At 37.3% G+C, this 72,089-nt stretch overlaps 3 protein-coding genes, 1 long non-coding RNA gene and 1 other non-coding gene across 6 annotated transcripts; 3 read left to right on the forward strand and 2 right to left on the reverse strand.

The window, feature by feature from the left end:
• Positions 1-10,473: 10,473 nt before the first annotated feature.
• Positions 10,474-23,970, forward strand: LOC110775000 (UPF0329 protein ECU05_1680/ECU11_0050). Of its 2 annotated transcripts, XM_056840471.1 has the most exons (4): positions 10,474-10,858; positions 11,350-11,419; positions 14,341-14,455; positions 23,097-23,970. In XM_056840471.1, the coding sequence occupies exon 4, from the start codon at positions 23,284-23,286 to the stop codon at positions 23,752-23,754; it is 471 nt and encodes a 156-aa protein (XP_056696449.1). In that variant the 5' UTR covers positions 10,474-10,858; positions 11,350-11,419; positions 14,341-14,455; positions 23,097-23,283; the 3' UTR covers positions 23,755-23,970. The 2 variants fall into 2 exon arrangements, with proteins under 2 accessions (XP_056696449.1, XP_056696448.1); XM_056840470.1 differs by having other exon boundaries at positions 10,478-11,419.
• A 249-nt stretch (positions 23,971-24,219) lies between these two features.
• Positions 24,220-25,416, forward strand: LOC130470389 (uncharacterized). The gene is made up of 4 exons (XR_008930607.1): positions 24,220-24,494; positions 24,576-24,635; positions 24,722-24,841; positions 24,927-25,416. It is a non-coding gene; the product is annotated as an uncharacterized lncRNA (long non-coding RNA).
• Positions 25,417-42,781: 17,365 nt separating this feature from the next.
• Positions 42,782-43,982, reverse strand: LOC110774999 (uncharacterized). Its single transcript, XM_021979607.2, has one exon. The coding sequence runs from the start codon at positions 43,836-43,838 to the stop codon at positions 43,089-43,091; it is 750 nt and encodes a 249-aa protein (XP_021835299.1). The 5' UTR covers positions 43,839-43,982; the 3' UTR covers positions 42,782-43,088.
• Positions 43,983-58,758: 14,776 nt separating this feature from the next.
• Positions 58,759-58,864, reverse strand: LOC130471137 (small nucleolar RNA R71). Its single transcript, XR_008931803.1, has one exon. It is a non-coding gene; the product is annotated as a small nucleolar RNA R71 (small nucleolar RNA).
• Positions 58,865-63,354: 4,490 nt separating this feature from the next.
• LOC110775002 (uncharacterized) lies at positions 63,355-63,741 on the forward strand. The gene has a single exon (XM_021979608.1). The coding sequence runs from the start codon at positions 63,355-63,357 to the stop codon at positions 63,739-63,741; it is 387 nt and encodes a 128-aa protein (XP_021835300.1).
• The last annotated feature ends 8,348 nt before the right edge of the window (positions 63,742-72,089 follow it).

A 72,089-nucleotide genomic window follows, 5' to 3' on the forward strand; every position in this document is an offset into this window, starting at 1 on the left:
ATGGCTTGTAACGAATCCCACAACGCTGCACAACGCGTAAAGGACGTTATTAGGCAAACACGCAAAATTAAGTCGCATGTACAAAAAAGGATACGCGAAAAGAAAACGAGTACCAGTCAGGGAAGCATTTTCAGCGCCCAAGGCTGGGCGCCAATAATTTCCGACGCCCTACGCTGGGCGCTGAAGTTGCTGCCTGGCCTTTTGGTCAGGCACAACAGCCTCGGTGCCCGCACATAAAAAAAATACGTAGCAGTAAAAGAAATTCGTGAAAATTGCTGCAAGGGCGTACGAAAAGGCACTCAATTCTAAGAACGACTTATAAAATAAACAACTCTTTGTGTCGTCATTAGGCCTCCTATGACGACAATGTTCGGCACCAAAACCGAGCATGCTAATTAAATGACCTTGAATGTCACATGGGAAAAATATTCAAAGAATAATGTTCAAATAGAGTCTTCAAGGAAAAATAATGTTCGAATAAAAAATAAATCCGAGTCTAGACTAGGCTATGCCAAAGTACAATCTAAATCCTAAGTCTTAGTTGTCTTATACATAGAATCGGTCCTAATGCTTGGTGTCGTTCTGCAAGTTAAAAGGTTAAACCATATTGAGTCTCCTTTCCTAACATTTAAATCAATAAGCACCCATATGTAATTGTCATCCCTTGCTAAGAATCTACGGCCTCAATACTCTCTCTCACCAATAAAAAGAATATATTATAGTATTTGCAAAATGGAAACAGTCACATTCTGAAAATCATTCCCCCATAGTCGCACAACCCCCAAAGTGAACCTAAGGTGTCAACACCATTAGAAAAAATTAATGGCCTCAAGGCTTATGATCACATTGGGTCACGACTATCATAGTCCTCTCGAGCCACTCGCTCCTTGAAATACTCCTAAGTACGGACTAAAAGATTTTCCATGAATGCAATATGACGAACCATGAAAATATCCAAATCGGCATGCCATAAGGCTACCATCGGGGTAAAGCAATACACACTAAGAGGGAAGCCTCACTAATGATTCTAGTCTTGCAAAAATGAAAATTCGATCTCCCCGACTAACTACCTTGCCAACATTAAGCAAAATGGCGCATGACAAATGAACACCCAAGGGTTAAAATCTAAAGTGTCAACCAACGAAAGTTATGGTCCAATTAGCCTAAGTCTGAGAGTTGCTTGGTCAAGTATTATAGGCTTACGCCACGTCATTATTTTGAGTCTAGGCCACCTCCTTGTATTCATACACAGGTTATAATCAGAAAGATTAATGAAAGTTCGAGTCTAAATCACAATTTCCAATTAAATCCCAGAAACTGGAGTCTGAAAAGAAACAAAAAATTATTTTCGATGTAATTCTTTCGTTAAATTTCAATAAAAACAACATTTTGAATCTACGCTATTTGCACATTTTAAGAAACTTCTAAATACGCTTGCAAAGTAAGACAATTTAAAAGGTCCACCCTAGGCCTACTAAAGCTAAAGGTCCACCCTAGGCCTACTAAAGTTAAAGGTCCACTATAAGCCTACCAAACGAGGCTCACTCAGTCTCGCCTCGTGACTCAAAGACCACAACCATCTACCTTTTAGCCCAAATAAAAAAAAATTGAAGGATTTATGTTGGGGAGAAATCCCAAGCAAAAAGAGAAAATAGAAAGAGAAAAGGGAGAGCGAAGAGAGCGAGCCATGAAATACTTAGCCCGTACCTCCCAAAGTGCGAAATTTACCCAAGTAAACGAAGGAAAAGAATTGAGTCAACCAATCCAAATCATGCCATAAAAACTACATAAAATTATACGATGTCTACCCTTTCCAATCCTTATGTTCTTAGACGCCTTCACTTTGGAGCCCCTGTTCAGCTCATTTAACCCATCCACGTTCTCATTGCCATAACCCAAGAAACCATTACCTCGACTCTTGTTCTTGAACTTGTTGTCAACTGCAAACCACGTACGGCCATTGACACGTGCGTCATACCCATTATTTCCAAAGCCCAAACCTGCTCTTACACCACCATTAGTATAATGACCATATAACTTATTTGGATACATCCTTAAGCCGTCCCTATACTACTCATTGGCCAAGGTTGATGTAAACTCATGACACTAGCACGAGGCTGCAAATTGTGAGTCCTAGCAGATGTAATCCTCATGCTTGACTAATACCTATACAAATTATCCTATCTCATTCGACCCGTCTTTCAAGCCGTCTTGAGTCACGAATAAAAAAAACAAATGAAGAGTACGTTCTACGCTTAACGTAAAAAAAAAATTAATAATAATAATAAAAAAAAAACTTTGCAAAACGCACAAAAAAAAAGAAGCATTTAAAAAAGGAAAAGAAGCATTTAGCGCACAAAAAAGATTCGCAAATATTTGGCACGAAACGAAAATGAGCAGCGCAAAAAGGCAGCCCAGAACACGCTTTCAACGCCCAGACCTGGGCGCCGAAAATAATAGCGCCCAGCCCTGGGCGCCCTTCTTCCTTCCAACTCCCAATTCCTAAAAGTGTTCGTATATTTTCCTATATACATGCGGAAGAATAACGAACACTTGGGGGGTAGAAAATCGTATAAAATACGCAAAATACGCGCACTCCAAAATTTTCGTTCCAAAATTTTCGTACACTTATTTCACCCTTTTTCAAACATTACGAGTCCACTCGAACGTACTTGTTTAAAATCGGCATTCTAAGAAACCATTTTCTGGCTAAGAACTACACAAGACCTGATTCCAAATTAAATCTATTTAAGGCGGATACGTAGGCAATCCATGATTCGGTCCAACCAATTTGCAAAAATGTTAAAACCTATAGAATAACAAGAATAAAAATAGAGTCCCTTATTGAAATTTAATTACTTGCAATCCAAGTCGAAAGAAAAATTTAAGTCAAAGCAAGAATCCAAGTCATCAAGATGCCAAAATAAGCACACATCGAAAAATAATAAGGGCACGTACCCTTGCCAGAAGGAGCACTCACTCCTAGGCTGTAACACCCCAACAATTCCCATTTTCTAAAATAACCTCTTTTTAAATATAACTGTAGGGAATTATCAAAGTATTATCGCCCGTGTGAAAACGTTACGGCTTATTCAGAATTTTGCAGCGGAAAACATAAAACTAACCTTTAGGTTCATAAATAATCTATTACATATTAGGTCCAAACCAATTAACTGAATTAAGGAAATACGAATAGTACGACAAATTTCAAATCCAAGTTAACAAATTAAATCACTTAATTAAACGAATAGAACTACAAGCTCTCTAATCCCGATCCCAATGATGCATCATCTTCAAACCTGTAGATGGGCAACGCTTATTGATCCTTAGAGACTGCTCACCAAAGATGGGTCATTACAGGATCAATAAGGCATAGCCATGATCAACACACACAAACAAAGCACGTAATCAGCAAAGCTGAGTACTACATACTAAAACAACAACAATCCTAGCATGATACTATCAAACCAACAACCCTAACATGATACTAATAAATATAAGTAAGGACAGACAAAACATAATAATTTGACGATTATACTTGACTAGACTAAGCTAGGCTTAATAACCATAATATTATTTTAGTTGAAATAGACAATGGACCGAGTTGACCATCCAGAAGTCTTCACTAAGGAAGACGAGGTACGGGCGCGACTCCGTAACCTCAGTGACCTGCGATATCGAGGAACGTTTAAATAAAAATAGGACACGGTGATCAATCCGGTCCCAGAAAAGGCCATGGGCTACCACCATGAACCCCAACTCCTGTTTGTCCGTCACTTCAGACGTGCACAGTCTAAAGCTATTGCTATTCAGTTTCACTTTACATGATTTACAAATTGAGATTCCGTTATGACTCAACCATTACCTAAGACAGACAATTCACATTTGTTCATAACTGCTTTTATCTTGGAATTAAGTAAGTGACCATAAAAGCATCAATCAAGACTCATTCCAACTTAACCAACCTTTCCTTTAACCATGAGCAACCCTGTATATGGGCATAAAGTTTCAACTTACTAAACAAGGTCCTCCGCCCTCATAAAGTAGTGAAAAGATAGAAAGGGAACAACAACCAATCGATCCAACCCAATCATATAGAATAATCTAGTGTTCCCAACCAACATGTTTGTATCAATCATCCATACTAACATGTTACAGTTCTCATAATGCAAAATAAGTTCAATAAGTTTGTCCAACAGTATTAAACATGCACATTCAATATAACCCAGTTCGTCCATAATATCAACATCACCAAGTTCAACAATAATATCAACATAATCAAGTTCAACAACAAGATTCAACATGGTTTCAACAATTAGCACACATTCCAAGCACACAGGTATGTACGTACCTTGTGTAAACAAACTGATAGGCCACTTTAACACTTTCAAAAGTCGCCTAAAGAGAATTCTCCGCCTAAAACAACCAACAAGTAATCCCAATCAATTTCTAATCATTGGCAACCATAATAAAGCATTCTAAATGCATCCTAAACATGTTTAGAACTTTCCCCAATATCAAAACTTAAGCATTTGATTTCCTAGCATCATAATTATTGAACTAGTGATTGAAATTCGTTGAAATCTTTTTGCAAACATCGTACTTTAAATTTTCAGCAATATAAATTCATTTAAAAGCTTCACCAAGGTCAATCTACGTTCCTAGTATCTCAAAACAACAAACTTAATAATCCATACTCAACCTACCATGATTTATAATCATAAAAACCTTGAATTTCATACTTTAAACAATCAAAATTAATATTTCAAAGTAATTTGATAATCTGAAAATTAATAACTTTATTATATAATTTGCATAATCTGAAATTTATAACTTAAATTACAAAACCATAACTTTAATTCAAGAAAACATAATCCAAATTAATAAATCATAAATAAGCCATAATTTATAATTCAATCAACCAAAACTGAAATTAATTCGTTTATAATCTCAACATCAAATCTGAAAATCATGTTCAAACCATAAAAATTATAAATTTAATATCAAGAACATAATTTAAATTAACAACTATAATTAATTAAAATAATTAGTTACTTAGGGTTTAAGAAATAACCAATTCAAGAGGGAGAGGGGAGTGCTGGCCGGCGGACAGTGGTGGCTCGCGGCAAGGGCTGAGCACGGGTTGCGTGCGGTGGTCGTGGCTGGCCTGGTCGCGGTGTTGCTGCGCGAAACGAGGAAGGCTAAGAGAATAAGAACGAAAATAAAAGAAATAGAAGAAAAGGAGGAAGGAGGAGAAGCTTGAAGGAGAAGAAGGAGTTACCGCAGCAGGGTGGTCGGCTGGGTCGCTGTCGTGGTGGTGCGGCGGCTGGCGGACAGTGGTGAAGGCGGGACGGCTGAGGGTGAGCGTGAGATTGGAGGAAGTGTTGAGGGTTTTGTTACGTGAATAGTGAAGGAGGAGAGGTTTCCTCTCTTTTTTGGTTTCACGTGAAAATACAAAAGAGAAGGGAGTATTGTGTTGGGTTTATTGGTTTGGGCTTTGCCCAATTGGGCTAGGAGTAGGATTTAGGTTGATGAATCCACCATGTTTAGTATTGCTTTCTAATTTCAATAGAACGTGGTTTCGTAATTCGAAATCGTTTTAACGTAAAATTTCGAAAATACATTTTGATTTCGTGAATCGTTAAAGTATTTCAATTGGAATAAACTAATTACATTTCAATTACATATTTGTTTCTAAAATCCGTAATTTATGTTTAAATATATATTAAATATATTAAATATTCGTTAAAATATATAAATAAAATGTATAAAATTACGGGGGATTACATAGGCACTTAGCCAATACTCAAAAATCGCTTTGCCTCAATTGAATGGGGGCTAGCGCGAGCGTCCATGACCTCCAAAGTACTCGACTTGACCCTCCCTAAAGCGAAGTAATTCACTTAAAGACCTTGTTTCACCACTAGACACAGTCATAATCGCCAACAAGTAGTAAAGGCAGTAAGCTTGCAATAAAGAGGATTGTTCTACGACATCGCCCCATCGTTCCTTCGAACTCAGGGCACCCGTTCATGATAATTCAAATGCTTGCGAATCCCCTTTGAAAAATCAGACATTGTCAATAGGACTTGGCACTTAACCAAGGCTCACCCTACTCAGACATATGACACGGGCATCTAAAATCGAAATCTGAAAGCATCATTAATGGGAAGTCATAATAGCAACTGGGGGCTAAAAATTGAAATGTAAGAGCCAAGGAAAGAACTAAGTATACCTTGCCCTTTTGTACAGACATACACCAAGTAAATCTAAGTCAATTTGAAAACGGTTTATATCCCCGCAATTCTGGAAAAGATGGCCCTAAAAGCTCAAAGCATGTGCCACACGGGCACAAGTAATATCTTGACGCCTGCACCCTGGCTTCCAGCAAATCCTTAGACGGCATTCCAAAAATCGTAACAGTATTTTGATTCACTCATGTAATCCTGTACGAACCCTTCTATAAGTCAACTAACTTAGGACACCTCGGATTGTACACAGTAGGACTCGGATTTCAAATAATTTTCAAAGACTTTTTCGAACATAATAAAGTGTCGTTGGTTTAAGCTAAGTATGTGTTTATCTCGATGTTGCAAGTGAGTCAAAAAGATTTCTAAATATGATTATGGGTAAAGAAAGGCACCTAGCTTTTGGTCAAGGCACACTTCAACATGTGACTACCTTGACTATGGCAATGTCGCACAATACGACATTTACAAGAGAAGTAGCAAATCACTACTCGAACGTACCTCGCACTAAACGAGTCTGGTTCAAACTATTCATGATCCATGTCACCATGAATGCATAAAAACGTATGCCAAGCATTATAGCACCAAGCCAATCCCGTAGCTACAATTGGGGGCTTGAGCAAAACACTCTAAAAATGCTCGAAATGATGATTTTATCGCAAATTCTCGACGCTAATGCTATACACACGTCATAGGGGCACAATCCTAAGCTTTAATCGTGTAAAACGAACCTTAGAATGGCTACAACCCCTCCCAAATTCTAAAGCACTACTTAGAATATATAAAGTCACCCCACTATCAAGGGTAACTGAAAATCGCGAGTCACCAAAACTCCGGTCAAACTACTGCACATAACGCTCGCCCTATAAGCGCCCGTTACACAGTCTACGTCGTTCCAAAGCAAAAGCGAAAGAAAAATCAACGATAAAAACTATCAAATTCTGCCCAGAAATCATTTTCAACGCCCAGAGCTGGGCGCCGATATCTTTAACGCCCCAGCCTGGGCGTTGAATCTCTCTGCTTGCCAAATTTTGCCCAGATATAAAAACAAGAAAGAAACATCTATCGCATCGAACGAAGTAATAAGCCGTGCACACCCACGCAGAAGGTGCTACACTTGTTCGAGCACCTGAACGAGGCGTAACGAAGTACTCCAATGCAAAAATATTAATGATATTCCAACACCTGGAGGAATGTTCTAAGACACGTTGTTAGGCCACACAAGCCTACGTCGCACCATAAGTTCAACCATCCCACGGTACAAGTCTAAAAAAGGAGTAAATCATATTGCACCAATGCAGGCACGACCAAGAGTAAGAGGCAAAGACTACTTATCACCCAAATTCAAAATGCAAGCCACACGACTTCTACATTAAGGATTAAGGGTAGCAAAATATTACCTACCACGACAGGGATAGCTCGCACCTACACGAGCGGAACCCCAAGGCATCTTTCTCGAAAGAACCTACAAAAATCGTACGCCAAAAGGAAGCATCCCAACATGCATACTTGGGGGCTCCAAGCTACAAAACGACCATAGCAAAATAAAAAATCTCAAAGCAAATGTTTAAACGATCAAAAGGGCACGATGCTTGATCCCACTTCATGAATGGGCCTAAACCCTATCAAGCTTCTAAGAGAACTATTTAACATCAGTCATTGCTCAAAAAAATGATGATTCAAGCAAACTGATTAATGGACCGCACGCAACGGCCATTCTATGAACGCTCGTTTGCACATACATTCTAAGTATCGAACATTCACGAACACGTTCAAAAGAAAAAAAATTACATACGTTCAAAATAACAACAAGAGCGATCAAAGTCTTACGCCTCAAGGTATATTCCTCGGGCCATATAGACTCGCCCGACTATTGCAATAACTGTACGCCTTAAGAGCAACAGTTCCTTTAAATAATCGCCCCAAAACGACAAACACCGTAGTCCACTAATCGGCTACGGCTTCTCGAGAAATCATAACGAGAAAGTTTTACCTGGGACGCACTTTCAACGCCCAGGACCAGGCGCCAGATATTCCGACGCCCAGCCCCGGGCGCTGAAAATCAGCTCAACTCATTATGATCCCTAAAATTCTACGTTCCAAAAATAAAGAAAAAACAAAAGAGAAGAGAATACGTAGAATTTCCAAGTAAAGAGAGGCCAATTGTGTCATCAAAGACCAGCCCAAACAATATATTCAACGCCCCACCTGGGCGTGAATTATTTCCAACGCCCAGGCCTGGGCGCCGAAAATGAACCCAGGCTCAAAAAAATAAAGGCCCCTGACTTCTATAGGGCCCTGCCGTATCCGTTCGACTCGAAAATTGCCGAATTCTGAAAGTCGCACCTCACGGCTTTGTTAAGAGTAGCACACCACTACAAGGGTCGCTCGCACTTACGAGCACAATCCCAAACACGATCAAGGATATTACAGAATGTGTATCCTCAAGGAACCTCTTTGACAAGAAATGACCGTCAAAGCACGAGTGCTTGGGGGCTCGAAAGAAAATATATATTATGCAAAGGTAAAACAATATTGCCAGACTACGCTGTACGAAGTCCCGTGTCTGGATGTCTCAAAAGATAAAACCGGTTTACGACCTCAAGACAAAGGTCGCTGTTGATACCTATACATGGTCCCCTAATCAAGGAACCAGGTAGTGGCAAAATTGAGCCGTAAAGACTAGCTCAAAACCATGAAAGATGATGACCACGAGACTATGGTCCGTCTAAGCACGTTGTCAACCCACATTCAGGTTACAACTAAATCCGAGCATCCCTCGAAAGAATTCGCTCCTGCGAGAATGAATAAGAAAAGAAATTGTCAAAAGAAATCATGATGAACAAAAGAAATAGGAACTTGCCCATCTTCAGCGGGCAAGATCGCGTCACGAACCACGCGAGTTCCAAATTGAAAAAACGAATTAAGGGACGTCCACCCTCAGCGGACAGGGCTCGCCCACCTTCAGCGGGCGGGGTCTGCGTCACTAGCCGCGCAGGTCCTCAGTTTTCGAAAAAAAAATCATCAAAACAAAAAAAAACAAGCTCACCATCTTCAGCCGGCGGGGTCTACGTCACAAACCGCGTAGGCCCTTATTTTCAAAACATACAAACATATTCGTCCACTTCTATCGGACGGGGTGTCCACCCTTAGCGGACAGGCTCGCCATCTTCAGCCGGCGGGGTCTACGTCACAAACCGCGTAGCTCCTTATTTTCAAAACATAAAAATAGATTCGTCCACTTCTGTCGGACGGGGTGTCCACCCTCAGGGGACAGGCTCGCCATCTTTAGCCGGCGGGGTCTGCGCCACTAACCGCGCAGGTCCTTAGTCGCCGTAGCGATAACTTTTTTCGGTTTTCCCTTTTTCCCAAAAATTAAAGGATCGGTTTTCCCTTTTTCCAAAAATTAAAGGATTGGTTTTCTGTTTTTCCAAAAAAGAACGATGTGCCGGATTTTCCTTCGTTTTACGTCCCATAAAAACAAGGGGGTTTTCTCGTTTAGCTAACCCTGAAAATGAGAATCTTTAAAAACATTTTACCTCGTGATTGGGCTTGGCCAGGCCCAATTACACTTTATAGCTTTGATTTCGAAAACATCTGTAGCTACTTCCAATGACAAAGTGAGGGAGTTTCTACACATCTTTAGATACTTCCAATGACAAAGTGAGGGAGTTTCTATACTATCCGTTGACAAATCCCAATGACACGTGAGGGATATGTCGACACTTCAAGTGATGACCCTTAAGTCAAATGTTATCACTCGGGGGCTCGTGAGACCCTCGCAAAACAAGTCATATACACTATGGCTTGTGTGACGCACTCCGTCCAGTACTTTGACCATCGTCTCATCCCGAGACTCTGTCAAAGTGGGGGCTAACATAATTGCACTCCCTTTATGTCACGATAACCGGGTTTTGTCAGTTTTTCTCATTGTCGTTAAAAACTGAATGGCGACTCCTATATTACTAGTCAATTGGGTGTAAACTCACAGGAAATCCAATTACACTTGATTTGACAAAAAAAAAACGTCACGCCCACGAGGGACCAGGTCACGCATTAGCCTCGTGCTTTTTCGACCCCTCACAAATAGGTAGAAATAATTTATATTGAATTAAATCTATAACCCTTATAAAAGCAACAACATCACCTTTGGAACAGTAAAATATTGTGGAATACCCATTTTACCCTTACGCCTTTGCCACGTTGGGCCTGTTTACTTTGCTACGTTTGGCTCATTTTCTTTGCCATGTGCGATCTTTCTCCTCTCCCTCACTAAGACAGTAATGGCGCTTTATCACTCCTCTACATCACTGAATCACTCCTCTCCATCACTGAATAATGGCACCCGCTTTCTCCTCTCACCAGCCCATAAAAACTCACCATTCTCCCGTCTTTTTTGCTTCTCCTCCTCTCACTAACCAGCCATGGGATCCGAACTCAAAGCAAGAACGAACGAAATCAGAAGAAAATTGAGGCAGAGGATAGTCTGCAATCGTAGGCGAGATCGGGTTTGTGTCAGCCTCTCCCTCATTTTTTGCAGTTCAGAAGATAATGAACAAGGCCCGTACGAAATCCCATAATTTGGAGCAGGATGGTGGATTATTTGTCCAGTTATGTTGGTATTTTGATTTGATGCGTCGTAATTTTGGGGTTTGTTTTGACAGGTTTTCAGTTTTGGTTTTGGGATTGTAGGTTTTCAGTTTGGTTCGTCGTTTTTTGGGGGTTTGATTTGCCAGATTTTCGGTTTTGATTTTAGGATTTTAGGATTGTTAACAAATGTTTGGGGTTTTCAGTCTGGTTCATCTTATTTTTGGGCGTTTGATTTGCCAGATTTTTAGTTTTGATTTTAGGATTTTTAACAATTGTTTGGGATTTTGCTTTTCAGTTTGGTCCATCTTATTTTTGGGGGTTTGATTTGCCAGATTTTTAGTTTTGATTTTAGGATTTTTAGGATTATTAACAATTGTTTGGGGTTTTGATTTTAGGGTTTTCATTCATTTTGGTTCGTCTTATTTTTGGGGTTTGATTTGCCAGATTTTCAGTTTTGATTTTAAGATTTTGTACTATTAATCGTTCGTTGTTGTTTTTGTACTATTAATAGGCCTCTTTCTGGTGTGCCCGGTTTTGAAGCCACTGCCTGAGACTGATGATGAGAAGGTTGATGTTACTAGGTAACGTTGCTCATCTAACTCTGGTAAATGTCTCAAATGCTATGCTAAGCTTTATGGTCTATGTGTAAATAATTATATGACTAATTAAACAGTTATTAATCATTGACGTATAAGTTGAAAGATTCATATGATCCAGGCCTCTTATGACTGCTGCAATAGGTGGAAGTAGGGGAGGGGAGGAGGCTTTGAGTTTGAGTTTAGGTTTCCATTGTGGGAGGAGAGAGAAAAGACGGAGAAAAATCAAAGCCTCCAAATCAAGGAAAACTCGTAAAAATGGTGATCCCACTTGAATCCCAAAACCTTTGCTTTACAACCAACATAATTGGTTCATTTTTGAGAGTTTTGGTTCATTTCCGAGTAGCAATGGGTTTTTACGAGTTTTGTTCATAATTGGTTCATTTTTACATTAAGTTTTTCTTGGTGGCTGATGCTTTTGCTTGATCTTCCATGGGTTTAGAACTTCAGATTATACATGATTGTGGCCAATGAACTATCCTTTCAATCCCTTACTGGAAAAGAAACTAATCCGTTCTTATTTTAAACAAGAAACTAATTCATCCATTTCATCAATAAATAATTTGCAGGTAACATCTCTGGACTTATTGATTTACTTCTAACTGATTTGCTGTGCCAAGGACTTCTTTGTGAGTCTGGCATTGTGTGTGAATGTGACCCACGATGGCCATGAAAAGGCTACTACTCCTTAATTACTAATTAGTACAATAATTAATGTCTTAGGCCTTAATGGACTATATTTTTTCGGTGATGCACAAATTAGTGCCTTTAATGGTTAATAAATTAGTATGATTACCCATGTTTTCAAATTGGTTAGAATATTCTCCAATATGATGATATGATGCAAACTCTAACCGAATTTGGAGGTATCTAGAATAATAAAATAGGAAGAAGTACAATAAAAGTATAATCAATGAATCATGCTGAACCCAAATTGGAGGTTCTGAATGTAGAAAACAAGAAATGATCTAGCTGTTTGTATGCATTTACATAGAGGAAAATAGTGTGATCTGTGTTACTGAATTTACTGTTAGTTACTTAGTTGGTTATCATTAGGTGATTTCTAATTATATTATTAGTTAGTTTAAGTGAGCGATGGTTAATTAAAGGGTGTTCTGGTTATTGAATTACTTTGTAGTGAGGATGTTGTTGTTAGTTTGTAATTAAATGGATAGTTTCAACAATATGAGTTAATTTGTCACTAATTTCTTCCTCGAATATAATGCACGGGAATAAGAAATTAGTCCATCCCAAAGTGAGTTTACTTTGGTTCTCTTATCATTGGACTTACGCATTATTATACAGTATGATAGTAACTGGAATGTTTCTAATGTTCTTTCCTTTTCTACCAACAATTAAAACACCGTGGAATTGAGAATAAAAAAATAGTTTCGTTTAGCTCTGAGGTCAGGGATACATGGAAGTTGTTTACTAGACATTATTAGGTTGCTACGAAACTCAATGAGTTTAGAAGAACTTATAATATATGCATATGTGGTATGTCTACTGCATATCGAGCTTATCTAGCTAGCTAATTATATATTTGGTCTTACCTTTCAAATAATAGAAAGATTTTTCATGTAATTTGTAAGGGTTTTTTTTTCCTGTGATTGTGATATGTTTTGGCGTGAACTTTCCTCACCTTATGTGATGGAGAAACTTACAACTGTTACCATTCGAGAACATGAGAAGCTGTGTAAAGCCCTACTTCAGCAGACCGAGTTTCTGCTTAGAAGTGCAGTCGTCTTAGACAACATGGTGTCATGGTATTGTCTGCAATAAGAAGGATCAGCTGTTGTTTTCAACAGAGGAGCATGAATTCTTTTTTCAAGCTATTAAGCTTCCCAAGGGCCTCAAGAAATGCAACAAATTGTCTTTGCTTGAGAAATATGTTAATGTATGCAAGAACATGTACTTAGGTGTATTTTGGACAGAGGAGGTATCTTATGTTTCGGGGTAAGGACCTCTGTCGTGGATCGTTTTTAATTTGTTTTATTTCATCAAAGCAAGTGAACATACAGATAGGTAATAAAAGGACCCTTGATGTTAACCTTCTGGTGGAAGCAACTCTCTGAGGGTCGACTATTTCTCGGCTGCATGAACTTCAGTTGCAAGTTTCGTGGTAATACTCAAACTCAAGAATTCCACAAGAGGATAAAGAAACGAATAAAACATAAAAAGATGTAGTGCATCTGAGAAAAACTCATTGTTTTGTTTAAAAAACTACTATTATCAACATCATTGTAGTATAAGGTGTTGTACTGCAGGGTTTGATTTTCTGCTACGGAGTACGATACAGTGTTATTCGGTATAGAACTAGCATCATCAAGGTAAATACGAGTAGATCACATGGTTAAAGGATGGTTATTTATAGTAGGTTGGATGAGGCATAAATTATGGATTTTTGAAGTTTCATCTCATAAAAGACCATAAAAATAAAATAAGGAAAAATAGACAATATCATTAAGAACATAAACTTGGTATTACTTGTAAAAAATTTCCCCTTAGATGTGAATGTCGAGCAACTTGTAATAAGTGTTGACAGCGATAATGACGTGACAGCTTGTGTTGCTTCTAATGAAGTTAATGATTCCAGAAACTTAGAAGCTAATTTGGGTGATGATTATGACGAAAGTCAATGTCAAGGAAACATGAATATCGTTAATTTCTTGACTTTTTTATCATTTAGATTGATTTTTGAAGTTGTATATGCTTTGAAACAATGTTTTCCTTGTGTTATTTGGAAATGTCAGCTTTAAAATAACACTCGTAGAATCGGCTTAACCATTTATGACACTATTATCGATGTGTAAGTAAAAGTGTGCTTTTTTAGTATTATTTTTACTAAAAAGACATGTATTAGTCACATTTTATCATTTCGATCACTCAATTTCTCAAATTTGTAGGATCCTGCGTTCCCATCCTACCGATTCGATCTAAAGAGAGATTTCAATCCCTACAACCTTGATTATTGTTATAGCTGATGAGTTTAGGATGTTGGATGTGAACTACAATGGGTCGGTATGTTAAGTTATTCTTCTCTTTGCTCACATTGAAGTATCTTTTCTGCTTTTCTTTGTATTGTTATTGATTATTATAAAGTTGGTTGAAGGGACTTGATCGTTATCAAATAACCATACCTTGATATACTTGTTTTATCTTGTTTGTGAAAATGAGTTTGTTTCTGATATTCATCTCTACTATTATGAGTTTGTAGATGAATAAAATAAATAAATTACATAGAACTGAGGAACGAAGAGTATGCGAAAGAGCAACGTACATAACGTACCACGGTTTATTGGATACATAAAAGACATTTACAACCTCACACGTTTCTGTTACACATACATATAAGGATTTAACCTCCCTGCCATATGTGTTGGCCATGTGACTATTTTACAAAATTTCTAAACCATTCAAGAATTGCCATCCATGTTTATAAGATAGTAACATCAACAGAGCAAAAAAATACATCTTCTTTCTTTGATTTCTCGTGTTTGATTTAGGAGAGCAAAATTTATCGTTTTTCCCGGTGTATCGCGCGCGGTCCGCATCCTAGTAGGTAGAAACATAAGAGAATGAAGAAAAACAAATCAAAAGGGTTGAAATAATAAAAGAAGGCATAAAATCATATTAGATGGTTGAAATACTAAAAACAAGCATAAAACCGGATGAAATGGGGCAGTGTAAGACACACGCAAGTTTCGACGAAAAAATAGGTAAAAACGTCGCCGTGTGTTAACTTTTATACCCAAATGTCGCCGTTGATAAATTTTATACCCAAGTAGCAAAAGGATGTTAACTTTTATACCTATTTGGTCAATTAGCCGTCATTCAGTCATATCAGATAATAAGAAGGAAAAAAATACAATCATACTTTTAAGTGAAAAGTATGACGGAGTAGATACTTAAATCATTAAGCTCAAAGATACCAGGCTAGCGGTCCTCAGATTATGGGAACTTGGGAAGGAACTAGTTTGATCCAAGCTAGCTGGTGGGTTGTGGACTGAATTAATTTGCAATAAGAGTACACTATTTTGTGCCTTATCACGGGATATCAACAAAAGGATAAAACTGTAAAGTTAATATAAAATTAAAAATGTAATATACTTGTAAGCAACATCAAGATGAAAATGGATATCATGTTTGGATATTTATTTTTTTGATAGTATGGAGTACATGTTTGGATTTGTATTATACTTAAAATCCGAATTACGACACTAAACAATAACATGTAATTTAAGAAAATTACAACCGTAAATGAAAAATCTAAATTTGAAACTATTCTTCTACCAATCCACTATTGATGAATAAATATTTTTCCGTAAAATGTGATTTGTATCCTATCATCTATGTGATTTTGTTTGCGATATGGATCACTTTGCTAAATTTGTACGCGATCGTACGATCCGGATAACGACTCTAACAACGGTGCATGTTCTATTTTGATAGAGAAATGAATTTAACTCCACTTATTTGATCAGTTTATAGTCCACTCGATCTTTAATAGAAAGATTATATTATTAATTTTGGTTATCTTGTTGGAGATTATTGTAATGTGTGATAGCCCATGTGAAGATCGAACTTATATTATTTCCTCCCTCTTTTCTAAATGATACATATTTTATTTTAGATTTTGCTGATTGGTTTTTATGAAGCTTATTTGGAATACTTAAAATTTTAATTTAATTCATAACTTTTGAAGATTAAATTCGAAATTGTCAATCATCCTATGTAACCTTACTTTTTTTATTATTTTTTAACGTCATTAGACTTCCATTTTAGTTGGTGCATGAGTTGAAGATTGAGGTTTGGGAGCCTTTCGTGCTTCATTACTTTATTTTACAATATAGATTTAACGGTTGGTGTTGTCCTGCATACTTCAGGCCAACATTGAGCCGATTTTTAATTCAATTTTACCTCATTATTTAAAATATTAGATAAAAAAAGTTAATTTAATTCGGATTTTAGATTGGTTACTCACCCAGTTTTAATTCCGGTCTAAATTAAATTCAACCATTTCATATTGGATTAAATATTTCAAAATCGATTTTTATGTTACATGTGATTTACAACTTAATTCTAAGAAAATCAAGATTGTCAATATTTTTGCATTTAATGTCTTCAATTATTAGAACTATGTCATAAACATTTGTATTTGCACATAGAATTATATCACATTTGAATCTTGATGGAATGCGAACTCAAAGCATAGATTTGCATAATGAAATATACCCCCTTCCTTTGCACCAAATGTTTGATTTTTTTGTTTTTTAAATAATTTCCTTGTTATTTGTACTTGTGTTCCATTCATTCAGTATTTTTACTATAGTCCCCCCCCCCCCCCCCCCTTTTATTAGTATCTTTAATTCTCCTTTTATCTTGCTTTATTGAAGATGTAAATTAATAGGTTGCCTTTAAGTAGGTATGATGTGGCATAGCTAGCTGAGATAGGAGTATTGGGGGGTTTGCTTAACTCTCATTACCCACCACTTTGCTTTAATTATATAGATTATTCTTGCATGAAATTCCTAACTTAGTACATTAGTACGACGATACCCCTAACTGCTATACCCGGGTACAACTAACTTGGTTGTACCCCCCCCCCCCCCCCCCACTAGTGGAAAATGACTCATTTGCATCGCACATTTAAGGTTATTTGCGTCGCACATTGCGCGACGCAAAAGGTCGCGACGCAAATGACTCTCATTTGCCACGCACATTAGCTAAATGTGCGTGGCAAATGACTTTTCTGGCGCCATGCTGAAAAGTCATTTGCCACGCACATTAAGCTAATGTGCGTGGCAAATGGCTTTTCTGGCGCCATGCTGAAAAGTCATTTGCCACGCACATTAAGCTAATGTGCGTGGCAAATGACCTTTTGGCGCCAAAAATAATAAGCCATTTGCGTCGCACATTAAGCTAATGTGCGACGCAAATGACTTTGAATTTTGTAAAAAAAATAGGTTTCATTTTAGGTTTCATATATATATATATATATATATATATATATATATGAAACCTATTATATAGTAAAATGGACAACTCATATTATTAAATAGAATAACATCAAATCAGTAAGACTTACAATACAAAAGTTTGAAATATCTACAACAATATATTCCATTTAACGGTTTCTCTTGACACCCAACAAAAAAATAAAAAAAAATTAGCTGCTGCCCGGAATCCTCTAATGTTTCCCTTGCTTCTAGTGTAGTATCGAGCAACGTCCCAACAATAACTATATCTGTGAGTGAATAGAATGACACAATTACAAATAAAGAGTGGATCTTGATATGAAATATCAGCAAATTCAATAGAACAAAGTATAAACACAAAGATGGGAGCTTTTTAGGAGCAGATACAACTTAACAGACCAGGAAAAAAAAACAGCTAAAAGCGGAAATTTTACTCTGTAAGTCTTTTTTGAAGTGGGGATTTTGGCATGCTGGAAGTTAAGCGAAGAAAACTGATTACTCTAGAAGATCGAGTAGGGAAGGCTCATGAGGATCAACACGGATACTCTGATTCCCAAGTAAATTACAAAAACCCATTTCACAATCATATCAAAAAGTCTATAAATTGCAAAAACAATCTAAATCATAATCCTAGCATGCACATACAGTCATACAGATCGAACAAAAGACGAAGAAAATAAATTATGGACACCGAGTCTCGGCTTTTTTATATAGAAGACTTCAAAGGATACTAGCTATTCAACAATTCCTACCGTACAACACGAAAACCTCTTAATCAGCAACTGCATATCTTATAAGAAAAGCAGCAGTATACGTATACTGGTGATTAGTCACAGTTTTTACATTCGATCAGTTAAACTAATTAATACGAAACTTGCATGCATATATGATATACCTTTAGCCGAGCAATTGTATAATAGTTCGGGAAGGCCGTTGATGGTGTATGCATCTGATACATTTGGACCACCTCCAGTTTGCAGTGCTTGTGAAATGACTGCCTCAGTAACAGCATTCCACCACTCTCCTGCAATAATCCCACATATCATATAATGTTTATTTTCTGAAACATATACAATGAATTGAAGCATAGAATACAGTTGTATGATTAGAGGTGGAAGCATGCATTACCAAAGATAAGAGGAACTTCCTTATAGGGTTTAAAAACAGTTCAAACCTAGGTATTAAGCAATATTTACAGAACAAAAAGATGAAAATAGATGATGAGTAGAAGGTAAATGCGGTTTAAAAACAGTTCAAACCTAGGTAGTAAGCAATATTTACAATATAAAATATCAAGAATATATACGCCATATGCGCTGGAAGGAAAAACAGAAGCCATAATACAGTTTACCAAAGCAGGGGAGAATCGAAAGAAACTTCCATTGCCAACCAAATACTGCATCCATTATTAAGAAATAGAAGTATGAAGTCTAAACGTAAGCAATTAATACCATCGTCTATAAGATTTGAATTTTTCATAACAAATTTTTATCTCCAAATCCTCAAACTTGTTCATCATCACAAAATCACGAGGTGAATTGGACAAAATCATAGCGAACAGAAACGGTACACCTGAAAATCTGTAAGAGTTTATGGGACTACAACCAACACAACAGCATTCAAACCGACAAATAGAATTGCACAAAAAGGAACTGAGCTACGATCAAATATTTCGATTTCGATTTCGATTTTACCTTCTCCAGAAAATGACCGATGCATAACACATAATCAATTGGTGATTTCAATGGTTTACTGTGCACTATTTCCCCTAATATGCGATCAATAGCAGAACCCTGCATTCAAAACCCAGAATTTGACAGAACAAATAACTATGTAAAACACTTTCCCCAAAATGAATACTATCAATAAACCAATTATGAATTGCATTTAAAAAATCCTACCTTTGTAACACCTACTGGTCGAACCTCAACAGACCTACTACCTTGCACAACTTCAACGGATGCATTTGAAATAGGACCCGTCCAAAGGTGCTGTAACATGTCCCTTGCTTGCAATCTTCCAAACTCAAAATCTGCAGAAGAAACATATCCGAAGCAAGCAATGAGTTAAAATGACAGGAAAACTACCTAGGACAAGAAACATAGCAGCATATTGGTATTAAGGAGTAAATAAATGACGTGAAACTAAGTAGGCCAAGATATATACCAGCATACTTATAATTCCATACAAGGGAAGTATCACGAAGCTCAATAGTCGAACGAGGAGTTCTTTCCTTAAAATACTAAAAAACATGCTGCAGAAACATGAACCAAACAGTCACAAGTGAATACAAAGACTAAATCATAAACAAACAAACAAACAAATAAAGCAAACTTGATAATTCAAGCTAGGCAGCATCTCAGTGGATTTAGTGTAAACTTTCAACCACCTTCTCCCTCGGTCTCCTTCCTCCCTGGTTTTCTTTTACTTTTGCCATTTTCTTCTCAATTTGTTATTTTCAATCTACTTTGGTTTAGAAAATCAATTATTTTCTATTCTTTGATTTGGCGATAAATTTCTACAATGATTTTATCATTTTATTCAACTTTGATGAATTACTCATTAATTTATCACATACTCAAATTAGCAAACTCATTGATACTATCATCAACTAATAATATGATGCACAAAAAGGAACCGAGATTAATTACCTTGACGCCATTTTTGGCTTGCCCTTCTCTTCTACAGCTGTTATCCCACAGATGTGCTTCATACCGCCCCGTCCATCTATGCCTGTTCACAATTTTTAAAAATTAAAAATTTACCATTTACATTTCCAAAATGAAAACAAATTCATTTAAAAAACAAAAATTTACCTCGTAACACCTCTGTAAATGGATGGCAGACGATTATTAAAGAAATAACATAAATTGGATGTCTGGTATCTCATATCTCATAAGGTTGGACCTCAGCTCAAAATAACCCCTAGAAAAATCAATTTTTCCACAGAAACAGGAACACCAATCAAACTTCCACCATGTTTACATAAATCAAGCTATTTAGTCTTAAGAACGAAAATGGAGACACAATCGTCAACCATTCATCATTAATCCAGTTCAATTTCCATTCAAAGTCAAGTTCAATCACAATAGAACAGAATCAAGAACATTAATAAAAAAAGCTGAAGAGAAAATGAGCAAACTCAATAGAATTCACTCGAAAATCCAAAATTACATAAACTGAAGTTCAAAACCCTAACTAAATGAAGAATGAAGGAGACAGATGGAAGCATTACAAAATTCTCACCTCCGACTAACCGTCCCGCCTCCTTCCTCCACCTCGCCGCCGTCAATCTAGTTTCTCCAGAAACCTCCACCGTCAAGCTTCCCTTTCCAAGGATTTCGAAATAGATGCTTCGATTGCAACAGTAGCAAGGGTGCGACGCCGGCGGTTTCAATGACGCTTCCACCTCCGACACCCTCCTCCACCTCTTCTACGACCCCGATTCTCCCTCTTCCGTCGTCGAAACCTATGATTTATCATAAAGAATTGAAGAATCAAAAACTTAAACAAAAGTGAAAGTTCTAAAACCTAAAAGAATTGAAGAAAGGAGGAAAGAGATGGAAGACTTACCTCATTTACAAACCGAATTTTTGTGCAAGAACCTTGCCGGAGGAAAATTTGAGCGGCGAGGTTGAGGAGAGAGAGGCAGAAACTGGATCGGGTTTGAGGAGAGAGGAAGAAGCAGGGAGTTTAGGAGAGAGAGAGAGTGTTTGAGGAGAGAGGTAGAATTAGGAGAGAGTGTGTTTGAGGAGAGAGGTAGAAACCCATTGACACGTCCGAATTTTTTTTACCTCCTTTGCGCCGCAGAATTACTAATCTGCGTCGCAGATTAGTAATTCTGCGACGCAAATGAGGTAATATTTTGCGTCACATTATTACTAATCTGCGACGCAAATGACTCTGAGATCATCTTAGAGTCATCTGCGTCGCAGATTAGTAATTTTGCGACGCAAATGACTAATTTTAATGCTTAGAACTGTCAATTGCGTCACATGTTTAAATGTGCGAGGCAAATGTGGTGATGCAAATGATTGTTTTTCCACTAGTGCCCCCCCCCCCCCCCAAACGACACGCATCGTCGTTTTTGGAACAAAACAACTAACGTGTGAGTGCATACGCGGCAAACACAAGTTAAAAAAATGCACGTGAGTTTGACGCGAAGTCATTCATCATTATCATTATCATTACCCTATTGCCTCAAAGAGGCTCCCACAAGAAGCGGGGTAAGGGGGGTCGGGTGTACGCAACCTTACCCCTGCAATTGCAGAGAGGTTGTATCCAAATGATCCAAAAGCGATAACGGGACGACAACGGGAAGACCATCTTCTACTTCATGGAAAGGAAGAGAGGAGCTTTTAAGAGTCATTTTGATTTACTCCATTACATCCCACAGCCAAAAGAATAAATGAATGTTCAATTATTTCAAGTGTTATATTCATAATTTAAATGCTTTGAACTTTTGTTTTTCTTCTGTCCTTTTTTGAAAATAATGTATAGAACTCATGATCACTGTCTTTTATATTAAATGTTCTTTTTTATTTTAGTCAAATGTTCTTTTTGTTTTAGTAAAATGTTCTTCTCTTTCAAACAGAATATTCTTTTGATGTAATGAGTTTGGTTTAGTAATGTTCAATTATTTCAAGTGTTGTATTCATAATGTAAATGCTTTGAACTTTTGTTTTTCTTCTGTCATTTCTTAAAAATAAAGTCTAGAACTCCTGATCAATGTTTCATGTTAAATGTTTTTTTTGTCAAATTTCATTATGTTTGGTAAAATGTGCTACTGTTTCAAACTATATATTCTTTTTTATGTACTGAATTTGGTTTAGGAATGTTCAATTATTTAAAGTTCTATATTTTGAACTTTTGTTTTTCTTCTTTGCTTTTTTAAAAAAAAGTTAAGTCTAGAACTCATGATCAATGTCTTTGTGTTAAATATTCATTTTGTTTTAGTAAAATATCCATTTTTTCAAACTGTATTTTCTCTGGAAACTCATAGTTACAAACTTATAAAATTTAGTTCTCAACCGAAAAAGTTGATAGTCAAATTAAAGCTGGGAGCTACTAGAGAATCCCAGCCAGAAGTTCAGAAAACATCGAGGTATTAGATAATTCAATTTTTAATTTATTTGAATGATTTTAAATTTTAAGTAAAATAACGTGTGTGTTAATCTCGTATTATACAAATAACAGTGAAGGAGATGAGAAAGCTTCACTAAAATCTTCAACACATACCGAAAGTGAAACGAAAAAACTCGATATTTAAATAGCGAAACCAGTACCAAATAAAAGGTACATTTTAATCCTGCAATGTATTATTTACAATCTTATTCATTATATTAAATTTAATATTTTTGTTCATAATATATTTTTATGATGGAAAAAAGCGCCTAGTAATTAAGCTCTTCATTGATATTTTACGTTTGTTCTTTCTTGTTCATTTGTTTGTTCATAATAACCACCCGGCTAATGTTCGTAATGAAATTGTTCATATTTTTGTTTCATTTGTTCATACTTTTTGTTTCATTTGTTCATACCTTTGGCTTTGTTCTTTCTTGTTCTATTACTGAGCATCTTTTAAGCCCTTGTTCTTTCTTTTTGACCTATTTGTTCATAATATTTAGCATCTCTGTTCATAATATTTTAATTAGAAGCTTTTACATATTTTATTTGTTGATCAGGGGCAATGCTTTAGTGAAGAAAATACTAACAAAGAGCATTAATCAGCATAAGAAAAAAGGTTGCATAAGGGTAGTTTCAGCTGCTGCATAAGCCAACATAGAAGCTGGGGAAAGGATAAATGCAGATGTTGCAGAAGCCCGAAAAATAGCTGAGAAAAAGAAGGAGGTGGAAGATAAAGTTGAAATTATGAGGAAGGAGGCTGAGAAAAAGAAGGATGAATATGAAGTTGAACTAAGGAGGATTCATGCTGAGAAAAAGAAAGAGTATGAAAAAGAAGTAGAAAATAAAAGGAGGGCAACTGAGAGAAAGAAGGAAAAAGATGATGTTGAAGAAAGAAGGAAGGAAGCTGAGAAGAAAAAGAAAGAGGAGGATGATACTACCAAAACTATTACGTCCGTGGTTCAAGACGTAATATTGAACGAAACTGAAAGTCAAAACACTGAGGGTAATGGCACAAAAAGAGGAAGAAAAACAACAGCTAACAAGAAGAAGACCATTGCTTCTTTAAAGATTGATGCAAAACTACAAAAGCAGTTGCACAAGATAGGATATTCATACAAACCAAGAAGGAATACAAGATCAATGGTGAAAGTGGATGAAAAAAATTATACTGAAATTGTTAGCAAAGAAGAATTTGAAGGAAAAAGTAGTTTTTGACGTTGTTCAATTTTATTTTAATCAATGTTACAAAATATTTTATTATATAAATAGAACTTCAGTATTTGTTGTTAATGTAGAAGTATCTGAAGTTACTTCAAAATAAAAAACCCTCGAAAGAAGAGGAAAGAGCCTGAGACAGAAGCTGTGTCTGAGCCACAAATAAAGATATTGAGATTCTCAAAATACAAAAGAAAAGAGGTACACATATATAAAAACACAATTAATTGTTATACCTCTTAGAAAATATTCTAAGTACTTGGTAACATGTTCATAGGTTAACTACATTAAGATTTTTTTTCAGAGGAGGTGGAAAAACTGTCAAGGAAAAAATTCTTCCTTCTAGGACAGGATTGAAAAGGAGCAAGAAAATTGAATTTGAGGAAGAGGAAGATGAGCACAAAAAAGGTATACATTTTATAATGTTAATTTTTTTTTCTAAGAATGTTCATTTGTTTTTCAAATGATTCTTTGTGTTTTCGATTTTTTTTTTTTGTTTTATCTCTTGATAATGTTCGAAGTTTTTGGTTATATGTTCAAAGTTTTTCTCCATTATTTTCTATACACAAGACGTGGAAAACCTACTGTTCAAAGGAAAGTGAAGAAGCAATATGGGAAAGAACAAGAGGAAGAGGAAGAAGAACAAGGGGAAGAGGAAGAAGAACCAGAGGAAGAGGAGGAAACGAAAGAAGAGGAGGAAACAGACGAAGTGGAGGAAGAAGAGAAAAATATGAGTAGAGGTACACTTAATATATTAAATTGTTAAAAGTTGTTTCACATATTGTTCACAAGCTTTTAACCTTAATGATATTTTCCGACAGGTCGAAAACAAGCTGTGAAAGAGAGGTAGGAGAAGTTTGAAAAAGAAAGACGAAAAATAGGTCCTACTCAATTTTAATTTTGTTTTCCATAAAATTAAAATTCTATAATTGATGTTCAAAGTTAATTATATGGGTTTCTTTTTCAGCATTAACAAGAACAACAACCAAAGCAACACCACCTGCTAAAGCAGCAAAGAAAAAGAAGAGAAAAATAATCGACGATGATCAAGATTATCAGGAATATGATTCCGATGATTTAGAGCGAGGTAAAAATGAACATATTTGAATGTCTTTAAGTTCTTTATTTGTATCCTTTTTGTTCCTACTTTAATTTTATGTTCAACTATTCAGCTATAACTGTGAAACGGAAAGTGTCCCCTCTAGCAACAATTACCAAAGATATTCCTACACGAAAAAAGGGGGAAATGGACATCACTATCTTCAAGGAAAAAGAAGAAGAGGAAGAGGAAGAAAAAACTGGAGTTAGGGGAGGACATGAGAAGTTCATTAACTTCATTTATATCCTCAATAATAAGAAGAAGCAGGCAGTTCGGAATATTGGTCTTGGACCATTGCTAGATTTTTCAGCTACCTACATCATACCAACAATTCGTTATATGGCTGTTTAATAGCTTTGAGGAAAACAACCAATATCTTTATTTATCGAAGAATGACAAAATATTGCTTGAATTTGAAGATGTAGAAAAGATACATGGCCTTCCGAGGGGTGATGTAGAAATAGTGGCGGCAAAGTCTGACAAAGCTACTGGAGAATTTTCTGAATACATGGCAAGGTAAATTTACTTATATCTATACCTAGATGTTCAATTTTTTTTTCTATTATAGACTATAAAAACATAATTACATTATGCATGTTTTAAAATGTTCTTTCTTTTATAGTTTATTTTTCATTTCTTTATAACTACTTAAAAACTATTAGTTTTTTGAAAGTTTCTGCCTGTAAAATTCACTTATAAAAGTTGTAGCATTAGCTTTTAAAACGAATATGTTCGAAAATTAATAAATAATTACCATGACTGCAAATTCACCCTTAAACCTTGTTGCATCTGCAAATTTTGCTTTTTTTTCTTCCTCCAGTTCCCCTTAGCTTTGTTGTAGATTTTCTCAACTCTACTCTTTAATCTGTCATTCCTCTCACCTTTTTCTCCTTAAATTCTGTGGGTTTTTTTTACTAAAGGCACAGAAAAAAAATTCACCCTCTTTAGGATCAGAAAAGTCAATAGTACCCCTAATGCTCTCCACTTTTTCTTTTAGAAGACTAAAGGCAGAATCAACCACAACCCTAACTTGAACAAAATCTTGACTAGACATAACGAGGCGAACAAAATTTCTAAGGATTTATGCCCTCCTAACAGAAGTTGCAACTATATTGGACTTTTCACCATCATCTTCAACTACATGACTGCACATATATATCAACTTTTGTCCACCTCTTCAATATATAAAGACTGGGAATCTCTGAGACACATTGCACATGATAAACACGGAGCGAGTGAGAATATAAGAAACCCATTTCAGTGAAGAACTAACAAGTACAATCCACAACAAAAGTCTCTTGATTAAACTGAATTTCATGTTTAATCAAGTCTTTTTTAGGCCTCCACACATAATCACTAGTGAAAAAAGTCTCATTTGCGTCGCTCATTTAAGCCCATTTGCGTCGCAAATTGGTGCGACGCAAATGAAAAAAGTCATTTGCGTCACACTTTTGTGCGACGCAAATAATAGTTATTTGCGTCGCAGTTTTACTAAACAGCGACACAAATGACTTTTTTTTTGACATCCTGAAAAGTCATTTGCGTCGTTGTTTTACTAAACTGCGACGCAAATGACTTTTCATGATGTCAAAAAAAAAGTCATTTGTGTCGCTGTTTAGTAAAACTGCGACACAAATGACCTTATCTGCTGTGGTCATTTGCCTCGCTGTTTTACTAAACTGCGACGCAAATTACCTTTTTTTTTTTTCATTTTTTTATTGAGCAACTTCATATTTCATGTATCTGGATCACAGTACTATATATATAGGCATAAAAAATAGTGGAATATAGTTTAAAATTTCGACATAATCTCCTTTGTAATATATATAACCCTTCCTAATAATCGGGAATTATAATACACACCTGTCAAATATAGTTTTACAACCCTATTAAAAGGCAATCCATCATATCATATCGTTCAACCAACATGTTGATAACGAACCTAACAAACCAATATTACAACAAACTAGCTAGCTAGATTTACATCGGAATTGGTCAAAAAGTAATCAGCCCAAAATTCTTTAACCTCATTAATCTCCTCGAATGAAAAAGGCTTTGTTCTTGAATAATCCTAAAAATACACATGCAAGTATATAAATAATTAGGTCGACAATCAATAGTTATGCCTACTTCAATTTATTAAAGTATATCACATACCGTAGTAAGATCATGACTATCACGATGCTTTGTAAATATATCGTACATAAAACGCATGACGTAGTAGCCACACTCTAGTGATCCCGGTTGTTGAGGACACAACATGCATTAAAAAAACAACACAAGTAAAATTTATATGAAATTATACGTAGTAATTTTGAAAAACTTGATCTTTAGGTAATTATACCTGTGCCGCAATCCAATTCAATTTAGTTCCTTTAGATTTTCCATTTTGTGCCTTGTAAGTCCGAAAAGCCCTACACGTTTGACAAAAGGGGACTTATAGCTATATACTTTATTATATTTTTGTATCATGTAAATGCAAAGAATTCATAAAATACTTACAGGTTCAATTGGTTCTTAATCATCAAATTTCTCTTCTTCTGCATAGAATCAAATATGTAGACCTGAGATTTAGCCAAGCAAATAACTAAAAGAATCCAGTGCCTCCTACGTACAAACAATAAAATTATCTCGTTAGAAAAAAAAAATATTAACAACAATGATTGATATAATATGAAAAATAAATTTAAAATGTTCTTACTTTTCGTAGTATGGACATAAGATGAATGACTTAGAACTGAGTGTTGCCATGGATTGCGACATGTATAATAGAACACGATTTATATCACTATACAACATGGTTTCCGAGATCATCTCCGGGCACATGAATCCCAAAGCATTGGTAGGATGATCAAATTCATCCCACGACTCATATAAAGCCCTACATAGCTCAATAACGTTAAGACAATTGAAAATATAATAATTAGGAGAGAAAATTTAATTTAGGAAACTCACAATATAAGAACTTGCAATATCGATATATTGAGCCATGCTCCCGAGAGAAGTTGATTGATGTCTTCAACGACGATAACAAGTTCACGGTCGTTGTCAAAATTGAATGCCCCTTTACTAGCTTGCAACTTAACATCCTCCCCTTATTTTAATTTAGAAACCATAGTTTTCATACAATTGCACTTAACTCCCAAATTTTGCGAGCTAAATTTGGGAAGAAATTGTTTGTTTGCCTTAGTGTTGGACCCTTTTGTCTCGCGTCGACTTCCAACCATTACCTCTTTCCCTTTAGGCCCTTTGCTTGTAGCCCTTTTCTCATTAGGCTCTTTTCTTGCAGGCTCATTTACCTGAATTATGAATTTCAAATAACCATATACATATTAGTGAACATAAGTGTATAGATATATTATTTTCGAGTCAAATTTGATGCAATAATGATAAGTTACCTCATCACTCGTCACAAGGGAAACCAAATTTTTTGGCCACTGAGTGAAAGTACCATGAGCTTGTCCAAGTTTCTTTATATATTGAGAAGGCACGGGGACTGAAACTTCTTTATACGAGGGCTCAAATTCATCAACGCTCACCTTCACGTTATCGGCAACGAGGTTGTTATGGTGATCAAGAGTCAAATCCGGATGTATAGTACCAAAGGCAACAAAGACTTTCTCCGAATTTATCAACAAGTATAGCCAGCAGGAGGTAGGTTCCTTATTTGAAAAAAACAACATGTTAGAAAAATGGCATTTTCGCTCCTTATTTTCCCAAAATGAACCTAAGGACTCATTCAAAACCATTTACAAGTTTAATATAACCTAAATATGCAAAACTGAACAGACCAGAACTGATCTGCACAGATCAGAACTAATCTGTGCAGACCAGAACTGATCTGCGCAGACCAGAACTGACCTGCGCAGACCAGAACTGACCTGCGCAGACCAGAACTGACCTGCGCAGACCAGAACTGACCTGCGCAGACCAGAACTGACCTGCGCAGACCAGAACTGACCTGCGCAGACCAGAACTGACCTGCGCAGACCAGAACTGACCTGCGCAGACCAGAACTGACCTGCGCAGACCAGAACTGACCTGCGCAGACCAGAACTGACCTGCGCAGACCAGAACTGACCTGCGCAGACCAGAACTGATATGCGCAGACCAGAACTGATCTGTGCAGACAAGAACTGATCTGTGCAAACCAGAAATGATCTGCACAGATCAGTTCTGATCTGCACAGATCAGTTCTGGTCTGTGTAGATTAGTTCTGATCTATGCAGATCAGGTCTGGTCTGTGCAGATCAGTTCTGGTCTGTGCAGACCAGTTCTGATCTGTGCCGACCAGTTCTGCATCGCTGAGACTTATAAGTAAAGGCAACATATACGAAGCAAACCAGAGTTCATGCAAACTCAAGATCCGGGACTTGCATTCAACAACCAATACGAAGCAAACAAGAGTTCATGCAAATTCAAAACTATTTCATAATATAATTCATACAAATAAAATTAAAAAGAAAGAAAATGAAGCCTAAAATGCCATTTTCGCTCCCGAATTTCCTAAAATGAACCTAAGGACTCTTTTTAAACCATTTATAAGTTTGATATGATTAGTAAAAGGTTATAAGACTCATTCCAATCCATTTATCCACGGTTAAAGGTCGTTTGGACGGTTAAAGGTCATATGTAGCCTAAAATGGCATTTTCGCTCCCGATTTTCCTAAAATGAACCTAAAGACTCTTTTTAAACCATTTATAAGTTTAATATGATTAGTAAAAGGTTATAAGACTCATTACAATCCATTTATGCATGGTTAAAGGTCGTTTGGACGGTTAAAGGTCATATGTAGCCTAAAATGGCATTTTCGCTCCCGATTTTCCCCAAATGAACTTAAGGATACTTTTTAAACCATTTATAAGTTTAATATGATTAGTAAAAGGTTATAAGACTCATTGAAATCCATTTATGCACGGTTAAAGGTCGTTTGGGTCGTTATAGATCATATGTAGGCTAAAATGGCATTTTCGCTCCCGGTTTTCCCAAAATGAACCTAAGGACTCTTTTTAAACCATTTATAAGTTTAATATGATTATTAAAAGGTTATAAGACTCATTCCAATCCATTTATGCACGGTTAAAGGTCGTTTGGACGGTTAAAGGTCATATGTAGCCTAAAATGGCATTTTCGCTCCCGATTTTCCCCAAATGAACCTAAGGATACTTTTTAAACCATTTATAAGTTTAATATGATTAGTAAAAGGTTATAAGATTCATTCCAATCAATTTATGCATGGTAAAAGGTCGTTTGGGTCGTTATTGGTCATATGTAGGCTAAAATGGCATTTTCGCTCCCGATTTTCCTAAAATGAACCTAAAGACTCTTTTTAAACCATTTATAAGTTTAATATGATTAGTAAAAGGTTATAAGACTCATTGAAAAGAAAAATATAATCTTATATACCTGAATGTTTGCAAATGGATCAACACCCCCAGATTGACAACTACTAGGAACTCGAACATCCCCCGTCATATGACTCGGTATTGAGAGACCTAGCTCTTTAGCGAATATGATGAATTTCTCCTTAACCATGACATCCATCTGTGCGTTCATCTCTTGTATTGTCTCCTCTCTAACCCTTTGGGTTACTCTTGCTTCCATTTCCATGAGATCTACATTTTCAATTGGTCGGTATTTACGCCGCTCTCCGGTCCCCCACACAGATTTGATGCCTACTGTACTACCAAATCCAAGTGGTCTTCTAGTCTTAGTCTTACCAAGTGCACGAGTTAAAGCATCATCAAACCGATAAGGAACAAATGTCCCTTCCACTTCTTTTTGTTTCAATTCATCCTACATGAAACCAAATAGTGTTAGGGAAAATTAATGCTTCTGCATCCTTTTGTTTTTGACCTTAGAAAATTAAATGAATGAAACCAAAAAGTGTTAGAGAAAATTAACCCTTACAATGGTTTCTTTGACCTTTTTTGTTTGCTCATCCGGCAAGTATGGATTTCCTTTATCATCTTCTACTGATCTTCCAAGAAGCCATAAGTATGTCCTTTCCGAGAAACTTGAAACAACCGTAGAACTAGAGGAACCAATGGATGCCGAAGAAATCGAGGGAAGGTACCCTTTGCTACGCCATTCAATGGACTTTTCGGCATATGATTTTTGTCCCATATGATGAGGATATTTGTTGAAAGATTGGCTCGCTCTTGCTTTCTTGCTTATTTCCTAATGTTGGGAGAACAATATAAATTATTAATTGCAACCAAAAAAGAACTTTAATATAATCAAAACTTTAATTGATAATGATTTTTATACCATATATTCTTCTGATGTACGATACTTCACAAATTCCTCCCACATATCTTTAGTTATGAAATCATACAAGTCAAAAGGCATCTTTTTATTTGCAGGCATTTTCCTTGTCTCTGTGATCCAACCTGTATGTAATTTCGATTTGAAACCCCTCCAAGCCTTATCACACCTCTTTAAGACTTCTTCTTTCTTAGTCTCATCTTGGATATGAAACTCTCTCTAAATGAAATAGAAAAAGCAATACAAAGGCTTTAGCAAATGAGTAACTTATATAGACAATTGAGGAATGCATATTCTAAAATAATGACATTTTCGGTTACCTTGACATCTTCCCACAATGTGTCTTTGATTCCTTGCGAAACGAGTTCCCAATCTTTAATCAATATAGAGACTTTTGTGCGGCTTATCTCGCCAATGTGAGTCTTGAATTCTTTTACCCATTTTCCTATGGGTTGGTTAAAGCAATCCCACTCAATTATTCTTGGAACCCCGGGCATGTCTTTGATCCCTTTTGAAGGACCTCTTGGCTTCCTTTTCTTCTTTTGGTTCCCTTGATTTGCCTCTTGATCTGATGGCTCCTGTCCATTTGGGCCCTCAAGGGCATACATATCTTCATTCTCCATGAAATCAGTATCAAGGTAAACCAATTAAACAGCTTCTGACCTGAATAATTAAGTGGCAAATCAATCAATTACGGCCATATAAATATAGTAATCAAGTAGCAAATTAACCAATCAACTACGGCAAACAAATTAGACCAGAAATGTGCAAAACTGTGCAGACCAGAACTGATCTGAACATACCAGAACTGATCTGAACAGACCAGAACTGATCTGCACAGATCAGAACTGGTGTACACAGATCAGTTCTGGTCTGCACAGATCAGTTCTGGTCTGTGCAGATCAGTTCTGATCTGTGCAGATCAGGTCTGGTCTGCACAGATCAGTTCTGGTCTGTGTAGATTAGTTCTGATCTATGCAGATCAGGTCTGGTCTGTGCAGATCAGTTCTGGTCTGTGCAGACCAGTTATGGTCTGCAGTTCACTGATCTGTGCAGATCAGTTCTGATCTGTACAGAGAAACTTGTATTCAAAAGCATTTAACCACATTGAAACCGATCCGGGACTTGCATTCAACAACCAATACGAAGTAAACAAAAGTTCATGCAAATTCAAAACTATTTCATAATATAATTCATAAAAATAAAATTAAAAAGAAAGAAAATGAAGCCTAAAATGACATTTTCGCTCCCGATTTCCCAAAATGAACCTAAGGACTCATTTTAAACCATTTATAAGTTTAATATGATTAGAAAAAGGTTATAAGACTCATTCCAATCCATTTATGCACGGTTAAAGGTCGTTTGGACGGTTAAAGGTCATATGTAGCCTAAAATGACATTTTCGCTCCCGATTTTCCCAAAATGAACCTAAGGACTCATTTTAAACCATTTATAAGTCTAATATGATTAGAAAAAGGTTATAAGACTAATTCCAATCCATTTATGCAAGTTTAAAGATCGTTTGGGTCGTTATAGGTCATATGTAGCCTAAAATGGCATTTTCGCTCCCGATTTTCCCAAAATGAACCTAAGGACTATTTTATGCACGTTTAAAGGTCATGACAATCTCATAATCCTTGGAACTCCATCAAAATTTCCCTTTTTTAAATCTCAAAACCGATAAAAATTACAAAATCAAGTTCATGGAATCGGCTTACCTATCTCGCTCTTTCTCTTTTGCAACATAAAATCCTTCACCGTGATCTCGACGAGTAAAACTCATGTTAACATCATCAATTGTTTGAAGAATATGCCACGAGGAAGGTGGAGTCTCACTAAACTGTTCATCATATTCTTCTTCATCATCTACATCCTCGACGCCAAGTATTCTTCTTTTGCCTTCAAGAACAACTGACCAACTACGATCGGCAGGGTCAACAACATAAAAGACTTGTTTTGCCTGTGATGCTAATATGAATGGATCTTCAAGATGCCCGACTCGACTAAAGTTTACAAGTGTCAAGTACCCATGTTCATCACTTTTGACACCGCGACTAATATCAACCCACTTGCACCGGAATAGAGGTATCTTAAATTCCTTATATTGCAACTCTAATATTTCTTCAATGACTCCATAGTAACAATATTTCTTATCTACAAGTGTTCTATCTCTCGCACTAGCATATTCCGAAGACAAGCCCATTGCCGTAACACCACTGTTTTGCATCGTCGTTTTGTCATCTTGTCGCTTAGTGTAAAAAGAATAGCCATTGATGTCGTACCCCTCATAAGAGATGACTTGACATTTAGGACCATATGCCAACCATCTCAACGTGTCAGACACAACCTCAGGCGTTTCGGTGATTTGATCCATCACTCGACTCTTGAACCATGTGAGGAATGAACGATTATGCTCTGTTATCAGTCGAGGACCATTTTTTGAAGGATATTGCTCTCTAAGAAACTCCATGTGCTCATCCACATATGGATGGACTTCACTAACAGTTTGCACCAAAAACAACTCAATCTTACTCATCAATTCTGAACCGATTGATATCCTTTTCCTGCCGATTGTACCTTGACCCCCAAGTCTCCCTTCATGTCGAGACATTGGTACTCCAACTTCTTTCAAACTATTCAAATATTGAGCAACCCATGCGGCAACTTCCTCAACAACGGTTCGTTTGACAATACTAGCTTCAGGTTTGGCCGGATTCATCACTCTATCTTTCAAGGTACCCATCTCTCGTTCAAAGGGATACATGTACCTCATACAAACTGGACCACAAAGCTTAATTTCACGAACAAGATGAATAATCAAATGAGGCATCATGTCAAAGAATGATGGCGGAAAATACTTTTCAAACCGACACATGGTCTCAAGTACATATGCCTGCAAATCATCCAGTATTGTTGGATTGATCACCTTGCTACAAATCGTGTTAAAAAAGAAACACAATCTTGTAATGGTATACCTCACTGGTGGCGGCAATATTCCTCGAATTGCAACCGGCAACAATTGTTGCATCAACACGTGACAATCATGAGATTTCATTCCAACTAATTTCAAGTCAGACATGGACACAAGGCTACGAAAATTTGAAGAGTATCCAGCAGGGACCTTTAAGCCATGCAAAGACTCACAAAAGCTAACTTTCTCCTTTTTAGACAAGGTGAAGCAAGCTGGGGGAAGGTACCAGCGTTTTCCCCTCTCTTGAGGTGCCAACTCGGAGCGACCCATAGCAGCCATATCTTTTCTAACTTTAGGCCCATCCTTCGTTTTCCCTTGCATATTCAACAATGTCCCAACAATGGCATCACAAACATTCTTCTCAATATGCATTACATCCAAACAATGCCTAACTTCCAAATGTCTCCAATAAGGGAGATCCCAAAACGTAGACCTCTTCTTGTAACCACCACTTGACTGACCTTTATAAGGCTTACCAAACTCTGTCTCAATGTCTTTAACCCGTTCATAAACCTCACACGCACATAAGGGAGCAGGAGCTTCTCTCTTCTCCAATTCTCCATTAAAAGCTTTCTTCTCTTTTCGAAAGGGGTGATCTTTAGGAAGATACATCCGATAATCCATGTATACATCTTTCCCACAAAACTTTAGGCGCCTCGAGACCAAATCATCATGACAAACTAGAGATGCCTTCTTTCCCTTTACAGAATACCCTGACAAATTTCCATAAGCCGGAAAGTCATTTATCGTACAAAAAATCATGGCACGTAAAGTGAAATTGGTTTTGGTGTATGCATCAAACATCAACACCCCTTCATCCCACAACAATTTCAAATCTTCAATGAGTGGCTCTAGATACACATCTATGTCATTTCCGGGTTGTTTAGGCCCAGAGATCAAGACCGACAACATGATGTATCTACGCTTCATGCATAACCAAGGAGGAAAATTGTATATGGTGAGAAGAACCGGCCAAGTGCTATATTGAGTACTAAGTGTCCCAAATGGGTTCATTCCATCCGTGCAAAGACCAAGCCTAAGATTTCGAACTTCTTCACTAAAGACCTTGTACTTCCGATCAATGTTCCTCCTTTGTGGAGAATCAGCAGGATGCCTCATTAACCCATCTTTCTTCCTCCCTTCGGCATGCCACCTCAAGAGTTTTGCAGTTTTCGCTTCTGAGAAAAGGCGCTTAAATCTTGGTATAATTGGAAGATACCAAAGCACCTTAGCCGGAGAAGGTTTCTTCTTAGTTGAAGTTGCATCATTATCCACGATCTTGTAACGGGACGATCCGCATCTTGGACACTCATGCAGATTTGCATACTGCTTTCGATACAACACACAATCATTTGGACATGCATGTATCTTCTCATAATCCATACCCAAAGGACAAATAAGCTTCTGGGCCTCATAGTTAGACCTTGGAAGTTTGTTTCCTTCAGGAAGATTATCGGAAGTGGCCTCCAAAAACGGTGAAAAACTCTTGTTGGTCCAACCGTTTTCCACCTTTAAGTTGAAATATTTGACGACGGCACCAAGTAGAGTTTGTGTAGAACCAGGATATAACGGTGTTGCGGAAGCTTTGATTATACTCTCATACATACGGGGACGCTCAACGAATTGATGGTCTTCCACATCATGCATCATCTCATCTATCCTATCTTTCTCCTCTTCTTCCTCACTTTCAACACCAATATCATCTTCAATTTCATTTTCATCACCATTATCACAATGATTATGCTGACTCGAGCTCGGCATACTAGAGCTTGCCCCATGATCCATGCTCTCACCATGCCATGTCCACGTCGTGTAGTTACTCTTAAAACCGCGACGAACTATGTGATCAACAATATCATCAATATCCCGATACCCCCTTGAATTATTGCAATCACAACAAGGACACTGAATTAAACTTGATTCATGTTCTGATTGATGTTTCAAGGCAACCTTACTGAACTCTTGAATCCCTTGTAAGAACCTTGTAGAAAATCGTTGACTACCATACATCCAACTTCGATCCATTTTCAACCACTAAAGATAAAACAATATGACCAAATTTTGTCGAAGGTTAGAATATAAACTAGGATATTCATATCATTTTAAATCCATGGCTTTATAGCTTCCAACTAAACCTACCATAACTAATAACAAGTTCCCATAACGTACAATTCATTTCACATCACAAATTCACAAACCCAAATTTTGTAGCAAACCCAAAACATGATTTCATATATCACCTAAATTCATTTCATAAACTAAATTCATTTCATAACCTACACAAACCATCTCATAATCCTACACAAACCCAAAACTTCATTTCACAAATATTAATTCAACAAAACCTATATGTAATAAACAATTAAAATTCAACAAAACCAACTATTATAATAACATATTCCAATTCATCAAAAACTACAATTAAAATTCAACAAAACCTAAATCCTAAAATGTACCCAATTAAAATTCAACTAAATAATATCCACAATTAAAATTCAATCTTAAATTTCAATTCAAACGTACAACTAAAATTCAATCATAATATCCACAATTCAAATCAAAATGCACCATTAAAATTCAATTAAAATTTAACTAAATAATATCCACAAACTTTCAATCTTAATATCAAAATTTAAATTCAATCTTAAATGTAAACAACTAAATAAAATCCACAACACTCAGTTTAAACCTAATTATTGAAAGTATTAATATTTAAAAATAATTTAAAATGTACCTAATTATATTAAGAGAGGAGGGACGAACTGAGCAGGGGCGCCGGCGGAGTGGGCGGTGGCGTGTTCGTCGGCGTCACAACGACAGGCTGCCGTGGTCGGCGGCGATACAAGCAGCTGCTGCCGTGGTGGCTGGGCTGCGTTTTCAGGACGAAATAATGGCATGTTCGCGGCAGTGCAGCGGCAGTGAGGTCCGACGCAGGCCGGCCGGGGATGGAACGCAGCAGTGAACGGCGGCAGTGCAGCGGCAGTGAGGTCCGACGGCGGTGCAGCGCCAGTGAGGTTCAGTGTTGGGCTTAATTTGGTTTAGGAGTAAAGGGGAATTGTAGAAGACTTAGGTCAGTATAGAAATTGCGGGGAGGAGGGAAACCAAAATTAAAATCCTCCGAAATTTTTTTACAACCTGTGCGTCGCAGAATTACTAATCTGCGACGCAGATGACTCTAAGAGTCATCTGCATTGCAGATTAGTAATTCTGCGACGCACATGATGTAATAATTTGCGTCGTATTACTACTAATCAACGACGCAAATTACTCTGAAAACATATTTGAGTCATTTGCGTCGCTGATTAGTAATTCTGCGACGCAAATTGCTAATTTTAATGCTAATAACTGTCAATTGCGTCACATGTTTAAATGTGCGAGGCAAATATGGTGATGCAAATGATTGTTTTTCCACTAGTGAATAACTTTTCTTTGTGAAAGTATTTCCACGTTTTTCTTCTTGAGAACATGCCATCCCTTTAAGAAATTGTTCTTCAAACAACACATATGCTTCTATAGTGTAAATCTTTTGAGCATGAAGAATAAGTCCTCAATTTGCAGCTGCAACTTCTGGTTTACCTTTCCGATTTCTATAATCGTGACCATTCTCTTTGCTCCTCCACTCATAAATAACATCAAAAAAATATGATAAATATCACACAATCTTTGTGTCTTATTAAGTCGATGGGAAACTAACTTGTTCGTAGTTTCACACCGTTGGGATGCTAAAACACCACCAGACCAATAGTTCTTAGAATAGGCAGGACACCACATCTCTCTAAATGTATATAAATTCTCCAACCATCCGTTCTCAGAGCATTTATAGTGAGTCAACATTCTGAAAAAACAAAATGATCTTTATAAAACGCCAATTTGTTCATTTAATTATACTTATTTGTTCATAAGTAAGAAAATACATCAGAAATACTAATATCATGCATAAATAAAAATGTTCATTTCAATATTAATATTTGTTCATAAATATAAAGAAGAATATTCTTTGATAATTTGTAGTAAAAAACTTAATAAACACAAAATGATCATTATGTAATACTAATTTGTTCATTTTAATATAACTATTTGATCATTAATAAGAAAAAGCATAAAAAGTACTTATGTCATGAATTACAAAAATGTTTCTTTCTTTATTAGTATTTGTGCATAAGTCGAAGGAAATATTCTTTGTTAATTTGAAGTAAAAAAGTAATTAGAATTAGTTACCTTCGCCAATGGTATTCAAATTCAGCAGCAGTTTCACAATAACTTCAGGAGATAACTGAAAGCGTCATAAAAACCATCTAAAGCTCTATATTGCCCAATATGCTTCTGTAAGTTCTCCCCAATATGCCATGTACATAATCTATGTCTAGCATATAGAAAAAACGTTTCTTATCTCGCCAGCGATGGATAGAGCTTGATCTGTCACAATGGTTATTGGGGGATTTCCACCCATTGATGTAAGAAAAGTTTGAAAAAGTCAATCAAAAGATTCAGTTTTTTCATTGATAACAAAACCCATTCCAAACATCACATTATTACCATGATGGTTCATACCAACAAAAGAAGCACATATCATATCATATTTATTGGTCCTATAAGTAGTATCAAAAACCAATAAATCCCCCAAAAAGTCATAATCTCTTTTCATACTACCTTCACGCCAAAAGAAACTCAAAAGTCCATCTTCTTCACTAAGCTCAAAGTCATAATAAAAACCTTCTTCACTAGAATTTCTTTGAGAAACATACTTGATTAACGATGACATTCATGATCTTCAAGTTTATTAGCTTTTTCACGTGATAAAGCATTGTAAGCATCACTAGTCATAAAATCGACCATAGGTGATCCACCTACTTCTTTTCTCAAAACGCTCAAGGTATCAGACACTTTAACACCACTAGCTTTCAAAGTAGACATAAAGTACATAGCCTCCTTACTAAATTCCTTTGTGGTCTTATCAAATGTCTCTTATTAAGAGGAACCATAACATGGTTAGAATCATATTATGATTCACAACAGTCCACACACCATCTTTACAAACTAAAAATTGAACAAAAGTAGTACATCCAATACGCGTATTCAATCTTGAATAAGACCTTGTTCTCTTCATTTTTTCATCTTTGACCCCTTGAAAGCTACACAAGAATCGTTTTATAGTATAAAATCTACTATTTTGACGTTTCCTACCTTTCCCAAAACTAATACCAAAACCTTTACTAAAAGAATATTCTTTATACAAATCATAAGATTGATCTTCAGTTTTACATTCCTTCATCATTAAGACAGATTCTGACCCTTCAACAAAAGACTTACTTCTTTATTTACTGCAAATAAAACAAATGTTCAATATTAAGATGGTTACTGTTCAATTTCTTCATATAGAATGTTCATTATCATTGTAATAGAATGTTCATATCATTGAAGGTGATATTCCTCAAAAACCATAAACAAATCCAATCCAATAATGAACATTATACTATTATATAATGTTTGCGAGATTTGACATTTGAAATGTTCATGCTAAATGTAAATGGATAACAAAACAAAAGTGATAATAAAATATTTGGTATAAAAATAGGTAATGTTCAATATCCTTCAATATAATGATCATTGTAAAATAGGTAATGTTCAATACCCTTAAATAGAATGTTCATTGTAGAAATAGGTTATGTTCAATATCCTTAAATAGAATATTCAATATTAAAACTAGTAATGTTCAATATATTTAAATAGAATGTTCATTATTAAAATACATACCGTTCAATATACTTAAATAAAATGTTCATTGTAAAATAGGTAATATTCAATATCCTGAAATAAAATGTTCATTATAGAAATAGGTTATGTTCAATATCCTTAAATAGAATGTTCTATTTTAATATTAGTAATGTTCAATATATTTAAATAAAATGTTCATTACTAGCTAAAATACGTAATGTTCAAAATCTTTAAATAAAAAACACATTTCTCATAAGTGGATAACAAAAACAGATGATTAAATCGAAATGTTCATTATTATTGTAAGTAATGTACAATATCTTTAAATTGAATGTTCAATATATTTGTTAAGGATGTCATAACGAAACAAAAAACACATTTTTTTGACAGCACAAATAACAGATTCATAACATAATATGAATATTATCAAAATATGTACTCCCTCTATTCTCGAATATTAGTCTCATTTAGAATCTTGACACTATTCACAATTGAAGAGAATCTTTTAATTTATTTCTAATACGTACTTCAAAACATATTCATGTGAGATCTTATTTTGTTCGTGTTAATATGTAGTTTAACAATATCAAATTTTTACATTTTTTTTAACATAAGTATTTGGAGTTTACGTTTAAATATTGAGTTGAAACAAGTAGAAAAGTCAAAACATGACTAATATTTAAGAACGGAGGGAGTAATATTCATAAGATTTGTCCTCAATCTTCATTATCAATATCTGCATTGTTCATAAATAAAATTATGAATAAATAACAAAAAAACCAAGGTACAATTGTTAAAAATAAGTAAATCTACAAAATAATCAAAATCGAAATATCCTGCAAAGACACAAAAATAACCATATCCTAAAAACATTTAAACCAAAATCAAAATAGAGAATAAAAATCAAAAACACTGAAATAAAAAACGAATAAATCAAAATCACAAAAATAAAACTTACATTCTACCATCAATGCACTCAAAATTCCAGTATTAGATTCAAATAGAGATTCGGAATCTTCCGTAATTGAAAGCTCCATTGAAACAAGGAGAAAGAAAAAATTTGTAATAAAACCCCTAAAAACGCAACGTTACGCAACTTGATGAAAATGTTAAATTATTTTTTACCACCTAAAAAAATTGACAAATTATTTACCACCTAAAAAAATAAAAGTTGTCTTTTACCACCTAAAAATAAAATAAAATTTGTTTTTTACCACCTCTTAACCGAAAAAATGCAAGGAAACGTTATGCGGATCCATTTCACCGACTATATTTTTTGTTTTCTTCTTTTCTCCCACGATTTTCATGCTATAAGCTACCATTTTCCCTTATTTCTCATTAATTCACATAACGTTTTCATCCATTTTGTAGTTAAGATGTGGTAAAAGACAATTTTTATTTTATTTTTAGGTGGTAAAAAACAATTTTTATTTTTTTTAGGTGGAAAAAAATAATTTGTCAATTTTTAAGGTGGTAAAACAGAAAAAACAAAGTAACTTAGGAAAAGAAAGAGAAGTTAGGAAGGGGATGAAAAAATGTAAAACTTCGTCGTTTGGGATTGGGGGGTGTACAGGCAGCTTGGCTGTACCCGGGTGCAACAAAAAATTTGCGAGTACAATACTCCCTCCGTATTTATTTAAGAGATACACTTGGCCGGGCACGGGTATTAAGAAAATAAATTGAAAGAAATAAAGTAATAAAACAAGTGGGGTTGGGTAGATATTTTAATAAGAAAAACAAGTGGGGACCATGTCATTTTAGGGAGTGAGGGGTGGGGGTGGGCCGGTGGGGTGTAGATATATCTATTACTATATACTAAAACAGACACCAGGAATGACACATGTCACTTCCTAGTGTAAAATTTTCCCGCCTAAAATATTTTCCTAAAATATATATCTTATTTTATTTTATTTTATTCTTTACCCTTTTTATAAACTATTTATTTATGGAAAAAATATTATTTTATAATTTATGGCAATAATAGATACCACGTAATAATAATAATTTTGCTAAATACTTTTTTTAATAATATTTTAGTCAAATCGGTACATTAATAATGAAAATTATATTTACTTGATATGTCAGTCAAAGTAGCATATTACACATATATAATATGCATATTAGATGAATAAATATAAATGAGTATGTTTAATTTTTTTTTTACAATTATGCAGTAGATTGGGGATATTTAGTTAAATATTTTGTAAAAAAAAAAATCATAATCCGTGCGTGCACGGGATCTAATCTAGTTATTTAATAAGATGGTGGGGTTGATAAGTTACTAAAAAAGGCAAGTGTATCTCTTAAATAAATACGGCCGGAAAAGACAAGTGTATCCCTTAACTAAATACAGAGGGAGTACTACCTAATCAACCACGACAAAACACTAGGCCCATCATTACCGGATCATCCAAGTTACTTAATCAGCCCACAGGTTGGGCCCAACTCAATAGCCTGACCCTGTGAACCATCTAAATGCCCGTGATCGAGCCACCTAGCCCATTTGATCTCTACTTTAGCTGAACAAGGAATAGGAAAGACAGATGTTCTCCTTTTTTCTTTTTTACTTCACATTTTACTTGATAATATTTGTTTTTAATAGATTGGTAAAATATATGGTCAAAATTGATACTCCATCCGTTCTTAAATATTAGTCATGTTTTGACTTTTCAACTCGTTTCAATTCAATATTTAAAAGTAACTATCTCCAAATACGTATGTTAAAAAATGTAAAAATTTGATATTGTTAAACTACACATTAAGACGAACAAAATAACATCTTTCAATTGTGAATAGTGTTAAGATTTCAAATGGGAGAATATTTCAATTGTGAATAGTGTTAAGATTTCTACAAATAATGCAAAACTAAAAATATTTTGTACTTTTTTTTTTTTTTTTTTTTTTTTTGTTTTTGTGAAACGGAGATTTGAATAACTTGCTACTTTCCTACGAGTGGTTGGCAATTTGGCATCCACAAACATGTCACTTATGAATGGTAGAGTTGAAGTTGATCAATCATGGGCTCTGGGCTCAAGTCATGGCTGCTTTACCATTCATAAGTAAATCATGCATCAAATTTTTTTAATTTTTTTTTTTAAAAATTATGACAATTTGTGGGTAAACTTGCAAATTCTTGGGTCAATATACGACTTTTAATACATTATATTATCCAGATTTTCTTGCTAAAGTTAGTATTGCATTAGCCAATATCCAAATAACTTTACAATTTGAAAATTTTGGTTAAAGAATCATCTACCCCGTACAAAAAAATTTCTCAATTCTCAAACTATGAGTTTTCTACGCCTAAGATTCCTAGCAGAAGCTCTAGAAACCAAAAGGCCAACCCCCAAACATACGACCCAAATCCCCACATCTACGGCCCATCTAACTCCCTCCATCTCTCTCTCCATCACCTGATCAAAATCCACCTCATCTCCACCGTCCGATCGACTCTCAACCTCATCACAACAACAACAGCCCGCAACATCTAATCCCTCCTCCTTCTCAACCACATCACACTCTCTCTCCTCTGGAATATCTTCCAACGCCACCTCAAACTTCCGACAAAACCTCCTCCTCTTCGCTACCACCGTCTCTCTCGTAACTCCGCCGTTTTCTGCCGCAACAAAAATCTCCGCTTCTGTCACACCAAAATCTCTCTCGAACATACACTTGCAGTCCATCTTCAAACCGCCGGCATCGCATTGCCGGAAAACACCTCGGAGAAGACGATTCTCAGCGACACGTACCTCGAAAACGACGCCGTCGCAGGCGCGTACACGGTCCTTAGAGGCGAAAACGAATTCGGAATTGAGAACGCGGTGGAGAGTAATGAAAGCGGGAGAATCAGGGCGGAATTTAGAGCCGTTGATTTCGAGAAGACCTTCGTTGATTCGAGGGAGGAAAACAAGGGTGAGACATTCCGGTAAAATAGATACAGCGGTGGCGGAAGAGAGAGTGAGGCGGAGAGAGATAGCTTTCAGCCTAAGAAAGCTGTCTTCACGGCGGTAATAGTCTGTGGTACGACACATATTCGGAACTCTAGGGTTGTAACGTTGAAAAGGGTTGAATAATGAATTGAAGGTCAAAGGTTGTGGTGGTTGGTTTAAATATAGTGGAAACGGGAAAGTGTTTGGTTAATGTAGGATTTTAGGAGCCTTTGGTTTTGAAAAGTTCCTATGGGAAGAAGCACACGGTTTCGGATTTTCGGAAGGATAACCTATAAACGACAAAAAAAAATAGATAATAAGCCAAATAACCTTATTTCTATTTGTTTTCTTCTATATACTCGGAATACTCCGTACCAAGTTTATATATAGCGAATTTAAGCTACTTAATGATTTTCTAAAATTAAATAAATCATAAAAATAAATAGAAAGAAAAATAAGTACTCCTAGTCGTTTTCTCTAAAAAAATAAAAAAAGAAAAAAAAGAACACGCAGTGATTAGTATGATTACACCTATTTGGATACGGATGCTAGTCATGCTACATTTGCTACAAAGCCTACAACTCATGCTGTGTGTGTCATTGGATTTTTTTTGTTTGGATCTTGCCTCTTTCTTCATGCAAATTAAAATACTCGTTATTTTGTAATTATTGAACATCTTTTGTTGGAATTTGTTAAGATAGAATCATAGTCCAAATAGAATACTAGGATTATTAGCATTGTATGCTGTAGTGGTGGTGCCAGGAATTTTTCCTTAAGAGTTCGGAATTTTTGGACGCATATAATAAAATCATAATCCAAAATCCAAATTACAACTAATAATTCGTGGGGCAAATATTCTATTACAATAACGAAAAAAAATTACAATTGAATTCGACGAGTTTTCATATTTTGAAAGCTATTTTGTGACTTTAAAATATGGTTTTTCTAAAAATGTTCTATACCCTTCATCTCTTATCAACGAAATCAACCTACTCAAAATCATAGATTTCAATTTAGCAATTACAACAAAATATTTAAATTTCAAACCCTAACTTCCTAAATTGTAAAGCAACAAATAAATTATTGATAGGCTGTCGTACACCCGTCAAAAATAAAATCCTAACGAAACCTCCTAACAATGTAGTAGGGTAAGCAGGGTCGAATCCACAGAGAGATGGCTATTTAAATCTAGCTTCCAAGGTATGGCGAAACTAATAATGTCACGAAATTTAGGATTCAATGTTTAAACTAAAATAAATAGAAAAATAAACTAAAAGATCTAGGGCAACGGTTCACCATGTTCATAGTTCAGGTGATGGCCGACTGTAGGTTGGTGCGAAAGAGAGGGAGGTCGAAGGTTGGGCGGCTGCGGTGTGTGGGTGAGGGAGAGTGGGGCACTGGGGCTGGGTCGGTGTTTCTCGGACCACCGGTGCAGCGCCGGCGTAACTGCCGGTTATGGTGGTTGGATTTGGCGAGATAAGGTTGTGCAGTGGTGAGGGAGGGAGGTTGGTTTCGGTTTTTGAATCAAGGGGAAGGCGGGATTTCCAGCGGTAGCGCTGGTTCGCCAGCGGGCAAGGCAGAATGTTTCGAATTTGGATGCTTACAGGCCAGCGGGCCCGCTGCGCCATCGCTGGGACATGCGCGCATAATGAACTCCCTCGCTGGGCGCGAGACGCTTGCTCGCTGCATTATTGTGGCTTGCAAAACTTGTCGATGCATCGAATTTTCGAAATGGACTTGATCTTGCACCTTAATTCTGAAAAAAAGAAAAAAAAAAAAATTCAAACACCACTAAACTCAAAGTTAGAATCGTTAGTGAAAATTAAACACACAAAATAATAAATAAAAATAAATAAATAAATAAATAAATACGATTAACGAAAAACTAATCTAAAAATGAAATAAAAATATGAATTCAAGCGAACTCAAAGGGGAAAAAAATCATTAATTAGTAAAATCAAACGCAAAATAAATAAATAAATAAATAAATATGATTAACGAAAACTAATCTAAAAATAAAATAAAATTATGAATTCAAGTGAACTCAAAAGAAAATATTTTTGTGCTTTTGTTGTTTTTAATTTTTTTTTTTTCAATAAATTAAGCAAATAGAAATAAAATACTAAATTAAAATGGAAATAAATGAAGAAAATTGAAATGAGGGAAAGTTAGGAATCAGGTTGCCTCCCGATAAGCGCTCGTTTTAAGTCTTTAGCTTGACTCCACTCAAGTTGTTAATCAGAAGAATCCAACGCCTTGAGTAATTTATCAAATGCCCCTGCAAACATGTCATTGAGCACTACGTATGGCTTGAGTAAAACCACATTCATCCTCGCAAATAGGGTATTAGATAGATAAGCAGAAAAAATAAAACCAAAAGAAAAAGAATCAGAAGTAGAAAAAAATCAAAAGAAAAAGAAAAAAGAGAATATTTACAACTTCCCTCTAATTGCTCCTCGGGCAATGTAAACGTTTTAGAATGAGCATCAAGGTCGGCAAGGTCAAATGTATCATGGAATGGAGACCTATTGATAAAGTGCGAAAGACTTAACATGGGGGATGTAGGAAAAAGATCAAGCCTCCGCGAGAACGGGACGTAGGCGGGAGGAGATATAGGCTCAACATTAATGCTTTTACCTATAATTCCACCCTCGTGAATAAACTTGTCACTAAAATCTTCAACCAAAAGTTTCGCAACCAATGGTTTCTCAATCATCGATTCTACAAACATTAGTGATTCTTTATCCTGCAAAGTCTCCGTTATATCCAACTTTTCCTCATCAGTATGGAGAGTCAAATGATAACCTTCCTCTAATGAACTAACATTCTCAACAAATCCACCATCATTATCATCATCATTATAAAGGATTTTCATGTCACAATAAGATGGTTTGAGTTGGAAATTTTGCATATCAAATCGAAGGAAAGGGTTGACAGTACTAACATATGACTCGTTATAGGGACAAAGAGAAGTATCATGGTCATGACAATGACAATAAGAACAATAATATGGGGGAGGGGTGTGAGTTTGAGGAATAGGAAAAGCGAAATTTTGCAGAGTAGGTTCAACAAACATTGTCATTTCCCACTCATATGTATCCCTAGCTAATTGCTCAATCAAATCCCAACACTCTTCTGGAGTCTTCTCCACAAATATATAACTACTCATGGAATCCAACACCAATCTTGTATCTTCATTCAATCCCTCATAAATCACCATACATAGTTCCCATTGTTCAAAAAGATGATTTGGACCAAGAAAATCTCCGAGCCTATAATAATACCTCCAAAACACTTCATTCTCGAATTGAGGAAAACAAATAGAAGCCATGTGTATTTTTTTAAAAAAAAAGGAATTCTATACACAAACCAAAAAACTATATACAATGTAGCCTCACCAAAAATAAAAGCTAAAAAGAAAAATAAAACCGTCTCCCCGGCAACGGCGCCAAAAACTTGATAGGCTGTCGTACACCCGTCAAAAATAAAATCCTAACGAAACCTCCTAACAATGTAGTAGGGTAAGCAGGGTCGAATCCACAGAGAGATGGCTATTTAAATCTAGCTTCCAAGGTATGGCGAAACTAACAATGTCACGAAATTTAGGATTCAATGTTTAAACTAAAATAAATAGAAAAATAAACTAAAAGATCTAGGGCAACGGTTCACCATGTTCATAGTTCAGAATCAATCAAAACATCATCAACAACTCAAATATTCAAATTATCTAGAGCACAAGTTAATCCTACGGTCGGGTCTTAACACTCTCAATTCAACATATGCAGTACGATCGCTAACATAATCAGAATTGCTAGTTGTAGGTAAGCCTCTAAAATTCGATCTTTCGATTCTAAATCCTATTAGCATGATTTAATCAAACAATTGATCAGATTGCAAAGATTAACAATATAAACCTAATCAACTAGAAATATCAATGAATAATCAAACCATCAACAATAATAATAAGGATTCATAATATAAACATGGATTCCCAAACCCTAGAAAAGAAACTACTCAATCATGAAACGAACAATGAAAATCAATTCTAAGAATGAAAACATAATTAAAAGCAATAAATAAAATAAAGAGAAAAATCAATTATACCTCAAAGAATTACATTGATGGAGTATGTAGAAAAACTAGGGTTCATGAAAGAGAAAAGAGAGAAAAAGAACGTTAAAATAAAATTCTAAGAGAATTGAAAACCTCAAAGAAAAATAAAAGCATAAAGGAATACATTAATTCCCTTGAGGTATTTTAGTCTTTCTTAAATTCTAAACAAAATAGGAATAAATAACAATTACATAAGCTATGATTTAATTGGACGATCAACAAGACGAAAGCATGAACCCGCGTGTGGAAGTAGTTGGGCGGAGAAACCAGCGGGCCCGCTGGTGGGTCGCTGGTTTTCGCGCCCAAGGGGAAGATTGGGCCATCGTTTTGGGCTTCGGGCGAATCGGATAGTCGAGCCATCTTGTTTATGTCATAACTCTTGTTCTACAATGCCTATAAGGACGTGTGACCTTTCGTTGGAAAGATCTTGAAGTCTACTTTCTAGGCCAATAAAAATCGCCTCATTCCGACATGTAGAACTTGAGATATCATCAAAAGAGTGAACGCTTGTCCGTTTTGATGCTTAGAAAAATAGCGTTTAGCTTCGTTATTGACTCAAAATTATCCCTAGAGATGTGCAATGATCCTCGAGTCAACATTCCATCCGTTCATCATACAAATCAACTCATAACACTCCGAAAGCATCCAAATGACCGTAAAATCACCTGAAACATTAAGAAAACACAAACGGGGCGTAATAGAGTACGACAACGATAACTTATGCAAATGTGATCCTAAATGCAACTAAAATGATATAAATGCCTAATAATGCAACCTAAATGCGCCTAAAATACCCTATAAAAATATGACTCATCAAATTCCCCCAAGCTAGACTGTTGCTTGTCCCCAAGCAACACTAAACCAAAGATAGAGAAGCAAGACGCACTTGACTTTCATAAAACCATGGTAAGACCAACCTAACTCTCGAGCAAACAATCAAACAGAGTTATTGAGACGGAAATCTAGCTCAGATACAAATAGAACCACAAAGTATCGTGATCCACAATCGAAACAACCAAGCTTAGCCACAAACTATTCTCAATCAAGCTAGTCGTCGCCGCATACCTTGTAGAATATAAATATATGATGCAACATGGGGTAAGATGACAATAGCAAGAAACGATTTTCATTCAATCACAAAACAAACATGCCGATCAAGAGGTCTTTATAATAAGCTTGTAATGGGGCTAGGTGAAAAGGAAGGGTAGGGTATAATTTGGAAAAAGTGAGAGTAAGGTCCAACTTGGGGAGCAAATGTGAACTATATGCGTCGGCGTGATAATGCCGCAAATCCAACTCCATCGAACCATGAAACCCGAACAATCAACCAAGTTACAACCAAGGGAAAACATAATATAATGTCAATGGTCTTTCTTCATTCCCCTTTCCTTGCTTTCAAATTACATACAAAAACGAAAAACATATTTTTTTTTTTTGATTTTTCTTTGATTTTTCGCCATATATATATATTTTTTTTTGGTATGAAAATGAAACTAGATAATGAAATCGAAAGTACATAAATAAATCTAATGCTAACTGTTACAAGCTTGGGTGCCAACAATAATATACACCATTTCCGAACCACAAATCCAAACATAGCCTCGAACCACGAACTATTGGCTTAGTGTGCCAATCAATCAACATCAATGAAACCATTACGAACACCGAAGCTCCCCCAAGCTAGACTCGGGACAAGTAACCAACGGGGCTAATAGGGCTCAATTTTGTGGAGTTAAAACAATAAACGGACAAGGCTACAACATGGGTATGAAAGGCAGGAACTGATGTTTCTAAGTTCGTCTGAAGGCTTCCTAAGAGAATGGCCTCTGTCATACGCGGCATGCGTGAATTGCAACTAAACTACTAATGAATCTCAAGCCAAAATCATACGATAACAAGTCACATCAATCACACAAACACATAGTAAGGTGACCTACAAGATAATTGGCTAGCTATTCTTGACACGAGACCAACATCTTACTGCATACCATTCAATTGGTTCACACAATGCCAAGCAGTTATCAATGTATAGCATGACCGACTGAATTTCAGAATCATAACTAAGTTCAAAAGAAGCTCAAGAGAGTCAAATAAAGCCCGAACATAGTTTGAAAGTCAATTGCACAATGCAGGGTATAAAGACATATGAATGCAAAAAATGCAACTAAATTGAACAATAACACTAGGAAAGCAGTACATTTTTTTCGTTGCACGTAAACTCCCACCCCTAATGGATGGTACAAAGCGTACAACACCTAAAAAAGCAATAAAACTATACTAGAAAGCAATAAAGATAGATATCCCTCCCCCAAGTTAAACAAAACACAGTGCCCTCACTGTGAAAAAAGCAACAATATAACTCAAGCAAGGGAGAGAGATGGAAAGTGCTCACTCGTGATGAGCCTCGTCGGCCGAGTAGGACTCGGTAGGACTGTCGACAGTAGAAGCGGTGTGGCCAGAAGCTTCAAACTGACGACGCAAAGAGCCAATCTCCATAGATGTGGTGGATTTGGGTGAAAGCTAGTTGGTTTAGTTGTTTTCATGATACAACAACCGCGGGTTAAAATACTCCAATCAACCAAGACGGTGCATACTTCAAGATTCAACGATCAATCCCAACGAATAGTTCATGCAATAATCAATAAGTTCCCAATGCTACCAATTTGAACTCAACAATCAACAAACGTTAACCAATCTCGATAAATAATTCATATAATATTCACAACGACAACCATTTGAATTCAACAACCAATATTGTCATCAAAATTCCAAATTTCTTTTCAAAATATGATTCAAGTGAATAAACGTTAGAAAAATTGAAATTTTAATATCTTTTGTGCACCACAAAGACCATAATTTAGTTGTGAATTCCGCAAACGAGCCATAATACTACACAATTTACCAATGTCCACAAAGAACCAAAAACCCCCAAATTGATTTCAAAAATGAGGTTTGATATTTATGAATGAAATTGGTGAAGGTGGGAGATTGAAGAAGTAGGGAGGGAAGGAATGTGGCGGCTGGTGGTGGGACTGGACGAAAGAAGGCGGTGGGCATGGTGAGCTGGTTGTGCGGTGGTTCGTCGACCACCATGGTGCAGGTGGCCGGAGGCAGTTGTTTGTTGTGGGCGTCGTAGGGTGAGAGTTCCAACTTTCGAAGGGGTGGTTGGACGGCTGGGCGGCTGCACGTGGTGCAGGTGACGGTTCGGCGCAAGCGTAACGCCGGTGAGGTGATGGCCGACTGTAGGTTGGTGCGAAAGAGAGGGAGGTCGAAGGTTGGGCGGCTGCGGTGTGTGGGTGAGGGAGAGTGGGGCACTGGGGCTGGGTCGGTGTTTCTCGGACCACCGGTGCAGCGCCGGCGTAACTGCCGGTTATGGTGGTTGGATTTGGCGAGATAAGGTTGTGCAGTGGTGAGGGAGGGAGGTTGGTTTCGGTTTTTGAATCAAGGGGAAGGCGGGATTTCCAGCGGTAGCGCTGGTTCGCCAGCGGGCAAGGCAGAATGTTTCGAATTTGGATGCTTACAGGCCAGCGGGCCCGCTGCGCCATCGCTGGGACATGCGCGCATAATGAACTCCCTCGCTGGGCGCGAGACGCTTGCTCGCTGCATTATTGTGGCTTGCAAAACTTGTCGATGCATCGAATTTTCGAAATGGACTTGATCTTGCACCTTAATTCTGAAAAAAAGAAAAAAAAAAAAAATTCAAACACCACTAAACTCAAAGTTAGAATCGTTAGTGAAAATTAAACACACAAAATAATAAATAAAAATAAATAAATAAATAAATAAATACGATTAACGAAAAACTAATCTAAAAATGAAATAAAAATATGAATTCAAGCGAACTCAAAGGGGAAAAAAATCATTAATTAGTAAAATCAAACGCAAAATAAATAAATAAATAAATAAATATGATTAACGAAAACTAATCTAAAAATAAAATAAAATTATGAATTCAAGTGAACTCAAAAGAAAATATTTTTGTGCTTTTGTTGTTTTTAAATTTTTTTTTTCAATAAATTAAGCAAATAGAAATAAAATACTAAATTAAAATGGAAATAAATGAAGAAAATTGAAATGAGGGAAAGTTAGGAATCAGGTTGCCTCCCGATAAGCGCTCGTTTTAAGTCTTTAGCTTGACTCCACTCAAGTTGTTAATCAGAAGAATCCAACGCCTTGAGTGATTTATCAAATGCCCCTGCAAACATGTCATTGAGCACTACGTATGGCTTGAGTAAAACCACATTCATCCTCGCAAATAGGGTATTAGATAGATAAGCAGAAAAAATAAAACCAAAAGAAAAAGAATCAGAAGTAGAAGAAAAATCAAAAGAAAAAGAAAAAAGAGAATATTTACAACTTCCCTCTAATTGCTCCTCGGGCAATGTAAACGTTTTAGAATGAGCATCAAGGTCGGCAAGGTCAAATGTATCATGGAATGGAGACCTATTGATAAAGTGCGAAAGACTTAACATGGGGGATGTAGGAAAAAGATCAAGCCTCCGCGAGAACGGGACGTAGGCGGGAGGAGATATAGGCTCAACATTAATGCTTTTACCTATAATTCCACCCTCGTGAATAAACTTGTCACTAAAATCTTCAACCAAAAGTTTCGCAACCAATGGTTTCTCAATCATCGATTCTACAAACATTAGTGATTCTTTATCCTGCAAAGTCTCCGTTATATCCAACTTTTCCTCATCAGTATGGAGAGTCAAATGATAACCTTCCTCTAATGAACTAACATTCTCAACAAATCCACCATCATTATCATCATCATTATAAAGGATTTTCATGTCACAATAAGATGGTTTGAGTTGGAAATTTTGCATATCAAATCGAAGGAAAGGGTTGACAGTACTAACATATGACTCGTTATAGGGACAAAGAGAAGTATCATGGTCATGACAATGACAATAAGAACAATAATATGGGGGAGGGGTGTGAGTTTGAGGAATAGGAAAAGCGAAATTTTGCAGAGTAGGTTCAACAAACATTGTCATTTCCCACTCATATGTATCCCTAGCTAATTGCTCAATCAAATCCCAACACTCTTCTGGAGTCTTCTCCACAAATATATAACTACTCATGGAATCCAACACCAATCTTGTATCTTCATTCAATCCCTCATAAATCACCATACATAGTTCCCATTGTTCAAAAAGATGATTTGGACCAAGAAAATGTCCGAGCCTATAATAATACCTCCAAAACACTTCATTCTCGAATTGAGGAAAACAAATAGAAGCCATGTGTATTTTTTTAAAAAAAAAGGAATTCTATACACAAACCAAAAAACTATATACAATGTAGCCTCACCAAAAATAAAAGCTAAAAAGAAAAATAAAACCGTCTCCCCGGCAACGGCGCCAAAAACTTGATAGGCTGTCGTACACCCGTCAAAAATAAAATCCTAACGAAACCTCCTAACAATGTAGTAGGGTAAGCAGGGTCGAATCCACAGAGAGATGGCTATTTAAATCTAGCTTCCAAGGTATGGCGAAACTAACAATGTCACGAAATTTAGGATTCAATGTTTAAACTAAAATAAATAGAAAAATAAACTAAAAGATCTAGGGCAACGGTTCACCATGTTCATAGTTCAGAATCAATCAAAACATCATCAACAACTCAAATATTCAAATTATCTAGAGCACAAGTTAATCCTACGGTCGGGTCTTAACACTCTCAATTCAACATATGCAGTACGATCGCTAACATAATCAGAATTGCTAGTTGTAGGTAAGCCTCTAAAATTCGATCTTTCGATTCTAAATCCTATTAGCATGATTTAATCAAACAATTGATCAGATTGCAAAGATTAACAATATAAACCTAATCAACTAGAAATATCAATGAATAATCAAACCATCAACAATTATAATAAGGATTCATAATATAAACATGGATTCCCAAACCCTAGAAAAGAAACTACTCAATCATGAAACGAACAATGAAAATCAATTCTAAGAATGAAAACATAATTAAAAGCAATAAATAAAATAAAGAGAAAAATCAATTATACCTCAAAGAATTACATTGATGGAGTATGTAGAAAAACTAGGGTTCATGAAAGAGAAAAGAGAGAAAAAGAACGTTAAAATAAAATTCTAAGAGAATTGAAAACCTCAAAGAAAAATAAAAGCATAAGGGAATACATTAATTCCCTTGAGGTATTTTAGTCTTTCTTAAATTCTAAACAAAATAGGAATAAATAACAATTACATAAGCTATGATTTAATTGGACGATCAACAAGACGAAAGCATGAACCCGCGTGTGGAAGTAGTTGGGCGGAGAAACCAGCGGGCCCGCTGGTGGGTCGCTGGTTTTCGCGCCCAAGGGGAAGATTGGGCCATCGTTTTGGGCTTCGGGCGAATCGGATAGTCGAGCCATCTTGTTTATGTCATAACTCTTGTTCTACAATGCCTATAAGGACGTGTGACCTTTCGTTGGAAAGATCTTGAAGTCTACTTTCTAGGCCAATAAAAATCGCCTCATTCCGACATGTAGAACTTGAGATATCATCAAAAGAGTGAACGCTTGTCCGTTTTGATGCTTAGAAAAATAGCGTTTAGCTTCGTTATTGACTCAAAATTATCCCTAGAGATGTGCAATGATCCTCGAGTCAACATTCCATCCGTTCATCATCCAAATCAACTCATAACACTCCGAAAGCATCCAAATGACCGTAAAATCACCTGAAACATTAAGAAAACACAAACGGGGCGTAATAGAGTACGACAACGATAACTTATGCAAATGTGATCCTAAATGCAACTAAAATGATATAAATGCCTAATAATGCAACCTAAATGCGCCTAAAATACCCTATACAAATATGACTCATCAATTATACTCTAAACTAAATCTAATTTATCTACCATTGATATTGAACATTCTAGTCACGAATTCATCTATTGCTCAAACAATTTTAATTCAATATTTCAAATTTTCAATTAAATAAATTTGCAAAATCAAGGAAATTAATGAGTAGATTTTATACCTTTGAGGGGGAGATGAGAGAATGAGAGTTGCCGAGTTTCCGCCGACCACCTTGTCGCGCCAACCAGTCGACCACCTTGCCACGCCAGACCAGAGAGGAGAGGAGAGGAGAGTTAGCCATTTTTTTGGGAGGGGTAAGAAAAAAAAGCCATGAACCAGAATAGAAGAGTTTTCCCCACCTATGAGTAAATATTTCGTAGTAGCCTCATTAGACCGTACACCTGCCTTGGGAGGGGAACAACAGATGGAAACGGATGCTAATACCCCGTAGGCTCTTTTATCCTCAACTAGTGGACCGACATTCAATGCGGGTCGTCTTATGAACTAATTGTTCTACACTTCTTACTTGGTGTAGCTTGTTATATGGGTCGTGGATCTAGTGAAATAAAAAGTGAAAAAGATTCAAGAATAAAAAATCCAAAGAATTTCTTTTACATATCCACCTAGTTTATCAATTTTCTGGGCGCATGATTCATTATGACAGGAGCTTTTGCTCATGGAGCTGGAATCCGTGTTATCAAAGGATTTCCCGCTATTATTTTTAGTATGGTTATTTGGGTTTTAGACTTTTAGGAATTGGGGATTTTCGGTTTTTTCGTGAGTTTACAGTAAATAAGAAAGAGAGTTAGAGTTACTATTTTAGAAAACCAAAATAAAAGAAAGAGGAAAAGCCGAAAAAAGTTAAGAAAGGGGTTCGATCCCCTGACATTTGTTTTGGTTAGTAAATCAAAAACCACTGCAGCCCTCCTTTTATTTGTGTCAAATGGCGCGTTTGCTTCATATTGACCCTTTTTTTGTTTTTTAAAATCTGCAAGTTATTTTTTTTGCTAGTAAGGGTTCAGTTGAACCCACTGAACCCTTACTAGCACCGCCACTGGTATGCTGTTAAAGTTATTAGAGTTAGAGGATAGCAGTATGTCACGATGACCTCCCACACCGTCGTGTGCAGCAGCATGCACGTCTATGGGCATCACTAGGCTAGGCGATGCACCATCAGACAAGGTAGCAAGGGTGATGTGCACCAACGAACAACGTGGTGCATGTTCGGATGAATGAGCCGTTCGGGGGACCAACGATGTCTAAATCGGCTGAAACTTTGGGGTCCCACTAGATTTGGCCAAGGTCAATATAGGATCGAAGCAATAACCTTATAATTTGGATTTAAAATAGTTACGGAGTATGTTAAAAAATATATACGTCGAATATGTATATCTTTGTACACCTTTGCTCATATTTTTCTCTCTCCTTTCTCGTTTATCGGTCCATATATAATTACTTCACGACCAGCTCGATCTGCCCAATAACAACCCACTTCAAAGCGACCCCTTTATGATCAATCGACTTGACCCACATCGACCCTGATTCAACCCGATCAATTGAATAGGGAAGCCCCTACCCCCCCCGGTCCGGCCGCGGTACGGCACCTGAACTCGTGTAATAATCAGGAGGGATATGATAGAATTGTGTAATAACCAAGCATTGGGCTGCGGGATTCAATGGTTGCAGCTACTCGGGCTGCGGGATTCGAGTCGTAATTGTCTAGGTTAATTGTTGTCGTCCAGAACTATTCAAGTAGGAAAATTGAGAGTTTGGCCATTCTTAGACACAGACGGCAATATCGTCTGGAGGTTCTGATGAATCATATTTATATAGGGTATTATAGGCTCATTTAGGTTGCATTTCTAGGCATTTGTCTCATTTTAGTTGCATTTAGAGTCATTATTGCATAAGTCGTCGTTATTGTACTCTATTACGCTCCGTTTGTGTTTTCTTTGATATTTCAGGTGATTTTACAATCATTTCGGTGCTTTCGGAGTGTTTGGAGGTGGATCGAATGATCACCGGATGGTTTGAGTCGGAGACGAAGTGTTTGATCGGAGAATTTAATTGAGCTTTCCAGGGATGATTAGCTCGATGTATCGCTTGTGCATAGCCTCGCAAGATCCCCGTTGGCTCGCAAGATCCCTCGTTGGCTCGCTACATCTATCGTCGTGCCTCGTCGCTTCATGGCGGCCTGCTATGCATCTCACTAGGCCAGCGAGGGATGGCTCGCTAGCTCCCTCGGTGCCTCGTTGCTCGTCGCCTTGGCTTGCTGCACTTCACTCGGCCAGCAAGGGATGGCTCGCTAGCTCCCTCGCTGCCTCGTTGCTCGTCGCCTTGGCTTGCTGCACTTCACTCGGCCAGCGAGCTGAGGGATGGCTCGCTAGCTCCCTCGCTGCCTTGCCTCGCCCCTTGCTCTACATTGCTACATTACATTGGGCCAGCGAGGGATGGTGCGTGAGATCCCTCGTTGCCCATGCCTCGCCATCTCTCTTGCTGTATGCGCGGCTCGTGCTCGGGTTTGGCTGCCACGTCATCGCTCCATCGACCAATCATCGACGACTTTTATTTTTATTTTCTTATTTATTTATTTATTTTATTTTAGAAAATAGGAGCATATAAATACTCAAGGGAACTAATTTATTTCCCTCATGTTATTTTTTCCTTAGAATCCTTTTAAACGCTTAGTTTTATTTTTTCTCTCTTCACATTATTGAGCCTTAGTTCATTCCATTCAATTAATCAATATAGAGGTACTTTCATAATTCTTCTTGCTTTTCTTGCTTTGAATTATCGTTTCTTATTATTGTTCATTATGAAATTCATTGTTGATTCGTATTTCATGCTTGTTAATTCAATTATGAGCGAGTAGTTTTATTCTAGGGCTAAGTAAGGGAAGCCATGTTTATACCATGATTGATATGCATTAAAGTTTGTTAATTTATAGATTATTGCTTGAGTGATTCCAATTGATTTGTTTTAATTGTTGATTCATGTAATTGGCCAATATCGTGGATTGATTATCTATCAAATAGGAATTAGAATTGAAAAATCATATTCTTAGAGGCTTTGTGCAATTGGCAATTCTGATTATGTTAGCGACCGTACTGCATATGTTGGATTGAAAGTGTTAAGACCCGACCGTAGGATTAACATATACTTTAATTACTCGGCCTAGCCTATTTATTGTCGAATTGATTTGTGTTCTTGGATTGGTATAAGCATGGTGAACCGAACAGACGCCATAGACCTTGAATTCATTGGTAAATTACGCATTTTTATTACTGCTTTAGTTTTACTAGTTAACACTCAAAATCAACTTTCGTTATTGAAATAGTTCGTATAATTGGGCAATAACTAATAGAACTTGTCTCCCTGTGGGATCGACCCGTATTTGCTAAGTATCTGCTAACAACAGACACCGTGCACTTGCGGTATCACTTTTTAATTCATCAAGTTTTTGGCGCCGTTGCCGGGGAGACGGCTAGATTCTATTAGTTTTAGTTTGATTATTTGAACTGTTTCCATTGTCTCATTGGTATGCTTAGTTCCAATTGAGGCAAATCTCACTGCATTTTCTTTCGTTGTTGTTTATGCCCAGGTCTGCCAGAACGGGTACCTTGGTTCCTCCCGATTCCGATCTCGGAAAGACCCTTCGTCAACTAAAAAAGCAACAGAAAAAGAAGGAGTCAGGGTCCCAAGACTCACAGACTCCACCGAGTCACACGATGTCTAAATCCCTGAAATCATATGGGGTTCCTTCCTCGAATAGTGTTCCGACTGGGCTCACAATGCCAACTATTGATGCAGTCAACTTTAAGATCAAGCCCGCTCTAATCTCCATGGTCTCACAAAGTCAATATGGTGGCCATCCATCTGAGGAACCCACCAACCATTTACAGAGGTTCAACCAACTGTGTGGTACTATCAAGCATCAAGGGGTCACTCAAGACCAATTGAAAGTCATGTTGTTTGGTTTTAGCCTTCGTGATAAGGCTCAGACATGGTTGAATGATGTCAAGGAGACAGAGTGGAGTGCTATTTCACAGGCCTTTCTAGAAGAATTCTTTCCACCCACCAAGACTGCTGAAATAAGGCATAAGCTGACTACATTCACTCAAGAACCTGGTGAATCACTTCGAGAAGCCTGGGATAGATTCAAGGCTTTGCAGCGGTCGTGTCCGCATCACAACATTGAAAAATGGTTCTTGGTTCAGATTTTCTACCATGGTTTGCAAGATGAAACAAAGAACACGGTTGATTCTGCTGCTGGGGGTGTTTTTCTTGACAAAGAAGTGGATGCAGGTTATGATTTTCTTGCCAATTTAGCTACCAACCATTACAGCACCACCAGAACCACATCTAAGAAGGGAAAATTGGATGTCGATTCTTATGCTCTATTGTCCTCACAAGTGGCAGCCTTGAACCTGAAGATCGATTCTTTGAAGGCTCCTCAGTCTGGTACTCCCCCAATGAGTATCAATGCTATGTCTAGTGTAGCTCCAGTGACAACTTCTTACTGCAAAGTATGTGGCATCCAAGGTCACTTTGGCCATGAGTGCTCTTAAAGTTTGCAGGATACTACGCAATTGGAGCAAGTGAATGCTTTTCAACAGAGACAACCCAATGACCCATATTCCAATTCATTTAATCCGGGTTGGAGGATTCATCCAAATTTCTCATATCGGGGCAACAATGTTCAGAATCCTCAACCCCAGCAACAATGGTCGCAACCACAGTTCCATCCACCTCAACCACATGTTGCTAGGCCTCCATTTCAACAAGGAGCCTCACATAATGCTCCCCCCGGGGTTTAATAGGCCCCCGCATCAAGGATATCAACAACCCCCTCAGAGCAGTGCTACTCCAGAGCCTAACATGGGTGATCTGTATAAGCTCATTGCAAATATGAAGAAGACCGCAGAGATAGAACCATGATGAGAGCATCAAAGAGTTGAAGAATCAGAATAGAATGTTGGAGAATCAAGTTGCTCTACTTGCTGACACTGTATCTCAAAGGCAACCGGGTACACTACCAGGGCAACCTACTCCGCCCCAGAATAGAGAAAGTGCCAATGCTATCACTCTTAGAAGTGGCACTAAATATGATGGACCCCGATGCCCATTGATGATGCAACTCTTGCTGAGGATAACACAGATGGACCAGAGAAAGCAATTGATGGACAGCCTCAAGTCCCGGAAGTTGATAATGCTGATGATGTTGGTGCAAATAAGGGGAAAGAGAAGATTTCTGATTCTCTCCCTATTGTGCCTAAGTTACCTTTCCCTCACCGGATGCAGAAAACTAAGGTCGATCAACAACTTGGTAAGTTCTTGGCAATGGTCAAGAATCTTGAGGTAACGGTCCCTTTTACTGATTTAATATCTCAAGTTCCTGTTTATGCAAAATTTTTGAAAGAGATGATCACTAAGAAAAGGGATTATGGTGGTGTGGAGAGAGTCGCTCTAACCGAAGAGTGTAGTGCCATATTGCAAAATAAGTCTCCACCCAAACTTAAGGATCCGGGTAGTTTTTCCATCCCCTGTCATGTAGGTGCATTGTTAATTGATAAAGCATTATGTGATTTAGGTGCAAGTGTCTCTGTCATGCCCCTTTCTGTCTGTAATAGGTTGAATATGGGAAAACTAAAATGCACACAAATCACGTTGCAAATGACAGATCGTTCTATAAAGTATCCCTTGGGTATTTTGGAGGATGTTCCTGTCCGGGTGGGAAAACTCTACATTCCTGTTGACTTTGTGGTACTAGATATGGAGGAGGATAGTCAAATCCCCATAATTTTGGGTAGGCCATTCTTATGTACTGCAGGTGCTGTTATTGATGTCAAGTCTGGGTCTCTTACTTTGAGTGTTGGTGATGATACTGTTACTTTTAATCTAACCAATGCTGTGAAGTCTCCTATGCTTGAGAATACTTGTTGCAGGATTGATATTGTAGAAGAGATTTCTCTAGACAACATCCCTAGAATGTTGTATGATGATCTATTGCTGGCGACTCTCACCTTGAAGGCCAAGAAAGGAGAAGGAGATTGTGAGATTGATTCCTTGATCTCGGATTTAGATGGAATTGAAGCTGAGAAGGTCGACGGTTTTGAGGTATTGGAAACTGTATGCTCTATTTCCGAGCCACAGGTAACGAAGGTAGAACTAAAACCATTACCGTCTCACCTTAAATATGCATTCTTGATGATAATGAGGATTTTCCTGTGATCGTTAACGCTGCACTCGACGATAGCCAGCTTTCTAAGCTTCTGACCGTGCTCCGTATGCACAAAAAGGCAATCGGGTATAGCATTGACGATCTCAAGGGCATTAGTCCTGACTTTTGTATGCAAAGAATTAATTTGGAAGCAGATCACCGCCCTCGCATCCAGCCACAACGTCGTTTGAATCTTAATATGCAAGATGTGGTGAGAAAAGAGGTAGTGAAACTACTTGACGCGGGCATCATCTATCCCATTTCAGATTCTAAATGGGTGAGTCCGGTGCAAGTCGTTCCAAAGAAGGGGGGGGGGGGGGGGGGACAACGGTTGTTAAGAATGATAAGGATGAGCTTATCCCCACTCGTGTTGTTACAGGTTGGCGTATGTGTATAGATTATCGAATGTTGAATACGGCCACCTTGAAGGATCATTTTCCCCTCCCCTTTATTGATCAGATGCTAGAAAGATTAGCAAAACACAACTTTTTCCGTTATTTGGATGGATATTCAGGTTTCTTTCAGATTCCCATTCACCCAGACGACCAGGAGAAGACGACGTTCACTTGTCCTTATGGTACTTTTGCATACCGCAGAATGCCGCTTGGTTTGTGCAACGCCCCTGCTACATTTCAAAGGTGTATGATGGCCATTTTTTCTGACTTCATCGAGGATATCATGGATGTATTTATGGATGATTTTAGTCTTTATGGTTCTGACTTTGATGTATGTTTGCATAATCTTTCTAAAGTGCTTAAACGTTGTTCTGAAGTGAATTTGGTATTGAACTGGGAAAAGTGCCACTTTATGGTCAATGAAGGAGTGGTACTTGGCCATCTTATTTCTGAGCGTGGCATCCAAGTTGACCAAGCAAAGATTGAGGTGATTGAGAAACTTCCCCCTCCCGTGAATGTCAAGGGAGTGAGGAGTTTTCTCGGTCATGCGGGTTTCTATCGCCGTTTCATAAAAGATTTTTCTAAAATTGCGAAACCCCTTACTCAATTATTGCTCAAGGATGCCACATTTGAGTTCACTGATGCTTGTTTGGAGTCTTTCGACAGGATTAAGAAAGCATTGATAACTGCTCCAATCATTCAGCCTCCGGATTGGGATTTGCCGTTCGAAATTATGTGTGATGCGAGTGATTATGCTGTTGGAGCAGTGCTTGGCCAAAGAAAGAACAAGGTGTTGCATGCCATCTATTATGCAAGCAAAACCTTGGATGGAGCTCAGATGAATTATGCTACTACTGAGAAAGAGCTCCTTGCGGTTGTTTATGCTCTTGACAAATTTCGGACGTACCTTGTTGGTTCGAAAGTCATTATACACACTGATCATGCTGCTTTGAAGTATTTGTTGGCCAAGAAAGAGGCCAAACCGAGACTTATTCGATGGATTCTTCTTCTCCAGGAGTTTGATTTGGAGATTCGGGATAAGAAGGGTGCTGAGAATGTTGTTGCAGATCATCTCTCTCGGTTGAAATTTCAATCTAGCACAGACGGGCCTATCAATGATTCGTTTCCTGACGATCATCAATTCTCTGTGTCTACTCAATCCCCATGGTATGCGGACTTTGCAAACTATTGTGTTGGTGGCTCCCATCCTCCAGAATTGACATATCAACAACGTAAGAGATTCTACCATGATGCTAAGCGGTATTTGTGGGATGATCCACATTTGTACCGGAAGTGTGCCGATGGTATGTTTCGTAGGTGTGTAGCGGATTGGGATACCCACGGGTTCTTAAGCATTGCCACAGTTTACCTTCTAGTGGTCATCTTGGTGCTATTCCGACCGCCCATCGAACTCTTCAAAGTGGTTTCTACTGGCCTTCTATATTCAAGGATGCTCGCTTCTTTTGCAATGCATGTGATGAATGTCAACGAACGGGCAACGTTTCGAAAAGGCAAGAGGTACCACAGACCAGAATTCTTGAGGTTGAACCATTTGATGTATGGGGCATTGATTTTATGGGACCGTTCCCTTCTTCATGTGGGAATCGGTACATCTTGGTTGTCGTTGATTATGTTACAAAGTGGGTGGAAGCTATTGTATCGCCAACCAACGACTCTAACGTCGTTAAGAAGCTTTTCAAGAAAATCATCTTTCCGCGCTTCGGAGTCCCAAGGGTCGTGATTAGTGATGGGGGTTCCCATTTTCATCAATGGACTTTTAAGGCTCTTCTCAAGAAGCACGGGGTTACTCAAAAGGTTGGCATGGCTTATCATCCTCAAACGAGTGGCCAAGTCGAAGTTTCTAATCGACAGATCAAGAGAATTCTCGAAAAGGTGGTCAAGAAGTCTCGAAAAGATTGGTCGTTGAAGTTGGATGACACATTGTGGGCGTTGCGCACGGCCTACAAGACTCCGTTAGGGACAACTCCGTATCGGTTGGTGTATGGAAAAGCTTGTCATTTACCGGTTGAAATAGAATATCTCTCCAATTGGGCAGTAAAATAGATTAATATGGATCTAGAGGCGGCCGGTGAAGCGAGACTTCTTCAATTGAATAAGTTAGATGAACTTCGGTTTGAAGCTTACGAGAATCATAGACTCTACAAGGAGCAAACTAAGAAGTTTAATAATAAGATGATCCAAAAACGAGAGTTCAACATCGGTGATAAGGTCTTGCTTTACAATTCACGATTACGGCTTTTTCCAGGAAAGCTTAAGTCTAGATGGTCCGGACCTTTTACTATCACCGAAGTCAAGGAACATGGAGCTATTGAGGTTGCCAGTGAAAATGGCACCAAGTTCAAAGTGAACGGTCAACGTTTGAAGCTATACACTGAAGGAGCATTTATTGGAAAATTGGAGACGATCTATCTCTCCGATCCACCCACCGACGCTTGACTATTGAGGTTTGGAGTCAAGCTAATGACTTAAAACGAGCGCTTATCGGGAGGCAACCCAATTTCTAACTCTTTTTCTTTTCAATTTTTTCATTTATTTCTATTCTTAATCTAATTTATTTTAGTTATTTGTTAATTTATTTTTTTAAAAAAATTAAATAATAAAAAAAAGTATATAAACAACAAAAGAACAAAAAAAATATATTTTATTTTCGAGTTCACTTAAATTCATATTTTTATTTTTATTTTTATTTTTATTTTTTATTTTTTTTCGTATTTTAATTTTATTTTTAGATTAGTTTTTCGTTCATCGTAATTATTCATTTATTTTTGCGTGTTTTAATTTTTACTAACGATTATAATTTTTGAGTTTCGTGGTGTTTAAATTTTTTTTTTAGGATGTGTAGGTGCACGATCAAGCTATTCCGAGAATTTTGATGCATTGACAAGCTGTAGCAGCTCCTCGTGTGACCGCATTTCCCAGCGCCTATCCAGCGTGCTCGCTGGCCTATATCCAACTCCAATTGAGAGCTACTGCTTTGCGCCCTGGGGAACAAGCGAGGGCGCTGGCTCATTTTATTGTGCGTTCAATGGCATCCCAGCGAGGGATCTCTCGCCTCCAGCGAGGGATGTCCCGCTGCGCCATGGCTATGCTGCCCGTATCTCCTCGCGCTGCTCATTCCGTATGCACCAGCCAGCCCACCTATGCTCGCGTAGCCATCGATCGAGCACTCGACGCCAGCGAGAGAGCAATCGATACCCACGCCATGCCAGCCGCGCACCTGCTCTTCATCGCTCACGATCCTCCCGTGCAACAAATCTCCCATCGAGAGGTCTCGCGCAACAGCTCTCGCACCCAGCGATCGAGCTCTCTGCGGTACGCCCATGCCTGCCAGCCCGCCTCGCCCAGTACATTCAATGCTCGCAGCTCCAGCGAGCGATGGCTCGACCCCAGGGAGGGATCTCGCGCAACGCTTCAATAACCCTCGCCCACATACAAGCCCAACCAACATAATCTCCCTTCACAATCTCTTGCCTCACGCAACAACCCACCCCCACCTCTCTCTCACCCTTGCGCACCAACACTCTCCACCACCCACCATCACCCCGCCTACCAACTGCCACCACCGCAGTTAACCGCCGGCGACCACCTCCGTTGCCGGCGCCGCCCCTCGCCCAGCCAGTAACCCCAAATTCCCCACCTTTTCCCACTTTAAAAATCATAAACCCTAACCTTAATCAATTTGGGGTTTTTTTGTTTCTCATGGTTGGAGTTCAAATTGGCTGAATTGTGAACTTCATAAGGGTCAAAGGAGGAGATTTACTTCAATTTCATGCTCTATTCATCACCAAATTGGTAGTAAGATTCGAATTACTCCCTCTATTTTACTCTTTGACATTATTCAAGAATTTCTATGCTTATGGTTAAATTGAATTACATGAATTACTTGATTGTCAATTGAAATTGATTGAGGGACAAATTGTTTCATTGTGGATTCTGGATTTCATTGATTTTATTGTTGCTTGGAGTACCGGAGTTTTAATTTACTTGGATTATTGGCATTGTTGATTGCGGTGACACTTATCACAAATTTCATACACCATGACATCACCAAGACGCTCAAATCCTAAGCGTAATGCCACTAAACCAACTGCACTCAAACCTGCCACATTCAAAATGCCACCCACCCCAAAACCCCCACCACCAAAAGTCACTCCACCCATATTACCACCACCCTTACAATCCCCCACACCCATAATACCACCACCACCACCAAATCTAAATCCCAAGCTTCGCCAACAAACTTTGCTAGCCGCCTTGCACAAAAGACCAGTTCGTTCTACACTCTTCTACTCCATAGATGCAGCTACCAAGTTGGGACTTCTTTCTAGTATTGTCAAACTTCTTTCTGGTTCGTCTTGGGAGAAATTTCTTGGTATTACTGAGCTTACTTTTGCAGATTGGACTTATGAATTCCTAGCTTCCTTTGAGTTTAAAGGAGAGCCCTCAAAGATGTATTTTAAACTTGGTGGTGTAGCTCGTGAATTGACTATCTATGAGGTAAATGATATATTTGGATGGGGGAAAGGATGCATAATTGATTCATACGGGTTCACCACCTTCTTGGATGACAAGATAGCTGAGGATGGTACGCCTTGTGATCTCTCCCACTTTTGGTTTCGAATAACTGGAAAAAAGGATTGGAATCCCGGCCATAGCAAGTGTAGCTCGATCATCAATCCTTCCCTTAGATTACTCCATCGGGTGATTAAGAGTGTCTTCTACCCTAAAAAGGAGATGAATCAAGTCACCACATCTGACCTCAAACACTTATTGGCTTTCACTATTGAAAGGACCCCGGACCTTCCTACGATTGATTATGGTTCTTTCTTGGTCTCAGCCTTTCATACTGCTCGTAACAGAGATGTTGGAGATATCCATTGTGGCGGTTTTATCACTTGTATTGCCAAGCATTTTGGGTTGTCAACTGAGGGCAAGAAGCCGGTTTCATCGAAAAACTATTTGCTTGACATTAAGGCATTGGGTCGTTTTGGTTGGCTCAAAGAAACAGGAGATCGTTATGTTTGGAACGTGAAACGAGGGGGAAACCGCCTGGCCGAATCCCCTTATGCCTATCTCCCGTTTTCTCGGGCAGATCTCACTACCTCGGGATGTTTGACATTCTCACCTGACTTTCGACGATCGGGGAGCCGGACGGCAGACTCCGCGCGTCCACCCCCCGGACCCTCAGTGAGTACTCCTGCGTCTCACATTGCTGCTACCCCCGAGGGTCCAGCATCACCTACTCCTGTTATTGGCTCTGTACCACTTGAGCACCAGCTGGGATCCCTTGTTTCTCTTTGCGAAACTTTTCATACTGCTGTCTTTGAGCGTCTCTCTGCTCTTGACGACCAGGTTGCCTCCTTGCATCACGATGTTTCTACCATTCTTGCACGGCTTCCAGCTCCTGCCCCGACTCTTGCTGAGTGAGTCGTTCCTTTTCTCTTTCCCTTGCATTACTATGTATTGTCGCAGTGGGGTCACTGCATCATCCTAGCTTGGGGGAGGGATATCCTATCCTTTATTGCTTTCTTAGTGTACTTTTTATCGCTTTCATAGGTGTTGTACGCTTTGTACCATCCATTAGGGGTGGGAGTTTACGTGCAACGAAAAAAATGTACTTCTTTCCTAGTATTATTGATTAGTTTAGTTGGTTTTCTTTACTTGCATTCATACTTCTTTATACCCTGCATAGTGTATTTGACTTTCAAACCATGTTCGGACTTTATTTGACTCTCTGGAGCTTCTCTTGAACTTAGTTATGATTCTGAAATTCAGTCGGTTGTGCTATACATTGATAACTGCTTGGCATTGTGTGAACCAAATGAATGGTATGCGGTAAGATGTTGGTCTCGTGTCAAGAATAGCTAGCCAATTACCTTGTAGGTCACCTTACTATGTGTTTGTGTGATTGATGTGACTTGTTATCGTATGATTCTGGCTTGAGATTCATTAGTAGTTTAGTTGTAACTCACGCATGCCGCGTATGACAGAGGCCATTCTCTTAGGAAGCCTTCAGACGAATTTAGAAACATCAGTTCCTGCGTTTCATACCCATGTTGTAGCCTTGTCCGTTTATTCTTTTAACTCCACAAAATTGAGCCCTATTAGCCCCGTTGGTTACTTGTGCCGAGTCTAGCTTGGGGGAGCTTCGGTGTTCGTAATGGTTTCATTGATGTTGATTGATTGGCACACTAAGCCAATAGTTCATGGTTCGAGGCTATGGTTGGATATGTGGTTTGGAGATGGTGCATATTATTGTTGGCACCCAAGCTTGTATTAGTTAGCATTAGATTTATTTATTTATTTCATTTCGTTTTCATTATTTTATTTCAATTTCATAAACAAAAAAAAAAAAAAGGAAAAAAAAAGAAGAAAAAAAAAGAAGAGAAATCAAAGAAAAATAAAAAAAAATGTATGTTTTTCGTTTTTTATATAGTTTGAAGGCAAGGAAAGGGGATTGAAGAAAGATCATTTGACATTATATTATGTTCTTCCCCTTGGTTATAATTTAGTTGATTGTTCGGATTTCATGGTTCGATGGAGTTGGATTTTTGGCATTATCGCCGACGCATATAGTTCACCTTTGCTCCCCAAGTTGGACCTTACTCTCACTTTTTCCCAAATTATATCCTACCCTTCCTTTTCACCTAGCCCCATTACAAGCTTATTATAAAGACCACTTGATCGGCATGTTTGTTTTGTGATTGAACGAAAATTGTTTCTTGCTATTGTCATCTTACCCCGCGTTGCATCATATATTCATATTCTACAAGGTATGCGGCGACGACGAGCTTGATTGAGAACGGTTTGTGGCTAAGCTTGGTTGTTTCAATTGTGGATCATGATGCTTTGTGGTTCTATTTGTATCCGAGCTAAATTTCTGTCTTAATAACTTTGTTTGATTGTTTGCCCGAGAGTTAAGTAGGTTTGTTCAGGTTCAATGAATGTCATGTGCGTCTCATTTCTCTGTCTTCGGTCTAGTGTTGCTTGGGGACAAGCAATAGTTAGCTTGGGGGAATTTGATGAATCATATTTATATAAGGTATTCTAGGCTCATTTAGGTTGCATTTCTAGGCATTTGTCTCATTTTAGTTGCATTTAGAGTCATAATTACATAAGTCGTCGTTATTGTACTCTATTACGCTCCGTTTGTGTTTTCTTTGATATTTCAGGTGATTTTACAATCATTTGGGTGCTTTCGGAGTGTTTGGAGGTGGATCGAATGATTACCGGATGGTTTGAGTCGGAGACGAAGTGTTTGATCGGAGAATTGAGCTTTCCGGGGATGATTGGCTCGATGCATCGCTTGTGCATAGCCTCGCAAGATCCCCGTTGGCTCGCAAGATCCCTCATTGGCTCGCAAGATCTCTCGTTGGCTCGCAAGATCTCTCGTTGGCTCGCAAGATCCCTCTTTGGTTCGCTACATCTATCGTCGTGCCTCGTCGCTTCATGGCGGCCTGCTATGCATCTCACTAGGCCAGCGAGGGATGGCTCGCTAGCTCCCTCGCTGCCTCGTTGCTCGTCTCCTTGGCTTGCTGCACTTTACTCGGCCAACGAGGGATGGCTCGCTAGCTCCCTCGCTGCCTCGTTGCTCGTCGCCTTGGCTTGCTGCACTTCACTCGGCTAGCGAGGGATGGCTCGCTAGCTCCCTCGCTGCCTTGCCTCGCCCCTTGCTCTACATTGCTACATTACATTGGGCCAGCGAGGATGGTGCGCGAGATCCCTCGTTGCCCATGCCTCGCCATCTCTCTTGCTGTATGCGCGGCTCGTGCTCGGGTTTGGCTGCCACGTCATCGCTCCATCGACCAATCATCGACGACTTTTATTTTTATTTTCTTATTTATTTATTTATTTTATTTTAGAAAATAGGAGCATATAAATACTCAAGGGAACTAATTTATTTCCCTCATGTTATTTTTTCCTTAGAATCCTTTTAAACGCTTAGTTTTATTTTTTCTCTCTTCACATTATTGAGCCCTAGTTCATTCCATTCAATTAATCAATATAGAGGTACTTTCATAATTCTTCTTGCTTTTCTTGCTTTGAATTATCGTTTCTTATCATTGTTCATTATGAAATTCATTGTTGATTCGTATTTCATGCTTGTTAATTCAATTATGAGCGAGTAGTTTTATTCTAGGGCTAAGTAAGGGAAGCCATGTTTATACCATGATTGATATGCATTAAAGTTTGTTAATTTATAGATTATTGCTTGAGTGATTCCAATTGATTTGTTTTAATTGTTGATTCATGTAATTGGCCAATATCATGGATTCATTATCTAGCAAATAGGAATTAGAATTGAAAAATCATATTCTTAGAGGCTTTGTGCAATTGGCAATTCTGATTATGTTAGCGACCGTACTGCATATGTTGGATTGAAAGTGTTAAGACCCGACCGTAGGATTAACATATACTTTAATTACTCGGCCTAGCCTATTTATTGTCGAATTGATTTGTGTTCTTGGATTGGTATAAGCATGGTGAACCGAACATACGCCATAGACCTTTAATTCATTGATAAATTACGTATTTTTATTACTGCTTTAGTTTTACTAGTTAACACTCAAAATCAACTTTCGTTATTGAAATAGTTCGTATAATTGGGCAAAAACTAATAGAACTTTTCTCCCTATGGGATCGACCCGTATTTGCTAAGTATCTGCTAACAACAGACACCGTGCACTTGCGGTATCACTTTTTAATTCATCAGGTTCGCCCTAACAAACCTTGATGGTGGGCTACAAGATTCATCGACGTTCATATTATATATGCTTACCTCACAAATTATTTTCAAAATTTAATCTTTATTGTTTTAAAGCGGTATTATTTTTGAGAAGCGTTTGCAAGTCAGACTAAGAGTTTTAATTAAATCTTTTGATTAATACTTATAAGATTTAATCTATACCTAGTATTTAAAAAAGAAAAGCAGAAATGACAAGTGTCACCCTCCTCTTCCTCCTTTAAAAAATTAAAAATCTATAGCTTTTACACATGTCACGCTGAATTTTTCGTGAGCAAAACAAATGACCATCTGCTTACCGTCTCCCAATTGATTTGTTGTGCAATAACCTTTAAATTCAATGCTTAATTTCCCCCCTTTCATATTCTACCGTTCAATGAAAATGGGGAGCCTTCAAGTTTAATACCTTGCTCAATTTAATTTAATGCTTAATTCACCCCTTTCATATTCTATTAACCGTCTTCAACCATTCAATTATAGATTTATAGCCTTTTAATTTAATGCTTAATGAAAGAGATGAAATAGAATGGTGTGAGTATAATAAGTTGTTTTTTTAAACTAAATATATAAATAGCCCTTTCAGAGATGAAATAGAAATAGTATGAGTATGAGTATAATAAGTTATCTTCTAATTGTATCTTCTTTACATTAATCTTGGTTGCTATTATCTTGATACTCTTTTGTTTTCATGGAATTGATCCGAATATATTGATGCGGCATTTTGGTTTGAAAATCTGAAACTGCATCCTCTACTATATATCTCCCACCTGTTAAGCAGCCAAATGCGATCTTCCCTAAGCTAGCTTGAGTAAGCTATTTAATTAATTTAATCTTTTCACAAAATGTATGATTGTGAAGTAACTGTACTTTTGCGATGTCATATTATAATTAGGTAAAGTGATGCTTTAGATGTCATCGTCAATTTTCCAGTCATATCAAAGTTTGAAGTATGATTATATAACTTTTCATTGTTGTTGGCCGATGTGTTGTTAGTGTTCTTTGTATTTAAATAGTATGAAGTAATCATTAAAATTATCTAAATGTATATTACAGAAACCGTCAAAATTTGCTGATGGTAAATACTGATTATATATGTAAACAAAGAGCTGAATAAGCGTCTTCTCTTTATTCTTATGCAGTTGCAAAATGCAATCTATTAGTGTGTCTTGTAGCATTCTCATGCTAGGCATTTGACAATCGAAGTGGAAAGTTAAAGAGAATATATATAGCCTTACAAGATGTCAAAGATAAATTTGATAAATTTGGGAGGGGAGAAGAGATATTGCCACACCCGTATTGTACAACATCAGTAGTTCTTATGATAATGGGAAATGAGGATCATTTCACCCATCTTTAGAATTTTGGTGTGGTAATTTCCATGTTCCGCGGAAGGTCGACAATGATTTGATTGATATGCGGCACGAATCTCCGTCGTATGAGGTGGTTTTCAATCGGTTGTGGCGACGACTACCGGAATGGTTCATAAGCGTGATGTTGCTATTCTTCATGAACTTTGGTTTTATTGATGTTTTAAATTATTTTGTTTTTCAAAGCTTTGTGAACCAATTGATCAACCGATTTCTAAACAGGTTATACATAGAAAAGAATTTGAAAAATAAGGAAATTATTGTATTATGATGTTACCGAATTTATGGATTTTACTCAGTATGCTGGAATTATATGAATTCTCTACTATGGCATCACTTTTATTTGAATCCCTACTTGTGCTAACCTACCATGTGATAGTATATTTCTCTATACTCTGTATTACTCAGTAATGTCTACTGAGTATATGCAATTTTTCGAACAGGTTGTTGATAATATGAGTCATATGAATAACGCGTAGTCATGCACATGTTGTACGTAATTTCCATGCCCTAAGCACAGCCCGTGCATGGCACGGGCCACAAGACTAGTTAATGATTAAATAACCTTATTATTTTACTTGTTGCTATTGTTCATGCTCTGTAAATTTGTTTTGATCTATATTTATGCATATTAAATATGTTTGTGTCGTTATTTTATGCTTTGTATGTTGTTA

This window comes from Spinacia oleracea, chromosome 3 (assembly GCF_020520425.1).
Source record: "Spinacia oleracea cultivar Varoflay chromosome 3, BTI_SOV_V1, whole genome shotgun sequence".
Lineage (NCBI taxonomy): Eukaryota > Viridiplantae > Streptophyta > Magnoliopsida > Caryophyllales > Amaranthaceae > Spinacia > Spinacia oleracea.

Excerpts from the sequence above, each read along its gene's own strand:
- LOC110775000 (XM_056840471.1), top strand. The coding sequence starts at position 23,284 with ATGAGGAAGGAGGCTGAGAAAAAGAAGGATGAATATGAAGTTGAACTA.
- LOC110774999 (XM_021979607.2), bottom strand. The coding sequence starts at position 43,838 with ATGTGTCGTACCACAGACTATTACCGCCGTGAAGACAGCTTTCTTAGG.
- LOC110775002 (XM_021979608.1), top strand. The coding sequence starts at position 63,355 with ATGGATCTAGAGGCGGCCGGTGAAGCGAGACTTCTTCAATTGAATAAG.